The sequence below is a fragment of the Canis aureus genome, chromosome 37 (genome assembly GCF_053574225.1).
Source record: "Canis aureus isolate CA01 chromosome 37, VMU_Caureus_v.1.0, whole genome shotgun sequence".
NCBI classification, from domain to species: domain Eukaryota; kingdom Metazoa; phylum Chordata; class Mammalia; order Carnivora; family Canidae; genus Canis; species Canis aureus.
Window position 1 is genome coordinate 12592810 of NC_135647.1, and position 72089 is coordinate 12664898.

Genomic DNA, 72089 nt, shown 5'->3' on the forward strand with positions numbered 1-72089 from the left:
GTTCAACTGTGTCCTCTCCAAAAGGTGTTGATGTTCCAAGGAGCTGTGAATGTGAACTTATTTGGAAACAGTATCTTTGCAAATGATTAAGTTGTTGTCAGTAGGGTGGGCCATAGACAATATGACTAGTGTCCTTATAAAAAGGGAAATTCCAGGGGGATCCTGGGTGGTTCAGTCACTGGTACATTTGCCTTCAACTCAGGTCATGATCTCAGGGTCCTTGGATTGAGCTCAACAGAGAGTCTGCTTCTCTCTCTTCCTCTGCCTCTTCCCCAGCTTGTGTGCACACACACACTCTCTCTCTCTCAAACAAATAAGTAAAAACTTAAAAGGGGATAGGGATTTGGATAAGAGACAGATATGCAGGGAGGTAAGACAATATGAAAACATAGGGAGAATGTCATCAATAAGCCAATGAATCCCTGAGGCCACCAGAAGTAGGAGAAAGGCCTGCAACAGTTTTTCTTTCACAGGCCCCAGAAGGAACTCTGCTGACACCTTGATCTTGGTCTTACAACCTCTAGAACTGTGAAGGAATAAATTTCTGTTCCTAAGGGAACCTAATAAAGCTGATTGCAAAGTGCCTTGAATAATCTCACTCTTGACCAACTGTGCCTTAATGCTTCTCAACTGGGGCAACACTGATACAGGTGTCAAGGGTAAGGGTGGGGGGTCGGGGAGATTTTGTGTAGTTAGAACCAGGTGCTTTATTGGCATTTATTGGGAGAAGATGCCAGAGATGCTGTAAACGCATGGAACAATCCCACACTCATAGCCCCACTGAGAATTACTGCACCAGACTGACCTTCATTCAATTCTGTAAACCTTCTCTTTCCCCGAGTAGCCTGTGGCCTTAGCATGAGCTGTTCCTTCTGCCTGGAAGGCTCCTTACTGCTCTCCATGTGGTTTAGATCTCAATTTAGATGTGATCTTCCCAGACAGGCTTTCCAGATTGTAAACTATTCACTTGTTCACTCAGTTTCACATCAGTCTTTAAAAAAATACTCCTGCATAGATAGCATTATTACTATTTGTTTAAAAAAAAAAAAAAACCTATGGGATTATTTGCTTGTCTCCTCTCACTAGAATGTAAGCTTCATGAGAGCAAGGACTGTGTTTGTATGCTCAGGATCTAGGACAGAGCCTAGCACAGTAGATGGTGCTCACATATAAATGTTGACTGAAGAAACCAATCATGAGCCCTGAAGCTGGAAATCTGTGAAAGTCTGGGAGTTGGGGAGAGAGGAAGGAAGAAATGGGAAGGGAGAGGGTACAGAAGAGGGTGGGGTTGGTGAGGTGTGGTAGGAGAGGTAAGAAGGGCAGAGAATTTAACAGCAGCTGGACTTTCCAGACTGTTCTTGGACCATGAAACAAGAGTCCACAGGTTCCTGGAGGAGCCATGGCTGGAGTGGCCTTTCTTCTTCATTCAGGAAGGAATAAGCTTGTGGAATTCATTATTCCCAGAATGGTGGAGCCTGGAAAATAGAACCAGTTCCTCTACAGTTTAAGAGGAGCTCATGGATGATGGTGGACATGTTGTTTTTTAATGGGTTATTTGGATAATTGGGGCTTACGTGGGGAAAACCCAACTGTAAAGTTGACATTGAGGACAAACCCACCTTCCATTGAATGCCCTTTCATGTTTCTGTGAGAGCCAGAACTGGACTGATTGGGACCTAGACTTGCCCAGCGTGACCATCCTTGCTCTTTAGAGGCTTACCTTTTCCTTGAAAAGGTATACGATATTCCACAAACTCCTACAAGGACCTTGAAATTGAGGTCCTTCCTTTCGAAGGACATCTAATCATGAAAATACTGTTCTGTTTTTTAAGCCAGTTGTAGCTTTTATTTTTCCCTTACAAGTCCTCTGTTTTACTTAGTTTGCTTTCTACAAAGTTTCCTTTTCCATCTTGCTGCACACTCAGAACTTGGAGGCAAAAGACACAGTTCTCCATGGGGCGAGAGATGGCCTGCGTTGTAACTCTACCTCTGCTGCTAATTTGCTGGGTGACCTCTAGTGTTTTGCTTCACCTTGGAAAGGCCTCAATTATTCTACAGAAAATTTGACGGAGTACATTCCACCACAGGGGACTGGTGATCGGTGAAAGAATGCGATAATATATGGGAAAACACATTGAGGAACTTTCTGCCTTGCTTTCCTGTTCCATCGTTTTGTTATTTCAACTCTTGCCCAAGACCCTTCCCTCCCTGGTGGCCCCTCACCTTTCTTGTCACCTTTCCCTCACTCAGACTTCAGTCAATGTGTCCCAAATTCACAGTTTATGGAGTCTTTGAGTACCGATTGCACTCTTAATTTGCTGGTCTTTAATAAACAATGGTCTTGTCTTTAAGTGGGCTGGCTCACATTTTAATTTAGATTGGTTGACTCGAAAAGGAAAAAAAAATATATGATTACTCAAAAGGGAAAAATATGCATCTGTATATATATGTGTGTATATATATATTTATATGTATATGACAACCAGATTATAAGTTTGTCAAGCATATTTTCTGACACACATTGTATCAGAACATGTTCATTGAAATTAAAAGAATAAAAACATTTGAGGAGTCCTGGCTTAAACACCCCTTTCTCAATAACACCTTTTCCAGCTCTCCCCCATCCCTGAATCCGTTCCCCTGTTGCATACATTTGTTTCCTTTGTGACAATCTTTCCACCTGCTGGTAATCATCACTTTGTACGTGCCTCCTCCGCCTGACTGTAAGCACCATGGGGGCAAGAGCAGGGCTTGCACATCCAGGCTATGCAGCAGAGTACCTGGAAGTACATAGAAGGCATTCAAAAACATTTTGTGCAATTAGATAAAAAGTTCATCCACGTACAGACCTAAGAGAAACTTGAGACCACCAGTGGAAAATTGCAATGCATGGCACTTTCTCTTTCTTCTATTCCTGGGTTTTCCAATCTGGGGACACGTAGGGTACCTGTGAGCAGCCAGGCCACAGTTAACTCGTCGGAAGCTCTGGGAGACATAGTTAGGAGTCTAGGCCCTTCCTCCATTGGCCCACATTTCAGGAGTTGATATGGGCAGAGTATAAAACTCAGGGCTACAGAATTCTCAAAGCTATGAGTTCTTAGAATGTGTAAGTAACCGGTAATTGGCAACTTATTTTTCTATCCCGACAGAGTTCTTCCCATATAAAGTATATTCCCCCAGGGAGTGTTTTGTTGTTGTTGATCATGCCTGGGCACTACTTAAATCTTCATGGAATCCCCAGAGGAGGCCCTAAACCATGTTTGTACCTGTTGTTCCCTTGACCTCCCACATCTGGTTCTTTTCTAAGTTTCCACAAGTTTATGAATGTCTGAGCAAGCGATCATGCAGACATTGTAGTGTCTTGGCAGGTGTCTGGTTCTGCATGGGTACTGAGTCCTTGACAGTGGTTTTCTAGAAAAATGATGTGCTCCTTATCTATTTGCTAATTCTTTCCACATATCACAAGACTTTTCTGTAAATTCCCATCAGTCTTGACAAAGTTATCTTGTAGACTTATGTAGTGATTTTGATGGCTGCACAGAGCTGTTTGTCTTGTTCAGAACTAAATTAATAACACCACGATGGCACCTACTTTAGCACCAAACTTCTTAAACTCTCCTAATATACTAATCAGCATGTCAGTGAAATATTTTTTTTCTGGATAAAGACAAGCCTGGTGAAATGGATTAGACATTCACACAGCATTGCATAATTCAGCATGCCAGGGTGGTGCATATGATTTGCATTAATAGCCTGCCCTGGAAGCGGCTGCTCATAGGTTTCTCTCATTAGGTCGAATATCGAAGATTCCAGACTGTCAATCAATTACTGTAATTTCCTTTTCCATATTTATTCCATCACCATCATTGACAGCTACCATTAAGTGACATTAATACAATACAATATCATCTTGCATTTCTACAGAGCATCTCAGGGTGCCTCACGGTTCCACTCCAGCCAAGAAATCACATTACAAAGGAAAAAGGACCCTTATTCCCTAGGTAGAAAATGGGCTGCCAACTCTCTTGAATACTGTGGGAGTTGCCCAGAATCTCTGGAGATGCTCCTGGCTTCTGGGCATGGGTGTTTATTTTTTGTTGTTGAAAATACCCAAGGCTGTGACTCTGGGAAGGGAATGGCTTAGTGGGCTGTGATGACTTTCCAGGGAGCCCACTCAACTACACTTCCCACTTCTATTCACCCTTGATTTCGGACGTGTTTCTGAGGCAGGGCCAGAGGGGACCCTTGTGGAATAATTCAGTTTCTTAGAAGGGCAGCGGTAGCTGGATGCCACCCATTTGCAATACTTTCTGCCTCCACACCACCTCCCTGCCTCACCACCTTGCATGATCACTTAAAATACCATTGGCCACTTTGACTCAGAATGTGACAAAGCCCTCCTTTGCCAGACAGATTATTTATGTAGGCTAAGTTGCCAGTGTTGGGATATCCTCCCTTCTCCTTCTGTCGTTTCTTAGTCAGGGATTATCAGAGTTTTGCTGCACAGAAGCCACCTCTGTTGTCCAAGCATCAGCAACTGAATATATGGAATATTTCCTTGCTCAGTTTTGGGTGTCACACCAGTAGGGCTTCCAGATAAACCACAGTATGCCCAAGTTATATTTGAATTTCAGATAAGCGATACATTTTTTTAGTATAAATATGCTCCAAATATTGCATAGAACATATACAAATTTTCATCATCTATCTGAAATTCAAATTTAATTGAGCATCCTGTTTTGTTTTGTTTCCCAAATCTGGCAACCCTACCCATCAGGTGAGTCAAGGGCTAAAGAACCAAGCCAATCAAGCTGCTGAGATCCTAGGAGAAATCAAATCAAGACAGTATGTCTCCATTAAGCCAAAGTATTTGCAAAGTGCTGTGCTCGCAGCTGTGGGAGATGCAAAACAGTGTCAGATCTGGTGAGAAAATAGGAGAGGAATGGCCACAGGCCCGAGAGACACTTTGGTGCTAGTGCAGAAAGTTTGGCTCAAGGACTATAGAAAAGCAAAAGAGTATTAAAAAATGTTTCTGGCAAAAAAAAAAAAAATGTTTCTGGCAGTTTTCTTTATCTATAACCTTTTGTGATGGCTTCTTGCAAGCAGGGCTTCTGCTTCACTGCTCAGGGGAAGGCCAGAGAGATTAGAGAATAACATTCTCTAACACACAAAGAGGCTTGTGGACACAGCACCTGCCTTAGTCTTTTACTGCTGAGGCAAAGCAAACATCATCTTGATTGACGATTGAGGAGAACTGGGGCAGACAATCAATAGGTACTTGTGGATTGGATGAGTGACAAATTTTTGAGTAGAAAGTGCATGATGAATGATATTTTACCAAGACTGTTTCAGAGGTGTTGTGTGGGAGAATGAGGAGAATAAGTCCCCTCTGATAAGTGGGAAAAAATGGTCTGCTCTGATGGGTGGCCTCTGCCTAAGTATCCGCACTGACATGGCCGTCCCTCCTTGTCCCATAGCCTAGCATCAGATGGTTTAGGGTGCCTATAGCCCTCATGATTTTTGGAGCAAATTATGATTGCTCTGTTTCTTCTGAGAACCAGAAGAATAATTATATACTAGGGGAGGGAGGTATGGAAAAAACAAAAGGCACCATTGGGACAAAAAGAGGACAAAATTTAAAAAGTGACTTAAGGAAAAAGTAGATGAGCTGGTGACTACTGTGTCATTCATCCTTTTTTTTTTTTTTTTTTTCCTGATCAATTAACATTTGTGCGGCTGGGGGATAAAGAACATTATGCCTCGTATTTTTGTTTCTGTTTCTGCCAGGCAAACTTCAGTCTTATTTTTAATGACTTTTCAAGCTGTGAAGAAACTTTATTGAGTATCCAGCAGCAAGAGCAGTGCCAGGATTTGGAGAACAGGTCTGTCTTGCTCCAAGACTTGTCCTGATCCACCACTGAGGCTGCTGTCTCCCTGCTGCAAAGCTACTCTGCAAACCGCCTCTTCAGTTTCACAGATGTGCTTGTTGATGAAACCACACAGATAATCTATTGCTTTCACGTGCATGCATTGTACTTTATTTTACTGTTTGGTACAAAAAGAAACTCACAGTCTGGATTCAGCATAATCTAGTCTGCCTCTGTGATATGGTTTATTTGCAAAGGGATAAAGACATAGACTCCTTTCCATCTTTTAACTTTCTAGGATGGCCAACCCTTTTGGAAAAAATGGTATTTAGGGCAGAGGTAAAGAGATTATCTGGTTATTTGGTAAAATAGTTAACATATTTTACAAAAAAGAACTCGAATCTGATGACAACCCATAGAAAGCAGCAGCAACAGAACAACACAAGTATGTGTGATCTTTTCAAAGACATCTAGATTTGTTTCAGAGGAGGATGGGAAGGCTTCTGAGATCCTGGGAGAGGAAAAGGATATCAGAGCTGAAAAGGAGCTTTGTGATCCTTAAAGCTGCTTGAGGGTTTGGAGAGAATGAGACCAGACCCGCCTTATAAACCCTAGGTGATCACACTTCTCCCACAGAGCCGTTTTGGAAACCAAGAAAGAATAAGTGACTCAAGAATTTTAAATTTAGTAAAAAAAGAAGGGATCCAAGCTTCAATCCTTCCTCCTCTCTTTCCTTCCCTTGTGCTCAGGTTCTTTTTAACTTAAATTAAAGAATAAATAGTTAATAAAAAGGTAACCTCTACCTATGCTTTTGCCCTTGTGCTGACCTTGAAGCAGGGCTCTGCTCTTCCATGTCTGCCCCTCAATGAAAAGTCACTCCACAATGCAGATTGTACTGAAGATTTCAATCTACTGTTTTTTATTCTTTTTAATTTAATTTTAAAAAAGATTTTATTTAGTTATTCATGAGCAATGCACAGAGAGAGGCAGAGACATAGGCAGAGGGAGAAGCAGGGTCCCTGCCCGATTATGGGACTTGATCCCAGGATCATGGGATCATGACCTGAGTCAAAGGCAGACGCTCAACCACTGAGCCTCTCAGGTGCCCCTAATTTTTATTTTTTAAAAATATTTTATTTTAAGCAATCTCTATACCCAACATGGGGCTCAAACTCATGACTCTGAGATCAAGAGTCATGTGCTCCACTGACTGAGCCAGCTAGGTGCTCCTTTATTTTTTAATTTAAAAAATTTTAATTCCAGTGTAGTTAATACACAGTGTCATATTAGTTTTGGGTGTAGAATGGAGTGATTCAACAATTTTGCACATTTCTCAGTGCTTGTCAAGATAAGCTGTACTGAAGATTTTATAAGGAAAACTGAAGAGGGGATTTACATCTCACAGTGCTCAGATTTCACTTCTCAATTTGCTGTTCAGATGACTCTTCTCAATTTTCTTCTCAACTGTTGGCCTTTGTATTTTTAAACCTTTTACAAAGTAGTTTCTCAAAGTCTTTTTGTTAGTGGATTCTCCCTCTCCCCCACCACTCATGATTCTTTTGCAGAAAAATTGAGCTGTTCCTCACTTCTCTTGGTCTTTGGCACCAGCACTCAGGTTTAGATTGGGTTTAATCAGAGCATTCCTCCTTAAAATGCACATCTCTTGCTTCTTGCAAGGGATTCATGTAAAACTGCTGAGGAAAATGAGGATTATCTTCATAGTACCACTGGAACATAATTTATCAGGGAATGATATCTGGCAATGTTTACCATCTGCTCCGGGTTTCTTTATTTTTAGGTTACTTGCTGACTCCATCTCCAAAGCTAGAGGTTGGGCTTGGTGGCTGTGGAGATGAATAGGTTCCTGTCCTATCACTTTAGAGGATGACATTGATTCTTTCCCCACTGTTGAGTGAATGTTTGCCAAAAATCCTGAGTTGATATTTTCCCTAGTAGCTGGGAGAGAAACTGATCTTTTGTTTTGTATTTCTCCAGCCATGGGGAGTGGCCAACCATCTTTCTTCCTTCTCTTTTTTTTAGGGGCTGCCCTCCTTGGAATTTCCCCCATGTCTCTTGGGAGGATCCTGAACTTTGGCTTTCCTCGTGTGATAAGAATTCAATCTTATCTGATTGATAAGATTGCTGACCACACAAAATCTCAGATTCTAAGATCTTAGAATCAGATTCTTAGATCTGTGTTAATTTTCAGATTTTAATGTTACTGGTTGCTTATGCTTTTGGGGACAGTGAAGAGTCTCCTGTATGTGGCCCCAGAACACCCAAGATGTTTGCTCACAAGTTGTCTTGTGGACTCTTTCCTCCTGCAGTTTTCTGTTACTTGTACCTGACCTGTGCTCGTTAGGGTCATATTTTCGACTGTGAAATTCGTGCTTAAAGTATACCTGATACATACCAGGCTATCAAAGACGTTTGTTAAATAAATCTGGAAAGTTCCCAATAGGAAACTTGGGTTGCATTGCATTTTGCTGCTTATCATTTGTCTCCCTCAAAGACCTCATTTCCGTCATTCTTTTCTTTCTCCTTCTGACTCACCCGCCTGTGATATTCTTTGACCACCTCATCATTATTTGATTGGTGATTCTGCTCAAGCCCAAAAATCTTGCCTCTTCTCTCTCAACTTACTGGTTTCTATGGTGCATCTTCTTTTCCAATATTTCTTTCTAGGTCAGACATTTTCCCTGGTCATTCTTTTCCTTATACGATGCATGTCACATGCTAAGAAATATCAGCTGCTACATCCATCCCCTTCTCGGCTTCCTCTCACAAGACCTTCCTGTAGCTACTGTGGTCACAGTGACTCCATGTGCCCTTGCTCACTCATTTCTATCCTTGTCATTCAGGGTAACAGTTCAGTGATCTTTCCCCTTCTCTGTCCACTGAGTTCATTTACAACTTACAGTCCAGCCAGTTTCTGGTTGTCAGCCTGCCTGACCGTGACCTCTACTGTTTACTCTTGCTGTCTGTCCCTTCCTCCATATCTCCCCTGTCACCTTTCATCTCTGAAGTTGTTAGTATTCACTCCAAGTTGTTTCTTTTTCTTTCCTTCTTTTGCTTCCTTTCACATTCTTTTTTGTTGTTGTTTTCTTTCTTTTTAAAAATTTTGAATAATTATAGATATGTCAAAAGTTGCAATGAGAGCAAGGAGAGCCCTGACTGGTCTGTGGCACCTTTCACCCAGTCTCCCTCCCCCAGGGTCACATCTTACATAATTAGAGTACTACGTCAGAACCAAGAGACTGACATTGGTACAATGTGTGTGAGGAGTTCTATGCCATTCTATCATATGTGCAGATTCATGGAACCATCACATGCAGGACTATTCCATTACCACAGAGATCTCCTTCATGCTGCCTGCTTATAATCATACTCACCCACCATCCCCAACCCTATGGCAACCACTAATCTGTTCCACAATTCTGTGATTTTGCCATTTAGAGCATTATCTGAATGATATTGTATAGAACATGACCTATTGACACTGGCTTTTTTCTCCTTCAATGCAATGCCCTTAAAGCCCATCTCGGTTGTTGTGTGTATGAATAGTTGATTCCTTGTTATTCCTATGTAGTATTCCATGACATAGATGTACATTTACCTACTAAAGGACACCTTGGTCATTTCTAGTTTTGGGCCATCAAATAGTATTTTCTCTCTTTCTATATTTTTCTTCCAGGTTTCTACTTTTAGCAGATGTAAAATGAGGAAGACTTATCCCTTGGTTCTTTTGACAACCTCCAGTGACTGACAATGTAGATACACTGTTTTTTCAGAAACAGGATTGGGTTTTTGGCACCTGGACTTATACCCTTCCGTTCTAATTCTTGTTTGTCAGTAAGTGCCCTGTCTGGGGGTGAATGCACTAGATTTAACCTCCACAGAGGTGTTCCAATATAAATTTTGATCACAAACAAAAATCAGGTTTAGTTATTTTAAGTTAGGATGTTAATTTAATGTGACTACATTGTTAGAAGGGCTTTGGTGTCTGTTCAGGAAAGCCTTCAAGTTATTTCTGGCAAAATATATTGAAACGAGTGGCCTTTAGAACTCAGTACTCAAGGGAAAAAGGGCAAGCGGAGTTTCAGCTGTTTGCCTTGAAGGTGGGGTCACCCAGTGGCATTTGCTAAAGGAAAAAAATCATAGGCTTATTTTCCAAATGAGTTTAGGGTTCAGTGTTTTGTTAGCCCTGCATGTGTGTGAGAGGGAACCCCTGAGCACTGGTGGGCAGTTCTGTCTCGGTTCTAGTAAACGAGTGGGTTTGCCTGACATTTTTGGCATGCAGTAATGAAGGCTGACATAGGGTTTCCCTTCGGTGAGTAACTTGGCTTCATTCTATGTTTGAAGATTTCACATATTTGCATCATGTCCAAGGTGAGGTGATTATATGGCAGAGGAATAAAAGGGTAAATATTAAAATGTTACTGGACACTTGACAGTCTTCCAGGGGAAAAGGGGATTTAATATATGTGAAATAGAAGTTTGGACTGGCACATCACGATTTCCTTTTTTTTTCTTCCTTAAGGTTTGCAGGAAATTTTAAAATTTGATACTTAAAACAATAATCAGAATCTTCTCCATGTTATGAAGTTTTAGGTCTTGGCTTTGTTGAGAACATTCAGTTTTGGTTAAGACATTTGTGAAAGTAAGATCCCACCCCTTATACCTTCCTTCCTCCCCCTTCCCTCCCCTAAATTGGAATGCTCCTTAATGCCTGGGAAGCGGTAATGCCTTGTATTCATATAAACTGTATCTGGAGGAATTGAAAGAACTTTGTACACTTTATGTAATGAATCGCTAATTTCCCTCCAAGTAGGCAGAGGAAGGTGAGCTAAGATAGGTGCTGTGGATCTCTGCATTTGTGTGACAAGCTCTGAGTCACCAAAGTGAGTCACTGGCAGGATGGGGAAGGCGCTTCCCATCCAGGCTGATATTCTCAGACTAGCGTTTTCAGCATTCGTTTTTACAATATCTCAAGGTGTCTCCAAGTGTCTCATGAGATTACTGTAAGAGTCACATGAAATTTGAATGACTTTTAACCCAAAAAAGCAAAAGGGAAAAAACAAAACCACTAATGGAAGGTTTCTTTGATGCATTATAGAAGAATCCATTCCATTATAGAGCAGTGTTGTAGCTCAAGAAAGTTTGAGACATGGCTTTAAATGAGAATTTATTGCAACTGCTCAGGGGTCAAATCCGAGAACCAGGACATTGAGGGTAAAGGGGAGGGGAAATCCAGTGGTCTCTTTTTTAAAAAAGCTGCTGATCAGAGTTCTTGGGCCCTCCTTTAGTAATACTGTGAACATTATAGTAATCAGAATTCTGTATTAATCAGTCTTTCTGCACATCTGCAGGGTGAGGACTGATACTGGCAATGATGACTCAGATGTGAAACATCTTGGCTCTGAATGATCGAAAGCCAAATTTCACTGAGCTTATAATGGCGTTGGTCTCCATGTTGTGCCACCATATTTGAATCCTGTGAAAAGTAAGAGGTTCTTTGACTAGCCATGGTGGCAATCCAATGAGGAAGGTAACTCATTTGCTGGTGTCTCTGGGTCGTGGAGTTTCCAATTACATCCTCCCAGGCAGTGTTTAGGCTTCTAAGCACTCAAGCATCCAGATGCCAACTGGGATCTGGCTTTTATCACACAAAGCATTTCAAAAACAATGGTGGGGATCTGGGAGAGAGAGAGAATGCTCCAAGCTGAGAAGTAAGACAAAGCAAAGAAGGCTCTAAGCTAACCCAGTGCCTAGTGTGTGATAAGCACTAAGCTAGGGGCTTTAACCATACTTTCTCATCCGTCATTGAGAAATGACAACTGACAAGAGACAGGAGCCTCACCAAGGGAGGTCTGGGGTGACATGGTTTTGGAACAAAGCTTCAGAAGACACTGGCATGGGCTAGGGTGGTTGCATTGGCAGTTAATAGAAACTGTGAAAGTGGTCTAAGTGACAAAGATGAATATAGACTCAGAAGAGGTCCATCCAGTGGCTCAATGATGATCAGAAGAACCCATATTCTCTCCATTTCTGTGTGTGTGGCGTTGAGTAGATCCTCAGGCTGGCTGTCCTTGTGGGTACAGGATGACTGCCAGTAGCCTCAGTGCTAGTGCTCCATTCCCTGTCCAGAGAAGGAGTTAGTGAGAAAGAACTGGCTGCTGGTACTTCTCATAGAAAAGCTACAAACCTGCTTTCCTCAGGACCCTTTAGCCCTTCCATCTCGTTGGCCAGTATGGGGTCACATGACCAATCTTCAACTCTAATAAGGAGAATGGATGGAGCTCCCTTTATAGATTTAGACTAACAAGTGTACACTCTGTGATGTAGGAATGGGATTTGTTGGCTGCATGAGGGCAAGGTGTATTCAATTGGAAATCTTGCTTTCAGTAAAAAGGAGCACACCCCAAGCTATATAGAAATGAACTTATGTTCTATATTGGGTTTGGTTTATGAGGTAATGGTACTTAAAAAGAGATACATCAAGGGGTGCCTGGGTGGCTCTGTTGGTTAAGCATCTACCTTCCCCTCAGGTCATGATCACAGGGTTCCTGGATGGAGCTTGAGTCAGGCTCTCTGCTCAGCGGGACCCTGCTTCTCCCTCTCTCTCTGCCTCCCCACTCCATCATGATCTCTCCCTGTCAAATAAATAAAATCTAAAAAGTAAAAAATAAAACGAGATACATCAAAAAGATAAGGCAATTTTTGCTTTTACAGGGCAAAATATAATTATCAGAAATGTCCTCTCAAACTTCACTCTTCAGACATATTTCCAACTGCTTACTGGAAATCTAGTCCTGGTGGGCCTCAGCATTTTGCCTTCAACATATTAAAAATGGTACCCATCACCTCTTTGTTCCACCATAACGAACATGCTCTTACCACTGGGTTCTCTGGTTTTCTCAGTGATATTGTCATTTGCATAGGCACCTAAGCAACATACTGGAATATTTTCTAACAATCTCTTGTACCCTTATACACCAGGTTGCCTTAGAAGTTCCTTCCCATAAAGGGATGAAGCTTAGTTGGCAAAGTGAAAGTTGATATAAATATATCTGGTGTCACTTTGAAGCAAGCTTCAAGATGTCTAGGATGACCTGTCTTTAATTCAGATTTCATTTCATTTGGGCCAACTGCAGCATCCAGAATGTGTGACCTCAAAGAAGCAAGTGTAGTCCTTGTATTTTTCTGCTGCGACAAATATTTGAGTGTGAAAAAGGCAGCTGACATTAAGGACACACTTTGGGCTGAACAGAACCAAAGTTTCCTTCAAGCTTTGGCCAGATTGCTTTGGGCACAGGTAATAAATGAGTGTTGGTGAATTTTAGAAGTTTTTTGCAGGTGAGATGCTTTTGCCTGAGTTGCCATGTCATGAAAGGTCTGCACATCTGGGGGTATAAATATAAAATTTTAAAACTGTTCTCTGGCTTTCATCAGTCTTAAACACGTACTTTTCCAGCCGGGCACTACTTCAGCTCACCAGACAGGTTCCTCACAGGAAAACAGATGAAGTTGAAGTTTGGCCTCATCTCATGTATTGCCCAGACCTTATGCCATCAGAATATGGGTTCATTGCTGTGTTGGCCTGCTAGGGCTGCCATAACACATCCCCACGAACTGGCTTAAACAACAGAAACTTATTATCTCACTGGAGGCTGGAAGTCTAAACCAAAGTGTCTGAAGGCCCTAGGGGAGATGCCTAGAAATCCTTCCACTTTTTCCCGATTTCTCTTCTAGCTTCTAGTAACTTCACATGTTCCTTGGCTTGTGGCTCTTGAACTCAATCTCATTCCAGGGCAGTGTTGTAGCTCAAGAAAGTTTGAGACATGGCTCTAAATGAGAATTTATTGCAACGGCTCAGGGGTCAAATCCGAGAACCAGGACATTGAGGGTAAAGGGGAGGCCTCTGTCTTCACATGGCCTTCTACTCCCTACGTCTCCATGTGTTCTCCTTTTCTGTTTCTCATAAGGACACTTGTCATGAAATTAGGGCCCTCCGGACAATCCAGGGTGAGCTCATCTCAAAATCCTTAGTTCCATCTGCAAAGACCATTTTCCCAAATAAGTTTACATTCACAGGTTCTGGGACATGAACCCATTTTTTCGGGGGGCCACCACTCAGCCCACTACAATGGCCTCGTTTTTTCTCAGATGGTGGGTAATGCGTAATTGACAAGGATGGAACTGCCTGTCATAAGTTCTTGGCTTCCAAATCCAAGGCTGGGTATCATCACCAAAATGAACTGCTTAAAAAAGATGAATCTCAGATATCAGAAGTGACAGGCCGTATCTCCCAGAATCATCTTGTTTCTTGTTTTATTTATTGTATGAGAAAGAGTTTCTGAGAGATACTAGTGAGTGACAATCAGGTTCTTTAGATTGTATCTTCTAAATGTTCTCTGAATCTATTGCACCCCTTCCTTAATGCCAACCACTGTCTTATCAAATCCCCAGCATTTCTCATCCGGATTAGGTTTTACTTCTCCCTATTCTCTCCACTTCTTTTCTCCATATTGCTGCTTGATGAGCTGTCTGAAATTCCAATCTAGCGTGACTTGGTTGGTGCTAGATTGATTTTGTTTGTCCCTGCAGAGCCATCCTTTTTCACCCTGCCTTTTTCCTCCAAAGCTCCTTTGCCCTCTGGCTTCTGGTAGGGTTTGACCGATGAGGGCACTGGTGAGAGGAGGTGGGAGTAGTGAGAGGGGTCATTTATCTCCTTAAGTCCATCCCTGGAGGTCATTGCACACAGCATCCCTGACCTGATGCTCACTGCTCCCATCAGCTGGATTCTCACATAGCTAGCTTCCAAGTTTCAATAACTGTTTCTCCTTTCACCCATCCAGGCCTAAGGATGGCAACAAGACTCTTCGTGATTTCCCTACACCCTACACCTTGTCCCTACCTTTGAACATAATCATGTTGTAAACTCTTCTCAAATTACTGATTTCAGTGTTTCTTGCCTGGACCATGACTGATACAGCCATGCTGAAGGCTTGTCACTGACTCTACGTTGCCCAGAGGACAAAGCACCATTCCACAATAGGGGAGCAAGGGTGGCTCAGTGGTTTAGTGCCGCCTTCAGCCCAGGGCATGATCCTGGAGACACAATAGGGGAACAAGACTCCAGCCTTGCTACCTCCTGACATACACTTTGCACTCCTGCACGCTGGTGGATTTACAGTTCCCTGAACATGCGGTGTTCTTTCTCTTCTTGGAGATTTTGTAAATGATGATTTGTTTCCTGACTTATCTGCCTGGACATTGCCTTTTTCATTGTTCAAGACTGCTCAAGTGTCACCTGTTGATTTTTTTCTGACTTTCCTAGGCAGGATGTATTGCTTCCTCCTGTGTGCTCCCACATCACGTTATATGCCCACTAAAGTGGTTATCATTGCTGTAAGTATTCATTCGTCGTGTATCTTTTCCAACCAACCTTGGAAAATCCCGACTGTATTCTGTTTTTCTTTGTTCTCCAAGTACCTGCTGTTGTCCCTGGTAGGCTTAATAAACATTGTTTGAAGGACTGTATTTTCTTTATGGACGATATTACTACTTGTTCTGTTCACATAAACAAGATTGCTGCAATAAATTTACCACTTTGATCTAGCAACTGTGCCCATTGTTTCCTGTATTGATAAATATTCCTTTGTTTTTTTCTTCAGAACCACTCTGAGAGATGGGTCAATGGGAGGTAAAGTCCTGTCTGTCACCTGAATTGTTGGTGATAGAACTATGCCAAGAATCTAGACTTCTTGATTTGAGTTTGTTTGTCTTTTCATTAGACCATTCTGCCTCCTGAGATGCCAGATTAAGACAACAACAGCAAAACCAGAAGCAGACTCAATGAATGAGCACTACCCCAACAGCCACTTCAGATGGAAGACAACTCAAGCTGCTGTAGAGATAACTCCACGTGATTACAAACACATGTCAGGAAGGCTATGTAGAGAGGTGATTGTAGAAGGGTCCTAACAAACGGAACTGGTCACATTAACTAACTTCCTGTTGCTTGAGAATTATGTCTGATGTAGCCTCCAGAGACCGTTGACAGAACATACAGTTGGATTAAAATTAGGATATGAACATCAAAAAGAAGTATCCTGTGACCCTGGGGAAGGGCTGGCAACCAATGGGGAAAGGAATGGATTGTTTCTGTAATTCAAACCATATCCCATGAGAAAGTAATTTATAGGCAGCAGCACAAATAAAGATAAATTTGAGAGCATTTGGGACAATTTCTATGTCAATGGAAGGCTTAAAGGTTCTTCCTTCTGTCTGCCTTAGGGGAGAAGCAATATGTTGAGAGCACAGCTAATAATGTAGTTTGCTTGTAAGGAACATTTGCAAAGATACAATCAGAGAATTTCAGTGGGAAAAGGAACTTTAAAAGTCATCCAATGCTAGGCTTTGGGTGTTTGGATCTTTTCCAACAGGAAGGAAAAAATGAAATCTGAACACTGAGTGGTTGAGGGTCAGGACAGATTCAGTTTTAGATGTGACACATAGGCACTGCCTCACATGCTGCTTGCAGCTCTGATGGTGTCAGAACCGGGTAATCAGCCTTTGGTAAACTGAAACACTCCTTAATTTCTTGACTCTCTCTCCCTGTCTTCACTGAAGACCAAGAGGTGAGTTAACAGAAAATATCTTTTTTTTTATAGATTTTATTTATTTATTCATGAGACACAGAGAGAGAGAGAGAGAGAGAGAGAGAGAGAGAGAGAGAGGCAGAGACCCAGGCAGAGGGAGAAGCAGGCTCCGTGGAGGGAGCTTGACGTGGGAATCGATCCCGGGACTCCAGGATAATGCCCTCGGCCAAAGGCAGGCACTAAACCGCTGAGCCACCCAGGGATCCCTGAGTTAACAGAAAATAAATGTGTATGTTTCTCCACATCCAGCTTCATCTCTTAAACTCTTTTAATCTTAAAATGTTTATATCTTTTAACTCAATGATTCCCTTATTGGGAATTTATCTTAGAGATATAATAAAAATTATAGGCCAAGATTCTTGAAAGAAAGAAATCTTCCTGCCTAATAATAAGGAAAGCATTAGTTAAATCCAATTAATAGACTTCTATGCCATTATTTAAATCATATGTTTGAAAAACATTTAGTGACATGAAGATACTTATGATCTCAATCATAAGACAAGATAAAAAAACTGTACCTATGGTATAATCTGTCTGGTTTTTTTGAAAACCCCTTTCTCCTTGCCCCAATACATGTATCTATAAATAGAAAAATACCAGAAAGAAAACCATCAAAATGTTAATTATGGTTATCTCTGGGTGGTGGGATTAGGAGATTATTTTATTTTATTTTCCCCTTTGTTCTTAATCCATTTTCCAAACTCATAGTAAACCAGGGGGGAAAAACCCCTATAAACAATATTGAAAATCCTTTTCTGGCTTTTCCCTTATTTCTAAGATAAAATCCAGACTCTTTAACACAGCAAATGGGCTTCTTTATGATCTGGCTGCCTGCTTTCCTGGCTCATTTTTCTCCTTCTCCTCTCCTTAGGTTCTGTCTTCCAACGTGCCTCATGAGTCTGCTGAATTCGTGATGGTTTTCCAAATGTGCAATGTTCTCTGAAGGTTCCTTGCCTTGGCACATTGCTCTTCTTTCTGCCTAGAACACATTTCTTTCCTTGTTAATATTTGTGTGCTCTAAAACTCAGCTCAGGCTAGCCCGGGTGGCTCAGCGGTTTAACGGCGCCTTCAGCCCAGGGCCTGATCCTGGAGACCTGGGATCGAGTCCCACGTCGGGCTCCCTGCATGGAGCCTGCTTCTCCCTCTGCCTGTGTCTCTGTCTCTCTCTCTGTCTCTGTGAATAAATAAATAAAATCTTAAAAAAAAAAAATAAAACTCAGATCTCTTCTCTTCTGGAAAATTTCCTAGAGTGGAGGCTTGAGGTGTTGCCTGCTGCCAGGTCACAGATGAATCCCTTCCTGGCATTGCCCTTTGCCCAGAGGGCATCTTTGGCTGAGGTCATGCTCCTCCCTCCCGTGGGACTGCCCGCATCTAATGAGTGGTCAGTGCAAAGCACTAAGCCTCAATTAGTGACAGCTGTCAGACCATCCCAGCTTTCTCTCTCCCTGAGGGGTCATCCAAAGCCCCTTTGGCAACTGCACCACAGGCCAAGTTCTTTTTCTGCCCAATCCTGCTTCTTTCTCTCCCTTGTAAGCATGTCCTGTCCCGGTAGCATCTGAGTCTGTTACTTGGGGAACCCAATGAGGACCCCTCTGGTGAACCCTTACTTCACTCCCTAAGTTAGAGCCCATTCTCTGGGCTCCTCTACTGTCTTTATCCATACTTGAACACTTCTATCATTGTGTTGCAACAGACCACAGTTCTAGTGTCTCTTCCACTTGACTGGGATCTCCCTGAGGAGAGGGGCTGAATGAGTACACATGAAAGGGAATCACATAGTAGAGAGAATAACAGGCAGAAAAATGGAATCAAAGCCTTATTGGCAAAATGAAATAACAGATCCTTCTACGTCCTTCTGAATGACGTTACATTTCCTATTGAGCCTCTCCATCTACCAATAAAGAGAGCTCTGACTTTGAGGTCTTGGGGTAGGGGGTGGGCTTGGGAAATTCCAGTCAGGAGTTGAAAGAATTCTGTACTTAATTATTACCCTGGTCTTCTATTTTGCAGGACGAACTCCCTTTTCTCCTCTTCTCCTTAATCCAACACTTCCTTTCTTCCTCCCTTTCTTTCCACCATTTCCCAACCTAAGTCTAAGGTCATTCTGTTGCCAAGAGAATGACAAAGAAGCCATGACTGAGGCTTAAGCCAACAATACTTATTCCTCAAGAACTTCAGAGGAAAAAATTGGACACCCTTTCAAATTCCTACCTTTCTCTGATGAATACTTTTTGGAGTGGGGTGTTTTTTTTTTTTTTTTTGGTTCCTAAGGGATAATTCAGTAAAAGGTTCCCTGAGGGTGAAAGCTTTCAGAGTTAGCAATATAATGAATCACAAATGAGTTGTTAAGCCCCTGGATATAAGCTGTCCAAATTGATCCAGTAACACCCAGCTCACAGGTTTAGGAACCCTTCTTACCCTTCCCTTCTGCTCTTCTATTTCAGTTTCATGGATTTACTTTTGGATGTACTCCCTAGTGCTGGAAAAGTTCTGTGTGGTGACAGAAGGCTGCTCCACATTTATTTCATTTACTATTTTCTCTTAATATGGGATCACCTTGGTGCCTCTGTGAAATGGAGTTGAGTTATATGTTGACCCTTTACCCATTTTATCTCCCATTTTATGCATGTGGCAGGATAGGTGCTGATTCTCAGTGCATAGCTGGGGACAGAGCACTTGGAGGGCAAATGACCTTGAAAAATTATTGAGCTACTTAATGCCAGTACTAGGACAGGAATTCAGGATGCTTGACTTAGGGGTCTACACCTCTAACACTATCCATGCTGAGGGCAATTCCTCACTTGGGAGGTTTCTCCATGAGTGCATTTGTTTTCCTCAGACTTAAAAGTTGTCCTAAATCCTAGAACTGCAAAGCATGACCATAGTAGTGGCAGCCATGTGTGAGAATGTGTGTGCATGTGTGCATGTGTTAAAGACCTCAACTCTGTGGAGACAAAGCCCTGCCTGTTGTGGGTGTTACATGGGACCATTTATTTCCACTCCTATTGTTTCTAGGGGGACATGCTTCCATTGAGTAAGTCCCCTAGGTTCTCCCCATCCTCTCCTTCACTGCATTGGAGGAAGAAGAGAGTGGTCAGGTCTGAAGTACCAGCATTCACCTGCTCTTCACTCTCTGGGAACTGCCTGGAGAAGGTGAACATTCTCTGCTTCTTCAAGCCTGAAGTTTTAAGGGGCAGTAACCCACATGGCATAGTTTCCTGTCTTCTAGCACTGCCAGGCACCTGCTAGGCAACTTCAGTGGTACCATATTAATAAGCCCACAGACCTGAAGTCAGTCTCCAGCCAAGCCTTTGTTCATTTAACAAATGGTGATATTTTTATGTCTAGCTATCTAATTCTTTCATGCCTCTAAATTGGTTTAGAAATTGAGCGGGGGGCGGGGTACTATTTATTGGTGTTCCTAAAACCCCAGCTTTCAGGAGGGCTCCCTGCTTGGCCTCTAACAATGGCCTGGTGTGGATAAAGATCTAAGTCTTGGTGGGTAGCCAAGAATTCAGGGGAAAGGGTTGGGAATGGGAACACAGATGAACTTAAGAGGCTAATTGGGCAAGGGTGTCATGTCTACCATCTGAGTGACTCAGGGAACATTCTGACTCACTTGGGGCTTATGAAGAGAAAGGAGGGACCTGCCCAAGAAATCACTCTGTCTTCAAGCGACAAAGTAGTCATGGAACAAAGACATTTTCTGTTAGGGCTCCTTTTGGTTCCCACAAACTTTCAAGTTGAAATAACCATGTGAATAGGGAGATCTCAATAACTACTAGAATTATTTTCTTCTGTGTCCTGAAATTCAGTTCATATCTGATCTCCCCAGCCAAAAGTAATCTCTTGTCTCCAAACTTTTCTACCAGCTGCCTAGAACTACATTTTAGACTTTGTATTCTGGACTGGTTTTATGACTTGCCTAGTTGTTGTGGTAGTAGTTCCAGATATTTGTGCATTTTATCTCAGATCCCATAGATTTTAAGTTTCCTAAGTATAAGGATGATGTTATACCTCCTTGTATTGTTCCCTACCCTCCAAGAGTCTAGCATAGGATTTACTTGCATTCAGTGGTGTGGACATAAATGAAGACCAACAAAATAAGAACAAGGAAAGTTTATTCAGAGCTTTCTATAGCAAGGGAGTCAGCTACCATAACTTGTGTTTTGGCAAAGACTCCAGGAAGGAAGAGGAATGGGAAAGATTTATAGTGGAAAAAGGAGAAGGCTTTAGCTGTACTTTGATTGGAGACTATTGATATGAAGAAGTTGATGGTGGGCTAACTAGAAGCAAGCATCCCATGGGATAGATTAAGGGTGCATACTTGACTTTGTTTGGTTGGTCAAAGTTGGAAGTGGGGGTAAAAATTGGGTAAGCTTTCAATTATTAATTAAGTCCTGGATGTTTTGGGCCAATTGTTACAGGAGTCATTGTTTGGTTTCCTGGATGGTTGCTGGAGATAGTAATCTGACTTCTTACAAGTCTGACTTACAGTAGGTTGACTTCCTGGGCTGGTTACTATAGTTAATGGGTTGGAATCCTGGGCTGGTTGCTGCTGCTTGTAGGTCAGAAGTCTATTTTTTAAAAGATCTGGTTGTTGTCCTTTTGTATATTTAGTCTCTCTATAGGCATCAGTAAGTGTTGGTTGATTAATTAATTGCTCTGACTGTGGTTTGAAGTATTTCCTTTGAATTGATAACCTTTATCTTTCCTCTTGCTACTTGCTAAACAGTTTATCCAACAAATATTTTCCATTTAATTTCTGTAAGAAGATCTTAGGAATAGCACAGAGGAGAAGAAAACATGCTACAGCTTCACTCCCTTTCTTACTCATCATTGTGGTGTCTAAAATATCAATGAGGAAAAAGAAGAATTATGATCTGCAATGTTTCAGGCTAGAAATTACTGTTGTTGAAGTTCTTCATCTTAAAATGAGAGACAGAGGCCTAGAGGCTCACCCATTGTCATGCTGATCAGGGAAAAGGTAAAATGATAGAGGAAGTCACCCGGATAGCAGATAGATGGTCAGTCTTCAGCTCTGACCTGCTGAGTCTTTGTTCAACATATTGCGGCGAGAGGCTGGAAGGTCAATAAAGGTCTTATATATATATATATATATATATTTAGAATTGGAAAAAGGTCAAATCCCTGAGAGTAGAGACCTTTGGAAGGGTACATTGTTTTATTCATTTATTTATATTTTAAAAATAGTTAATTAATTAATTAATTAATTTGAGAGAGAATGAGGGAGAGCATGAATAGGGGCAAAGGGAGAAGGAGAAGCAAATTCCCTGCTGAACAGGGAGGCCAACACAGGGCTGGATCCCAGGACCCTGGGATCATGACCTGAGTCAAAGGCAGACACTTAACTGATTGAGCCACCTAGGGGCCCCCAGAGGAGTATATTGTTTAGAAGTCATGGAGCAGCAAGCGGAACACCTGGCTGCGTTCACCACAATGCATGACGTGCTATATAAGCTTCCTAGGGCTGCCACGTAACAACATACTACAGACCGGATGCCTTAAACAACAGGAATTTATTCTCATGGTTCTGGAGACTAGACATTTGAAATCAAGGTGTTAGCAGGGCCATGCTCCTTCTGAAGCCTACAGGAGAGAATCCTTCTCCTCAGCTTCTGTTATTTGTTGGCAATCCTTGGAGTTCCTTGGCTTGTAGAGATTGTCACTACAATCTCTGATTCTGTCATCACATGACGTTCTTTCTGCATCTCTATTTGAGTCCAAATTTTCCTCTTCTTGTAAAGATACTAGTCATATTGGATTGAGGGCCCACCCTATAACACTATGACCTCATCATAACTAATTATATCTGAAAGATCTTACTCCCAAACTAGGTCCCATTCTGAGGTGCTGGGGGGCTAGAATTTTAACACATCTTTTTGGGAGCTGTAAGTCAATCCATAATGTACACCATCATGTGGAACTACTTCCCCTCTGTGGATTCCGGAAGTGATGAGCTGCTGGCCCTCTTGTCACTTCCCAGCCATTGCCAGCACATGGCTTATGACTAAACAGTGCTGCTTCTAGAAGAGCCCTGGTGATTAGTAGTGTTGCAAACAGGCCGTTCCAAGGGGTGATGAATAAGAAGTTGTCATTTAAAATAGAGTCACCCAGTTCCTTTGTAAACATGTGTCACACGGTGTTTGGAACCATCATACCCAACCCACTGCTGCACGTTGGTGGAACGATTAAGTAAATTACACACACATGTCTTTTTTTAGAAACCTTTTATTCACAATTCCCCCTCAAGCCTTATTTCCCTGAGGGAGTGTACTCACCCACCTTCATTTTCATACTTAACCTTGCCTATTTCTCACGTTCCTCCTGTCCTGAACTTCTTTGCGTCAGCTCGTCACCTCCGTTAGTCATGCCTGACACTTTCTCTTTACTCTTTCAGGAAGTGACATTTTTGCTCAGGTAAAAGAGTCATAGGAAGAATTTTCTGCCTGTTTGATGATTCATTCCTTCACTTTTTGCCATTTCTAAATGTTAGAGAAGGAAAAAACCCTTTAATGAAGGGGTTTGGTGAATGAGAGAATGCTCATAAAACACTCTTCACTTAATGTGGAAGTGATCTTGTTTATTGGTCTTTCTGATTCTTTTTTTTTAAACAATTTTTAAAAAGATTTTATTTATTCATGAGAGACACAGAGAGAGAGAGGCAGAGACATAGGCAGAGGGAGAAGCAGGCTCTATGCAGGGAGCCCGACTTGGGACTCGATCCTGGGACTCCAGGATCAGGCCCTGGACTGAAGGTGGTGCTAAACTGCTGGGCTGCCCGGTCTTTCTGCTTCTTTTGAGAGGTGTCATCAGGATTCTCATGGCCCCTGGAATTCATGAGATTGGCTTCCTTGCTTTCAAATGATGTGGCCATCTATTTTGTCTCCTTCATGGTTTGTCATGGGTGTATCATGGCAAGGTGGATGCCATATGAGCTTTCCACTCACCTTGGTTATGGATCCAAGCCATAGTCTCAGAGTGTGTCAGAATTGAGATAGATCCAAGCTAATTCAGTTAAATGAGTGCCTCAGGGTGTGTTACAGACTGAGGAATGTTCCCCCAAAATATGTATGTTAAGGTCTTAATCCCTAGTACCTTAGAATGTGACTGTATTTAGAGTGAGAGTCTTTAAAGAGTTCACTAAGTTAAAATGAAGTCAGTAGTATGGGCCCTAAGCCGATATGACTGGTGTCCTTATTAGAGGGGGAGATTAGGACATGGACACACACAGAGGGAAGACCAGGGAAGGACACAGGGAGTAGATGGGCATCTTAGTAGAGGCCTATATTGCATTAGGGGAAAATCAACCCCGCCAACACCTTGACCTTTGACTTTCAGCCTCTAGAACTATAAGAGAGTACATTTCTGTTGTATAAGCCCCCTGGACCGTGCTGCTTTGTTACAGCACCTCTAGCAGACTTAAATAGAGGGGGACAGGTTCAGACACATGAAATGAGCCTTTGAAGGTACTATGTCCACCAATGGGGCTCCAGATCCAGCACCCAAAATCCTTAGTCCTGATCGGGTCTTCATCTCACTTCGTGATGTTATACTGCATTTGTTATGGAAAGGACCACAGTAGGCTACTTCATTTACGAATTCAGTTTAATTGGCACCTCAGTGGTAGTGTCAATTCTTTGCCATTTTCTGCAACACCAAGGGAGACTTTTTCTAAGCTATTTTTTTTTTTAGCTGCAAAGATGACAAATGTTATCAATGATATCCAACCAGAGTATATTTTCATCCCTTTTCTTCCCGTCAAGATAAGCCAGAAGTATTTGTTGCCAGAAACGGAAAACAGCTTGCTCATCAGCCAGATGATCGCAGTGTTCAAAAGTTCTACTCGTTTGCCATGTGTGAAAAGTTAAGAATCGAAAACAGACAGGCTTACTCTGCTTAAACTGTGGGTTCTGTGAAGCAAGAAAAAGAGATATTTGGATACTCTAAGAATTGTGGAGAAGGTTTTCAGTGGCAAAGCGAGGGTCGTTTTTTTCAAATTGCTCTGAGGTGGGACCCATCGGTTGATTTGATAGTGGTTGTGGCCCTAAGTGTAGTATGGGCCATTCATCAACTGGATGGAAGATGAGTCTGAAATGATTAACCACAGCAAGCTACCTTTGTGTTATAGAACAGATCCCAATGTCCTACATGATCGTGGCTCTAGTCATACTGTCTGAAACAGAATCTTCTAGGCACTTCAGTTAGACTTTCTAATTATCTTGATGGAGATCTCCATGAGTTCTTAGTAGAAGTCAGAAGTGTACAGTAGAGCTGGGCTTCGTTAGAAACAGCCTGCAGATGACAGGTTTGGATCGTTCCATTACTTCCCCACCCATGAGGTACTAAGGGGTATTTGTCGAATTTTTGTGAGATTGAGTTAAATTGCCCAGTTATCAACCCTTATTATTATAAGGCTTTGTGTTTGCTGAGTGATTTCTGATCATTTTTATTAGTCTCTCTTGGTAACTGCTTAAGAGACTTTTTGATAATTAAGAGAGCCATTTTAAGAACTAGAAATGCAGGCTTACAGAGGTCAAATGATTAACTCAAATTGACCAGAGGGGGGGGGGGGGGGAAAGCAAAACAAAGAAAACCCCTGAAGAAAAATCAGAGTTCACACTTAGGGCTCTAATTACCGTTCTGTAGGTTTCTGGAAGCTCGGCACAATCACATTCCGCTTTATTTATGTCCTTAGAAGTTATTTGCATTTCAACACTTAGATTTCCTCCTGTACTTGATTCTTCGAGGTCTTGGAAGTTAAAACGAACTCAAGGATTTGGCTACCTAAGAGGGGAAAACAAAAAGCCAAAAAACAACACCTGCCCTCCTTCTTTTTTGTGAAGGCTGGCTCAAAATGGGAGCAAAATAAGTAAGTTCTCACGGGAAGACAATTGCATTGAGCTCCACTCCCCATCGGTAGATTCAGGCCTGCCAATTTGTTTTTTAAGGGTGGGTGTTTTTAGCAGCAGGGAATTCTGGTTGGCTGGAGGCAAGAGAATGAACTGGAGGAGGGGGACGAAGACAGAAACTCTCAGGTGCACACAAAACGCGCTGCCCTGTGTACTTTCTCCCTCTCCATTTGAGTCAGCTCCATCTCGCCTCACCCACTGCAGGCCTTTCTCGGGGTCTCAGGTTTTGAGTTGACTGGGCGCTCAGCAGTAGGCCGCAACTCCTCTTCAGATGAAAGGACAAATCAGAAGGTACCTATTACAGGGCTGTGAGCAGAGAGACAAAGGCCTGGCTGCTGACACCCTCCCACTAACTTGGGTTTTAATGGTGGGTTTAATTTCCTCGTGCTAGCTGAAAGAAAGGGAAAAAAGTGAGCGGAAAGAGCCAGGCTGTGGGTAGTGGCGGCGGTGGGGAAGCGACAGCTGTTGTATTCATGGTTAATCAGGTGTGTCTGTCTTTGTGTGGCATCTGTCTGCTACTGTTGCCGGGCCACATGTGAAAGGGGACGGAGGGGAAGGGGCCATTCATGTTCAAAGCCAGCAGCACTGACCTCTGCTTCGTGCTCCTCGGGGTAGGCAAGCTTGTCTATTTAACTTTCCCCATTATAGGAAGCTGTAATTCTACTCGATTAGCCCACCCTAACCATTTTGGCCTGACAGACGCAAGCTGCATCCAAAATGCCATAAATCTGCCTGGAGAAGGAGGACTCTTCCCTCCTCTCATGCTTTTCCTTTGGGATCCTGTTTGATTTGTCAAACCAGAGAAAGCCTTTGGAAAGAGAGAGAAAAATGAGAACCAGGGTGAGTTGGCTCACCTTCCATCTTAAACTGACCTACCCACTGGACGTACACTCTCTCTCACAAGCATCAGGAGCAGTAGGGCTTCCCCCCGCCCGTCATGACTAGAACAGCCTCTGTCTCCAGATCTGTTGGCCTCATGAGTCCCCCACAGGCGTGGTGTGTGGGGCAGGCCCCAGCTAACCCCCTGGCACCCCCTCCCCTGGCTTCCTTCGGGTCCATGTGCCCCCTCTGCCCGTGTACAGAGGGCCAATGGGGGAGCACGGGGTGGGGGGCGCTTCCACCGCCTCTGAGCCAGCTCTGCTCTGTACATACTGCTAGCCCCCCTCTGCCAGGCAGGACTCTTCTCTGGCACGTGTAGAAACAGCTGAAATGCAAACAGTGCCCATTCTCCACATCTCCGTTCATGAGACTGCATGAAGGCTCAGCATCCAGGAGTTAAAGGACTTCTCCAGTGAGAGCCTTCAAACTGACACCCCCTACCAGTGGTTTAAGGGGCTCTATCTCACCCTCTTGGAGGCACTTTGTTTCTAGTCCTTCTGCTTCTTGGGGTAATGATAGTGACCTGCATTTTTTAAGACCAAAGAGGTCTGGCTCAAATTTTGACTTTCCTTAAGAACCAGCCACGACAGACTTTGCCAGCAGAGCTTGCCACTTGCAAATCTATTTTGGTTTAAGCCACTTTTCAATATAGGAACTAGTTTTTACCCCATTGTGTTAACTTTTCTTGAGGGGAGGCTGGATTTGTGCTCTACTGACACTGCTTTTGGTGTGTATATAAACCTACTACACAAAAATATGTTAAAAAATATGTATCTCTGTATATCTCTATTATCGATTATCTATCTATCAATCTATCTATCTATCTATCTATCTATCATCATCATCTATCTATTTACCTATCTATCTATCAATCATCTATCTCTTTTTAAAATAAAAATTGTGGGATCCCTGGGTGGTACTGCGGTTTAGCGCCTGCCTTTGGCCCAGGGCACGATCCTGGAGACCCGGGATCGAATCCCACGTCGGGCTCCCGGTGCATGGAGCCTGCTTCTCCCTCTGCCTGTGTCTCTGCCTCTCTCTCTCTCTCTCTGTGTGTGACTATCATAAATAAATAAAAGTTTAAAAAAAATCAAAATTGTTACCTTCGCGTAGTGTTGGTTATCATCACAGCGAGTTTGTCCAATAAGCCTGTGCTGATTGCCGTGGCTGTATTATTGAGCTGCAGCTCTGGGATTAGGAAGCTTCTGTTTTGCTGATGTTGACGGATTTTGGAAAACTATTCCACTGCCCTTTTCCCTCTGGTAAGCCCCGGATCTCCACATTTCAGTGACATCAATAGGCAAAGGTGAAGCTCGAAATAAAAGCCCAGCACTCTGCTAGGGTCTTTGAGGCTTTCGGGAACTCATCATCTCGTAAGAGGCCAAGAATCCTATGAATGAAGCAAGTGATAACAAAGGAGGGCTGGAAAATTCTCTAATGACTTAAAAAAAATCAAAGCCAAATTTATATCCAGAAAAGTGCACAAATCCTAATTGTACAGCTCGATGGATTCTCACAAAGTAAACATACTCATGTAATCACCACCCAGATCAAAAAACAATATTATTGCAGCTGGAAGCTTCTTAAATTTCTACCTATGTAGGAACCCTATTACATATAAAACCATTCTTCTGCAGCACAATTTGGGACTGAGATTTAGTCTTGATCATGCGGCTGTAACAGGTCAGAGATGGGAAGTTTCCTATTAGCTGGAAGGGATTTGCACAGGGCAGGATTTTAATGCGACCCAGGCAGGGATTCTGAGGTTGGACTTTAGGGGGTCCAGGTAGGCTTGATGTGTGGTGCTTTTGGCTCCAGGGGAGGATGTAGGCTGTTTTGGCATCCCTTTTTAAAACACTGTGGTAAAATATACACAGTATAGACATTACCATCTTACGCAGAAAGATGTACAACCCTACCCCAGAACTTTTCTCATCTTGCAAATTGAAACTCTACACTCATCAAACAATGACACTCCCCGCCCCTTTGCCCTAGACCCTGGGAAGCACCATTCTACTTTCTGTCTCTACGAATTTTATGGCTCAAATGACCTCATATAAGTGGAATTATTTAGCATTTGTCCTCTTGTGACCAGCTTATTTCAGTGAGTGTAATATCCTGAAGGTTCATCCATATTGTAGCATGCAACAGAATTTCCTTGCTTTTTAAGGTCAAATAATATTGTATGTATTGAGTAATAATGGATATACCTCATTTTGTTTATCCATTCATCGGTCAATGGGCACTTGAGTTGCTTCTGGCTTTTGGCTGTTGTGAACAGTGTTAGAGCCTGTGGTAATTCTGTCTTTAATTTTTTGAGGAACTGCCATATTATTTTTCATATGCCCTGGTGTCCTTTTCACCTGGTCTGCTTCTTGCTGACTAGCCTCCCAGGTGGCATAAGCAGGAGCCAGATGTGTGGACTAAGGTGGTGGCCGTTGTTAGGATAGAGGTCTAGACTCTGTGTGAACCTGCCTAGAGAATTTAGATCAATTGACTCAGGTGGGCTGGAGACAAGGCCGTCGTGGTGGGTATTTGGAGACTTCAGGAAAGAGAGAGGGATTTGCACAAAGACAAATACTTTCTGCTTTAATTTGTGGGGGAGTCAGGGCTTCAGGAGGTTCTTGGTGGCTTGGTATTCTGAGGCCTAATTCCTGTTCAGGGGATCACCTCTACAACTTCTTCGGGGCTTTTGGTGTGAAAGTTGGAATATTTATAGAATAGATGGAGAAGAAGAGGAAGGGATATGGTGGACCACAAAATAATTGTGGAAGCCATATGCTTTTTGCCTGACAGATTGCGGGGATAGGGGAGCTACATGAATGAAAAGATACTCCTTGGAAATATGAGAGCTGTGGTGTGAGTGTAGTGCTGGCTCCTAATGCCAGAAACACCTACGTATTGAATATTTGGGGGCATCTTCCAATAATTGTATTTCCCTTTTTTAAATCTTGATGCTTAATTGCTAGGGTCAGCCTGATGTTGGTACCTGTTTGAAGGATATAATGTGTGGGTCACCAAGGTAAGAGCTTTCAGGGCTGTAGATTTGGGGGACTCATTATTATTGCTAAAAGAATATCCTGCTTCTTTCAAATCCTTTTGCTTTGGCCTCCTCCCATTTCATCATGAAAAGAACTTCAGTCATAGTACATATTTTTTCTTAATTTAATAATATATGGCTACCACCTAAAGTGTTTAAAGGGAAAAAAAATGTACCCAACCCCAAAGGATAACCGTTTTATTTAATGGCTTGTTTGCTTTTCTTCCGGGATGTTCTGTATACATTAGGCACATACATATATACACACAAATGCTTAAGGTACACAGTTTAGTTTCTACTACTTAGAACCTAAACACGACTATTTCATATAAATATATAGAAAATACATTTATGCAACTCTTTACCATTATAAACTGCTTTCATTTGACCCAAGATTATTTAAAATTGTTATTATTCTCATTTAACAGAAAAGAGGCTGGAGAGATTAAGATACTTGTCCAAATATTTACTACATGTTGGAAATCAGAGTTGGGACAAGAATCCAGGTCTTTGAAGTAAGCACCGTCCCCCCATCTTTCTTCTCTGTCATAGGATCTGTATTGATTCATGGAGTCCAGATACCACCTTGCAGAAAGGTTCAGAGAAGCTACCCACACACCACCTTCATTAAACTTACTAATTTCGATCTCTCCATGGTGACAATTTATAAAACACTTTATCTTATACTTGTGGGTACACTGAATGCATTTAAATATAAATAAGATAAAATAAGAATCGAGGCTATTGGAAGAGGCATAACTCCAATAGAATCTTAGAGAAGACAACTATTGGGCAGGAAAATATTTTTTATATTCGTGGGTATGTTGACACCAGCTTATTTATGAAGTTGCTTTGATAACGCATGTGGCTTAAATGTTTTTGTAGGGATTTGTAAGAGGGAAAATGGAGTGATCTTCTGGTTCAGCTAAGTTTTAGGTCAAATGGCAAAAAGCTCGTGATCTGCCTCTTTGATACAGAACAATAACTATTTTCTTCCTGTTGACTTTATTCTTTTTAAGTATATAAGTTAATGAGGAACCATTTACCTAAAGATATAGTCTCTTATCAAGTACACACTGAGAACATGGCCATAGATGTTGAACGGTGACAGAAGTGCTTCTGGGATTTTGGAGGTGAATTCTCTTAACTTTTTTGTTTCACAATAGCTGTATGGGGAATTGTTGATGGTTCACATCTTATTTCCTTTTGTTATAAAATTTTCATAGTTTGCAAAACTAAAAGTTATGAGCTTTGTGTCCTTTATTTGCTACTCCCTGTGAGAAAGGTTAAGATAGAGAAAAAAGATTCAGTAATGGCCATGTTGGTGAATAATGCTGCGGGTAACAGATAAATAGGAAGAGGGAGGAAAAAGCTTCCAGTCCTGTACTGCTTAGGACTAGATTCAACTTTCCAGGGGCCAGAAATGTAACAGTGACATTAAAAAAGATAAAAGCTAATTTCTGTCTCACATAAAAGATGTTCAGACTTCTCAGCCCAGGGTTGGTCTGGTTCCCCCATGAGGTTCTCAGATACAAAGTTCATTATAGTTCATTCACCTGTCATCCTTAGGATCCAGCTTTTGTCTTTATGGTCTTTATGATCCAAGGTGGTTGCTAGGGCTCCAGCCATCATATCTGTGTTCCTTTTAAAGAGCAGGAACTTCCCCAAAATTCTATGTAATATTTCTGCTTGTATTTCATTGTATGAAAGTTCATCATATGTTTACATATGACAGGCAGGCTGGGGAATATAATATCTATTATGGATGGTAAGAAACTGAGATAAAAATTGAGGTTCTGTTATTAAAAAAAGGAGAAATAGATATTATGAGGAGAGCAGCATTCTTTGACACAATCTACCCATTTTGTTCCCCAAACAAACAAAAAAAAAAAAACAAAAAAATAAACGTGCCTTTCTTCTGTCTGGATTGTGATTATAATAAAAGGAGCTTCAGAGACATCTTGGACCAAGATGTAAACCCGGGAATGAAGGCCATACACAGTAGAACAATAAGACTCAAGGCACATGAGTCCCTGGTGCTGTGGAGCTGTGGACAGATGACCTCTAGACTTCAGGGCCAGTGGGGCTGGGTAAAGAGAAATACACACTTGTTTTGATTAAGGTTTGTTAGGTTCTTACGGTATGGATGGAGGCAGCTGAGATTGATCTCAATTGATGTGAGTATAATACAAGCTTCTAAAATAGCTTTCTTTTTAGGATCGTATCTTTGCCTGCCAGTGAGGTGGATTGGCCATCTGCTCATCATCCTAGCCTACTATGTAGCAGCACCAGGTATACAAAGATGGCTAAGATGTTAGCCAGGAGCTCAAATTCCAGTGAGTGACACACAAACCAATGCCCTAAAAGGACTCCAGTTGCTTTAGTAGGTATCTGTAGAGCCCAGAGACATCTACAATATTCTCTGCTGCCATCTTTAGACTGAAAAAAAAAAAAAAAAAACCTTTACAAGTAAATTTGGGGTGTTGACCTTAGCATATTTCTCTTCATTATTAACTAATAATTATCATCATATGAATCACCTAGAATTATTTCTCAGATACAAAACTTGTGATTTTTTTCTTACATGGGAAGGATGATGTTATCAAATTAAACACTAATTTTCTCTCAAGAAACCTTCAGTATAATTGGAGCAGAATATTTTCCCATAAAACTAAAGACAGATTGGCTACCTGTAATGTGCTCAAGAGGTTTTCAAGAGCATTTTCACAAGAAGAAATGTACGTTTCATGTTTGTTTTTAGAGTGAGTTGAATCCTTCCTCACTTATCGCTATTGGCATCATGACAACCAGCACAGCACCTGTGTGTTCCAAACGGTCATCGTCTTATTTGATTTTCTGTAGCAATTGCTATTTTACAGGCGAGGAGACTGAAGTTGATAGAATCTAGGCAACTTGTCTGAGGTCACGCCACAGGTAAATAGCAGAGTCAGGATTCGAATTCAGGTCCGAGACTCTCTCGGTCATCCCTTCGTGTGCTGATAACAACCTGACCGTGGAGACTTTGCCAGGAAACAGCAGAAGGAGGTAGAAGGTGAGCGGAGCCAAAAGGGGAGAAAGGTTAAGCTCTTTCAGAGTTTTCCAGCTCAGCTAGAAAAACATTGCAGCAGTTATCAGGTAATTGAAGTGTCAACGTGATGGTGTCAGAGGGGCTGGATGAATGTGTTCCTGTTGGCCAGGTATGGGGCTGCTAAGGGTGCGGCAGGATCGTGGTACTCAGGTGAAGAAACTCTCTGGCTGCCGTGGGAGTTCCTCTTTAGAAGCAGCCCCACTAACATGCAAAATCAATGTCACTGGAGTTTTTGCTTATGTTACTGCCTCCGACACTGTTTGATCCTTACATAAAAGAGACATTTGTCATTTGACAGGACGAAGACTGGGAAGCAGTGTGGAGGCTTCCCCCAGCTTTGTGGCACAAACGTCTGCAAAGTCTGCTTCTCTGGTGTGTTTTCAATGCAAAGTCTAGGTCACCCAGGTGGTCTCTCCTCGTCCTCTATTATCGCTTGTCCTCCTGATGGGCTGGAAGAGCAAACCTCCATCATCTCCCTGGCATTGGCAGTGAAGAACACTAGCCTTCCTTGGCTTCAGTTTTACCTCTCTCCTCCTCCCTTTTATTTTCCTTCTTCTTGATTCTCGTTCTTATTCCTACAGTGACTACCCACCCCCCACGTAACTGTCCCTCTACTTTCCTGGTACGCCGGCCACCCCTCTATCCTGCCCACCACCCAACCTCAAAGCTTACACCTTCCAGGTACAGAAATGGCGAGCCATATAGAAAAGCTGTTCTCTATGGTCCTCTGGGTTTTCAGTATCATAACCCCTGATCTTGGTTCAACTGCCCAAATGGTTGGAAAGAAATAACTGACGCCCTTATGTTCTCAGTCACCAAATAAGATTTTGTTGGTTCGTGGTGTATGCAGCTTTGATCCATTTTCATTCCCAATTCTGGGACATACGTCTCCCAGGGGCCAATGTCTTGCACTCATAGAAGCTTAGCTGACAGGAGACTTATAAAACATGCGTTTGATATGATAGATCCTAGAGGTCATGTCTTGTAGACACTTGGAAAGAGTTGTCTTTTAATGGTTTGTTGAGAAGGTAGGAGTGTTATATGTCTCACAATGGGAAGCAGTCAAGAAATCTTTTAGTAAAAATGTGATAATCTCTACCATCACCCCACTCTCCCTTTGGAGATATTTTTTAAAAAGGCCCTCTCTTCTCATTGCTCTAGGAATTTCTTAAATCAATATGGGGATGAGACTGTGCCCTGAAGAATCTCCTCAAATCATGTGACTTTCTACTCCTGGTATTGAAAATGCAAACTTTACATAACATTTTGAACTATAGCTTATTTAAAATTGGTGGATGTTCTTCTTTAGGGGATTTGGAAAGTGGATAAAACAACAAAAAATAGTAATCGTCCATAATGTTTTATGATTTCCTTTGTTTAGAGGGTAACAGAGCCTTTGTTGGGTATTATACAATTGTTATCGTCATTGGAAATTATGGAATTTTGGTTCGTGTGTTTTAAGAAAGAGAGAGGTGTCTTGATTCCCATTAAAGTGCTGGAATCTTCTATGAGTCAGTTCACAGTAGCAGTGCTTGGTTGTCTGTTGTCAAGAGTTTCAGTGGTAGGCATCTTAGGGTGTCTGAGAAGTCAGTGCTTTCAACCATGGTGTCCACGCTGCATGCGAAAAGGAATTAACTGCGTGCAATAATTAATGAATTGAAATATCAAAGTTTCAAATAATTTGCTTTGTTGATAAATTACAAGGCATACCAGAGAGAGCCCCCATGAGGGTGCTGTTTTTAGGCTCTTGCATTCTGATATAATTTTCCAAGTGGGAGAGAAATGGATAGAGGGCATGGGCACATGGGCATGCTCATGGGGCCATGTTGGTGTGAATATAATCTGGGTTGTGAACTGGGTCAGAAGAAACATAGAGGTTTGCCGTGACAGGTCAGTCCTCCACTACTCATGCCTGCAGGGGATGTGGTTGGTTTCCATTGGAGACAGACCCACTAGACCACTCCAGTTACTGGTGAGTAGGGAAGGAGCATGGAGATAGAGTATGGGGTCTCTATACTTTAATCCCACTAATTGGAGTTTCATAGGTGGAGATTCCTTTGAGACTATTATTATGTATATAAATGCCTCATAAAGTGAACCAACACAAGCTGTATTCAGACATTGGTTATCATCTGAGTCACAGATTTTCAGCAAGAAAATAGAGAAGAAAGTCCTTCTTCAGAAAAAAAGAGATAAAAATCTCTCCTTTTGATACATGCACCAAAGGCTGGCATTTTTTCTCTGGCATCAGCCACATGCAGCAGAAAGGGTCACCGCAGCAGCTTCTTTTCCTCACTCCATAGCTTTCAATTGATTTGCTCTGCGGCTCTCTGAGTTTTACAGAATCAACTCCTCTGTAGATCTTTTTGTTTTTGTGGAGACTCGCGACGGTGGAAGTAGAACTGGGCCATTTGTACTTAACTTGAGGACTTTCAAGCTTGACCCTCCCACAGTTTATCTGAACGCAGGAGAACCTGACAGTGGGCCTATATTTTTATAGAGTGTTGATTTTTGCCTAACGATGTAGGAGGCATTAAAGAAATGAGGGAGGCTAATGTCACGAGTGTAATGGAGAGGGCTGAGCTGAAGGAAATCAGCCTTGAGCGTTGGCGCTGTGCTAGCAGCTATGAACATGAGGTCACGAATCTGAGTAAGACTCCCTGACCCACAGGGCAAGTTGGCTGGGCCCCGTACGTGCTCTGAGATCGACATGAAGCATGTGCACAGAATGGGGGCTGCCAACCTGTTGTTTTAGGGTGTAAGGAGCAGAGGAGCCTCTAAGTACTTGAGCCAATGGGGACTCACCACCTGCATACACAGGGAAGTGAGCAAGCAGGAGACCCCAAGTCTGCAGCTGGTAGCTGAGGCCAGGTGGGGAAAACGATGCCTCCTTCCATTCCAAAGGGCCTCGGCTGGACACGTAGGGTTCTCCCTCTACTTCACTGCCTCACCTGCCGCTGTCTACCGCAACCTTTCTGGCCTCTTGTTTCCACCTCACCCTTTTTGCTTCTGTGTGCCTTCCTGGCTTCTGTTCACCAGCTCCTTCTGGTGAAGCCTCCTGGATTCCTTGCTGCTGCACCAGCTGCTCCGGCTGCTGCTCTTGGCCATGTCTGACTCCCGACATCCAGCCTCCTGAGCCGAGATCTACTGGGGCCTGATTGGTTTCTACACAGTGTGGAGGCTCCCCTTCTGGCAGTATTCCTGCCCCACCTCGTGAGAGGCCACCAGCTGGCTCCTGTTTGACTCCGGTGCTGCTCCTCATCAGAGGGGATGGAAGCAGAACCTGGTGAGACACTGGTGACCTTTGAACAGGCGCTAGCCCAGGTGAGCCCCTGCCTCAGAGGAAGGCTGTGGGCCATTGGAAAGAGGAGACCTTTGTGCTAGGCCCTTGTGTCTCTGTGTGTACTGAATGTCTTTACATAAAGGAGGGAAGAAGACTAGACTTTCTGGGTGAAATTCTGGAGAGGCACAGAAGCTGGGTGCTGGGTCTGAGGAGGATTCCCCCAGACTGCGACGTTGCCAAGAGGAGCTTGAGAACATGTATCATGGATTCTTATTTTGTGCCTGGTACCTCTTTCCTCTTGCACCCCTGTCTATAGTCATTATTGTGCACCAGTGCTGTTGGACCCAAGGTGACAGGCCACAGTGTGACACAGCCCAGAAACAGTCTGTGAAGGTGTGGGGGCCAGAAACAAAGGCTAATATTGCTGGAAAGACTTTGGACATTGGGTAGGCTGGAATTGGAGGGGCTAGGGGTTGCCCGTATCTCCGAGGGATGGGGAGGTATTACTGACCTATACATATCATATATAAGGCAGGGTCTGGCTGTAAAGATGGGGTCAGACACCAGAGACACAATGCGAATGAATGTTTCGTCCAAATGGCCAAGTGGGAAGAAAAACCAAGAGGCCAAGGGAGTGGAGGCCAAGATGGTGCCTCCACAGAGGGTGGACAGACACAGTGCCCGGAGGGCTCCGAGCTGTAGGAATGGGGGCCAGAATCTTTTGTATAGGGATGGCCTGGGCCATTGGATGGAAGGCACTGGTTAGGGACAGTTTCATGATTGGGAAAGGGAAGCTGGAATGGTGACCAAGCCTCAGACACCCCTCGTAACACCTGTCCCTTCCCAGCACAGCCAGATCTGGTAAATGTGCCCAAATGCCTAAGAGAAACACTCTGCAAGGCTTTCTCTCTTCTGGTTCAGCGTCTCCGCTTCCCTCTTCCCCTGAACCCTCTGGGAAATACAGACCCATCCTCCTAGAAGGCTTTGTTAAAACCCAACCTGGATACACGCCATGAAAACGAGTGAATGAACACAAGCAAGGACGCCGCTGAGTGGATTTTTGAGACAGCATTGGTGTTGGTCACCTGCCTCCTTTGGCTGTAATAGAAGTCATGCAGCTTAAAAACTCTGACTGCTGATTTGAAAATTTACCCCATGCAGTGATTGATAATAGAAGCTTTCAGGGATGAATAAAAAAAGGAGGGGGAAGGGATGGCAAGCACAAGCCCAGGAAACATGTGGATAGGTCCGGAGGCTGATGGGGAGGATGGTTAGAACTGCACCGTGTCACCTGGTCCGGAGTGGTGCTCATGTGTCTGCATGTCCCGTGTCTGTGAGACACGTGGGGGAAACAGGCCCAGAGAAGGGGATGGGGCTTGCAAACTCGCGAGTCCACCTTGCTATCATCATTTAAAGACATGCAATATGGGGCACCTGGATGGTTCAGTGGTCATGATCCCAGGGTCCTGGGATTGAGACCTGCATCGGGCTCCCTGCAGGGAGCCTGCTTCTCTCTCTGCCTGTGTCTCTGCTTCTCTCTGTGTGTCTCTCATGGATAAATAAATAAAATCTTAAAAAAGAAAAAGAAGACCCGCAGTGACCAGGTCACCACTGGTGGCTTCTTTTGAACCAACCATTGGCAGGAAAAGGAGGTCTGGCCATTCCCACAGATCTGTGGCTCTGTTTCCTCCTGCACTTGTAGTAGCTGGATGGCTGCTAACAGGAAGATGCTGCTGCAGACAATGGACCATTTAGAAAGCTGAATGAGACACAAATTTTTAAAAAAATAATATTTTGCCTGACAGAGGCATGCCCAGAGAGGGAAGGCATTGACTTGGCATTCCCGGCTAGCTTTTATAGCTGGGTCTCTTCCTCCCTTGGAGGCTTTCATCAGATTAGAGCCTTTTTCTAGGTCCTTGGCTTTATTAGAGGTTTTCCCAGGGGCTGCTCAGTGGTTCAGATTTTAATAGAAGGCTGTTGGATGGGACTTAACTTTGTTTCTGCTGAGCTTGAGGCTGAGGTGAGGTGGTGGCCTGTCCTGTTCATTGCGGTCAAGGAAGAAAGGAAGGAAGGGAGGGAGGGAGAGAGGGAGGAAGGAAGGGAACTTACACCAGGTATCACACACGATAGATTCCCAAGGAAGTCATCTTAAGAGTCAGCACTGGTTTTAGCAGACCGAAGAGCATTTACAATCAGAAGACTGAGTCCTAAAACACAACTGTAGTTAAAACACCAAGAAACCTTTAATAAATACTGATGCCTCGGTCTCATTCCCAGAGATTCTGATTCAATGGGTATCTTAGTTTCCTAAGGCAACCCTAACAAGAAGCCCACAGCCTGAGAAACTCAAGCCTGTCCTTGTCTCTCAGGTCTGCAGGCTAGAAGCCAGAGATCAAGGTGTGGGCAGGGTGGGTTTCTTCTGAAGCCCCTCTCCTGGGTTTGTAGATGGCAGGCTGCTCCCTGTGTCCTCATGTGGTCTCCCTTCCGTCCTCGTCTGTGTCCTCATCTCCTCTTCTTATAAGGACACCAGTCGTTTGGGATTCAGGCCCATCCTAATGACCTCATGTTCCCTTCATTACCTCTTCAAAGACCTCACCTCAAAGGCAGTCACATTCTGAAGTACTGGGAGCTACAGTTTTAGGGATAACAACATGCAGCTCCTGCCGATTGGCCCGCGTGGAGCGTAGGCAGCAGGACTTTTTCATGTCTCCCCCCACCCCACCCCCTGAAGAATTGCAGCTGAGGTCAAGAATCCATGTTTCCAATGGATCCTTCCTAGCATCCAGGAACAGCTGTTTGGAATATAATCCCTGGACAGTAGAGTGGTTTACATTGTGAAAGTGTTGGGAAGTTGAGTGGAAAAAAGGCTGCCGTAAGCGGAGCGATGTGATGAGCTTTTGATACCAAATGAGGGGGCCATGGAGAAACTCTGTGACAAAGGTCCTTCCCAGAGTCCTTGGGGGTGGAGAGCTCTGATTGCACCTGGTGGGCTCCAGAATGGGCAGGGTGCTTACTGCACCCGAGGAGAGCCACCGCCGAGGACAGTCAGCTTCTTTTACAAGCCTTGAAATCTGTGGTTTGGTTTCCTGGATTGACCTACCCCCTAGGAAGGGAGTGCCCGGTGCAGGCAGCTGGCCTTGGCTCCTGGGCGACAACCACGGTACAACCTTACATAACCCTGCATTTGAGCTCTTGGAAAGAAGCGACTCGCCTCATGTGAACACGCTTGATGAGAGGTGAAGAGCGGATGGGAAGATGGGGCTCCGTTCCCAGGCGGACTTGGAGCCAGTGGTGACGGGGGTGTGTGGGCTCGAGAGTCATGGTGATGCAGGGCTTGTCCTGACTCATCCACGGCTCACCCAGCTCACGACAGGCACCCGTGGATGTCTCAGTAGTTCATCCTGCAGCAAGGATTCTGTTGCTATGTTGGCGTTGCCCTGTAAGCTCACTTTTGGCGTATTAAAGAATTGCTATTTATTTTATTTTATTATTTTATTATTTTACTTTATTTCATTTTATTTTATTTTATTTTATTTTATTTTATTTTATTTTATTTTATTTAGAATCCTTTTGTGAATCTGTCTCCTCTCTTTGTTTCTGTCTGATGGTCGTCTGGCATCTCCTCTTACTCCCTGGTCAGTTCTTCCCAAGTAAGAGGAAGAATCCATCCACCTTAGTTTCCACACGCCTCAGAAGGCACTCACATTCCCCTTTTGACCTCCTTTGTCCTTAATTTCCTCACTGAAGGGGGGGTAGGCTTTACTGCTACCCCAATTCTCCAGCTTTCAATGGGTGCGAGGCACTGGTGTAAGGGCTTTACTTACTTCACCATGTTTAATCTTCACATGGGACAGATGCCATCAGTGTGATTAGTGTCATCCCCATTTTACAGACGTTGAATCGAGGCTTGGAATGATGAGGAGCTGCCTGAGAATATCCAGCAGTGGTAGAGTTGGCTTCAAGTCTACGGTGTTCTGACTCCAAATCTTATTCTTAGCCATCACGTGCAGTGAGCCATGCTGACATGTCACTACTGATCTCATCCAAGCACGTGACTTTAAGATCCATCTATGTGGGGCACCTGCGTGGCTCAGTTGGTTAAGCATCTGCCTTCAGCTGGGGTCATGATCCCAGGGTCCAGCTCTGAGCCTGGAGCCTGTTTGTCTCCTTCTTCCTCTGTCCCTACCCCTGCTTGCTCTCAATCTCTCCCCCTTAAATAAATGAATAAATCTTTTTAAAAAAATCCATCTCTGTGGTGAGTGAACCTCAACTTTACATCTTGACTTAGACCCAGACTTGGGTATCCAACTGCCTACAGCATCATCACTTGGACTTCTAACAGGTGTCTCTACCCGAACTCACTCCACTCAGAGCTCCAGTTACTCAGGTCAGGATGTGGGAGTCACCTTGACTCCTCACTTTCTTTCACAGCCCACATGCAAGTAATCAGCAAATCCCATGGGACTTGCAGTACCCAGAAGCCAACCACTTCTTCCCACCTCTGCTGCTACCACACTCCCACCATCTTCTCTCAACACAGCCATCAGAGTGAGTCAGCGTATGTGACTCTCTTGCTCAAAATTCCCTGATGCCCTCCTGTCTTGTTCAGAGGGTGGCAGTTATTAAGTTATTGCTACTCGACTCTATAAACTCATCCCTCTATACTGGATTTTATGTTCCTGGGGCTGGGCCCCTGAAAAACACCTTTCTCCTGGGTCCCCCTGCTCCCTGTTGGGATCGGCCAGGAGGGGGCAACTGGCAGGAGGCCGCACCCCTGGAGGAGCGAGAGGGGACTCACTTTTTCCTGTTTTGTTTTCTGTGGGTTTCCTGTCAGGTTGCAGCCCTCTGAGTGGCACCCCGGCCCCACCACCTCACCCAAGCAGTGGGAGATCCGTCCTGTAGACAGTTAAATCCACTTGGCAACTTGAACCCACGCTCAACAGCCAATCTCACTGTGCTTCCTCTGGGTTGCTGGAACCTGCTGCCATGATCCCCTCTTCAATGGTCTGGGCTCCTGACCCATGGGACCCTCGTCTGAGATTCTGAATTTTAGTAACTCATTCTTCACAACCCCAGCCCTAGGGGTGGAGCCAGCTTCCTGCATTTGCTCTCTCTTTTACCCTGTCCGTGACCTGGTTAATGACTTTATTCCTCATTACCATGTCTTTATATTAAATTAGCTCTGTGGAAATAACTGATGTGGCCTCTGCCTCCTGACTGGGCCCTGCTCAGAGTCAGAGCCAAAGTCCTTAAAGCAGCTTGTAAGGTCTTCCATGAACTAGCTTCCTGCCACCTCCCCAGTCTCAGCTCCATTCCACCTTGCTCTGCTTTGCTTCTGCTCTTCTAGCTCCACTGGCCCCTTGCTATTCTGCAGACACACTAACCCTTTCTCCTGCCTCCGGGTCTTCGCCTTCTCTGATACCTTTGCCTGAAGATCTCTCCCTACCATTCCACGTAGCTTCTCCTTCACCTCCTTAGGATCCCTGAAATGTCTCCTCTTCAGTGAGTTCTTCCCTGACCATCCTGTGTGATCCACATTCCCCACCCCTGGGTGATTCCCATCCTTCTTGATCTGCCTGGTTTCCCCCTGAGCACCCACAACCATCTGATAGTCTGTAGCCTGTATATATTTACACATTTATTTGGTAATTACCTATCCCTTGCCAACAGAATATAAGATCAAGGTGGGCAGAGACTTTTCCTTTTTTAATGAGGACTATCTTCCAGACTTTATTTTATTTATTTAAAAGATTTACTTATTTATTTGAGAGAGAGAGAGAGAGAGAGACAGCATGTGTGAGTGAGTGAGCGAGCACATGAGTGAGGGGAGGGGCAGAGGGAGAGGGACAAGCACACTCCCCTCAGAGCAAGAAGCCCAACGCAGGGCTTGATCTCACCACCCTGAGACCTGAGCCCATATCAAGAGTTGGATGCTCAACTGGCTGAGCCACACAGGAGCCCCTGCTACCTTCCAGACTTTAGAACACGTGCCTCACACATACTGAATGCTTCATAAGTATTTGTTGTACTAAATACTTCCATAAGTATTTGTTGAATGAATAAATGAATTGGAATTCTTGACTTTCAGGACTAAGGTGCCCCAAGCTCAGGTGGCACTGTTTTCATGCATCAGAGTGAATCCCAGACAGGATGCTGGCTTTGTAGGAAAATGAATATAGGTGCTTTTGCCAAGGACAAGTGAGGTGGGGTGGGCAGGATTGGCAGTGTCAGCACTCCGGTGTGCATGGGCTTGGGATGTATTTTTGAAAAGTGAGTTGTATTTTTTTCTCTTGTTTCTCCCAATTGCTATTGCTAGCACTGGGGGGGGGGGGGGGGCAGGGAGGCAGGAAAGCTGTAACAAAATTTAGAAGTTCCCAAGACTAAACGTTACCCTCAGTTTCCATTTTGACTGGCTTTCGAACAGATGGACATGGTGGGGGGGGGGGTGTATTTCCATAATACCATCCTGAGAACTTTTTTTTTTTTTTTTTTTGGAAAGACACTTAACCGACTGAGCCATGCATGTGCCCCTATTCTGAGGACTTTATAGAACATTCTAAGTAGTTACTGGCTTCCTTTGAGCTTAGTTCATAATGAAAGAGCCTAGCCTGTAGGTTATTGGCTTTCTGTTGTCATCTGTGTGTCTGTGAGTGGGTCGGCTCTGGACTGCCACACCTTACTTCTAAAATGAGGCCCGGATCCCTAATCCAGGAGGGCTAACTGCATTTTCTGGCCAAGAAGAGGCAAGAGAATTTCTTAACATTGGCAGCTAGTCGAGACCCAGCTTCCTAGGGCTGAAGGTCGACTCAACCCCATATCCAGCACATTACAGGCTATACCCTGCCCTGCTGGATTGTGGGTAAGCTCCCTGGATTACAATGGCAGCTGCTGGGTTCTTGCTGCTGTGATTCATCTGTTTGGTCTTGTTTGCCTTGGATTTCAGCCACCCGTGTTTCAGAAGGTGCTGAGCTGGCCACTGTTCTTGGCCTCAGAACACAGGTATGAGTGGTGCCATGTTAAATGGTAGTGGCAATTATGGTTGCTGATTTGAAAGGAAGCTGAACACGCTGGCTTTCATCAGGTCAGCTTTGCTTGGCCACATGCAACTTTCCACTTGGGCAAATGAGCTCTGAATCCTTGATTCAGCCAGACTCTTTCAAGGTGTTATATTTCTGAGTTTGGGTATGTAAACAAGACAACTCTGTGAAGCTTGAGTACTATCTACACCGTCATTGCACTCGGTGTCCTCTGAAAAGAGGTTCTTAAAATACATAGACCCCCTCACCTCAGGGGTTTAGCTCAGTTTAGCACCACCCCAGCCTTACTTTACTATACCATATTGGCAACAAAAATATCTGAGTTGTATTCTAACTTTTGAAATGTAGGATGCATGCAGGATGTAATTAATAAATACTTAGAATATATCACACTGTGCCGGGTACTACGGGGGAATAGAAAACCAGAGACTTGGTTACAGTTCTGAGGAGACTCCAGAAGTGGTAGGGAGGTGGACGGTACACACACTCATAGACACAGTAAAACAAAAATATACTTAAGCAAGAAAATGTGTTTATAGACAGGAGTGCTATAGATACTCAGAGAAAGAACTGGTAACTGTGGACCTATGTTTGGTGGAGAAGGCTTCTTGGAATTTAAAGTGGCCTTGAGCAAAGAGTGTGGATTTGGATTGACAGGGAGAAGGAGAAAGGACCCTAAGACCAGGGGTAGTCTGAGCTGGAGCTTCATGGCACGAACACATGTAGCATCCACGGCGTTTCGCAAGTCGATGAGCTCTCTCCAAGGGAGTTATTAGAAAGGAAGATGAGCAGATGGGAAAGGACAAAGCATTGGAGGACACCCAATCTGGTTGGATAGACAGGATATGTGCATGAAGAAAGATAAGTCAGATTGTTTGTGCAATTTAAAATATTAAAAGAAGATTCAAAGGGAAAAAGATAAGAAATACTTGGCAACTGGACCTTAAAAGCCAAATAAGAGGTATGAACAGGTGTGCTTCCGGACTCCAGGGGAGGGAGGAAACACGCAGGGTAGGCTTTGTAGAGGAACATCAGACCCCTAATAGATCTTAGGAAGGAGGAGAGGCAGGAGAAAAGTGTGTACAGTGGATGAAACAGCACAAAGCTGATTTCAGAAGGTCTCCAGCTACTTGGTGAAGAAGGAGATAGGTATTGGACCAGGATTGGGGTCTTCAGACACGACAAGAAGGTCTGTGACTATTATCCTGGGGGAATGAAGCCAGGGAGTGAATGAAGGACAAATACCAGGATTACTAAGCACTTACCAGGGCCAAGCTATATTTGGATGGTGTGAGCCTATGGTGGGCCAGAGGGGGTTATGGGCCCCTCTCCAGTCATGTTTTGTGATTCAAAAGGTCAGGATTGGGAGTAGGTGGGGGCTGACTCCAAGGGAGGATCTGAGAGACTCCAATCTCAGTCGCTAAAGGAAGTAGCATTTATTCAGCAGAGTACAAGGTTTGGTGAGCCTGCTGCTGCAGCTGGTGGTGGTGGTGGTGGGATTCTGGGGAATGGGAGGAGACCCTGCTGGTTTAGGCCAGTGTGGAGGCAGAGGCAGCCTTGTGCTGATGAGGACCTGGGGAGACCTTGCTGGCCAACATAGCAATGAGCAGAGAGGAAGAAGAAGGGAATCCAGGAGAAGATTCTTTAAGAAGAAAGCAGAGCATATGTGTTTTCTCTAACACTTCTCTACATAAAGGAAGTTGGGTTGAATTAGGAGGTTGTCAATAGTGGCGTGTATAACATGACAATGAGAACTAACTTCAAAGATCTTTGAAGAAACCGTTCTCCAAATTTCTTTAGATTTTCTTTGTTTTCTACCCAGACTTATTTTATGAAACACCCTTTGGTTAATATATCTGGCAGATGTTAGAGGAGGAAAGAGGATTTCACTTAGTTTGGAAACTCAGCTCTCTCATTTCCTAACCGTGAAATCTTGGGCAACTTACCCAACCTTCTGCTCTTGGTTTTCTCACCTGTAAAATGGAACTCTAATACTTTCCCTCAGGGCTGCTGTGAGGATAAATTTTGGGTTCCCACAAATGGGGACTGTTGTTATTTTACCATTAGACTTTCAGAGGGGTTTATTTCAGTGTGGGTTGCTGTTCACCCCTGCTCCTTTTCACTTCCATGTCTCCTTTCTCTCTCTCTTTTACGCCTCACTCACTCAGTAAACACGTCTACTTACATTTGTGATTTGGAATAGGTAACTGGAAGTAAGCCAGTATTTTCTTTTCTTTTTAAAAATAAGTTGCAAACGATGCCACTTTTAAGCAGGATCAGGAAAGAAGAAAAAGAAGAAGGAATGAGCCTTGTGGGTCAGGGCTGCTTGGCAAATCCCCAGTCTTCATAGGCCAGTTGGGATCTTCCTCTCCTAGGCTCACACCTCTCCCAGGCTCTGGTGGCAGTCTCCTCCTAAAGTGACTGAGTCAGAGGTCACTGTGTGCTGAGTAATGTGGCTCTTTGCTGGGACAGAAGTGGGCAGCCCTTGCAAGGCCTCTGAGAGAGAGTGATGCTGGTGTTGTGGGAAACCGTGGAGGAGCTCCACGAGCCCAACATATGGGTCAAAAACCACATAGTCTCTGAGTGGTGTTTCCCAGTGTAACTCACATCTGTGAAGTATATCAGGGAAAATTAAATGAGTCCAAGAAGGAAACAGGTTCAAGTGTATTTGGAAGATATTAAAGAAAGGGAAAATAATTCTCCAAGGGGTCTGATCTCACCTTTCACTTTTTATGGAAAACATTTGGTTCTCTGGTTACATCTTTGCTTGAAGTATATTAGCAATACTGTGTTCATTTGACAATCATGGTATTTCTTTTTGAGTGCAGTATGTAGGCTGAAGTTCTAGTTAGTATTCTTTGATGAGTTCTACTTCCTTGGCACAGAAAGTCTGTAATAGTCATGGGTTTGGCCAGGATTTTGTTTTCTCTAATTTAATTTGTCTAAAGTACAAGTGAAGACTTTGTGGGCTGAGGCCAAGAAATCATTCTTCATGTTTGCCTAACACTTATTGCCTATAGATCTCAGATTCTTAGCTCATTGAGAGACTAGTTGAAAGAACACAGGATTACATTAAAACATAATCCTTGCTCAAGTATTTCCATTGTGTGAATTTGACAAAGATGCCCAACTCACCTGTGTTGTCCTCAATTTCTTTGCTTCTATGACTCACCCTGGAAACCTCCTTACTTTAAGAAACAACCCAAATGAATATGACGTTTTGTCATATGAAAGTACTGAGGTATAAAACTTTTCCAGAGACAGGCATTGAAAAAATTGCCCATCAGAGTATAATTTTGGTACTTATGTGTATAAAGGGGCACGGGGAGAGGTTGTTTATCAAAAGTTCAATGTAGATGTCTCTTGCTATTTGACCTCTGGCCATCCAGATTTTCCTTCTTGGAACTCAACCAGCAAACTGATTCAGATAAATCCATCACTCTCTGAAATGTCAGTTCTTATTTTCTGAAGCTCTGGCACCAGATAGACTTCTTACTCTCTAAACTCACTATCCAAACAGTTGCTCTCTGAACCTAGGAGTCAAATAAATTTAGATAACAAGGGGTGCTTCTCCCACTTCTTACTTTCTAGAAACCACTTATTTACTGTAGAAAATTAGGAATTCACAGAGAAGACTAGAGATAAAAGATGAAATGGCTCACTGACAGAGGCATAATTCTGAACGCTCACTTCCTAAGAATGGCTTTATGGCAAGGGGTGAAGAATATCCTTCCTTTGCTTCTCATTCTCCTCAGTTCAGAACATTCCAAATCCATAGGCATATCTAAAAAACAGTTTGTTGATAGATCTCCATGTTGGCTTGGATGACTCTTTGGATCTGGCCGGCATGGACTGTGTAGATTTTTTTCTGTAGGTGCTAGCCTTTTGCACTTGAGTCTGAATTAGGCCACTGGACCTTTCCTTGGTGATTGGTGTCTCATTTCTCTTCTCAGGCACTGCAGGACAGTCTGCTAGGCAGGTTTTTCAGGGTGACATTTGTAGCCACAGGATCTGTGAAAGTGTACGATCAATCATTGGCAGTAATTCATTTCCCTACTGATAGGCAAGGTCAAAAACATCTTGTTGAAATACAGTTTGAAACCTACACACAAAGAAATTCAGGGATGAAAGCAATGCAGAATTGATAGCACCCATTGACCTAAAAAAATACATTTTCCCCCAAGTGCTCAAAAAATAACCACCACTGCTGTCTGGTGTCCAACTGAGTATGTGAGCAAAACAAAGCCAGATGCAGTCCATTAACTTCCTGGCTTTCTTATGCAACGCTGCCAGGGCCAGTCTCCCAACTGCACCGATTTTAAATGAGCTTTCCCAGTTTCATCCGCATTGCTTCTTCGGGCCACAGCCATAAGTGAAGGCAGGACATGGAGTATCTGGCCAAATGCTAGGTAGTGTGGCCATGCTAAGGTGGCTCCATTTGTTTCCAGCCCTCTGACTGCAGATGTACACTGTGGATATGAATCCCCCAAAGCAGCTCTTTTGAAAACATTTCCCTCACATGGCTTTGTGCAAAACAATGTTGATTCTGAGAGTTGCTCTGGCTCTAGTTAGGGCTCAAGTCACTGTTCATGGGGGTACCTTTAAGGGAATTAGAACAAGTCAGTACCTCTGAGCTGATGAGGCTTCTGGGCCTGGAGACAGCTAGCACCATGTATGAAGGCAAGGTGGTTTCCTCTGGTTGGGGGAAGCCCTGCTCAAAGCAGAGAGAGGACTTGACCTTAGCTCCGCTAGGGCCCTTTGCACATCACACACTACATAGTCATCCACAGCAGCCCAGTTAGGGGCAATAGAGCGCTTGGCTGGCAACACTCAGGGTGAATTTCTGATCACCCCGAGACACCTTTCTTGCCTGGAGCTCTGAGCTCCCTGCCTACACCCTCTCACCTTGCCATTTTTATGCACTCAGGGCAGGATATATGCTTCCCAGGCAAACAGAAGCCCAGTGAGAGAAATTAGTTACCTGGGGGACAGTGTAAAGCAGTGGTCCTGCCAAGACCTGAACCCTGGTCTTTTAACTGGGTTCTATAAATCCCCCAGTGGGACATGATTTAGATTTAATTTAGTTTTTAAGTCTTGGCAAGCTAGATGCCATGTGTTTGTGTAGACTTGCGCCATTTAAAAGGTTCTTGGAGTTTAGATCTTGCATGTAATTTGCTACATTAGCTTTGGGCAAAAATATTTGCTTTTTGGTCCTTTGTGGTTTAAGTTCCTTTTCAGCATTAACCTGGCATGTTAGAGAGAGCTGTGCTGTGGAACACAGCAGGGGCCCAGGGTTCAGGGCAGGGTGAGTGAGGGAAGGCTTATTACTGATGGCAGCTTTTCAGGCTGCAGGAGCTCAGAGAAGATTTTCCCGGTTTGGTTGGTTGGTTGTTTATGTATTCTGGATATTACACAGTTGAGATTAGGAATCTAAAGGACTTCAAACAAAGCCATTTAGATTGGGGTGAAGGTGGGGATAAACTTTCTTCTGGTACCTTGGATTAAGTAAGAACATCACTGTGATGTTTGTTGTGCAAAGTGACACCCCAATGTTTGGCCACCTGTGATGTGAACAGAACCAGGATGGATTATTCCTTTTTTTTTTTTTTTTAAAGATTTTATTTATTCATGAGCAACAGAGAGAGAGAGAGGCAGAAACATAGGCAGAGGGAGAAGCAGGCTCCCTGCGGGGAGTCCGATATGGGACTTGATTCCAGGACCCTGGGATCATGCCCTGAGCCAAAGGCAGATACTCAACACTAAGCCACCCAGGTGCCCCCGGGATGGATTATTCCGATCCAAATTTGGTTGTCTTCTTGGACTCTTAGCCACTTCTGCGTTGGAGAATGGGTTACTTAGGAATTAGATTGAATTCTTTTGGAATCAAATTAGGAATTAGATTGTATTCTTTTGTGACAATAAGCAGGAAGCAGATATTTTGCCCCCATCTCTCGAGGTGGATGGCTGGAGTGGAGCAAAGGAAGTCACTAGTTTAGTCATACGATGAACTCTCAGAGCAGTATCTGGGCATCCAGGGGAGACAGACTGTGAAGATAAATCCTGCAGCTCTAACTGATTTCCAGGACTGTCTTCCCTTCCTTTGCTCCCTTTTTGAAGCTAAGGCTATTACTCTGTTTTGGTAGGTGCAAAACTTCTCCTGGTTCCTGCACTACTGCCAGCCTCTCAACTGGATTTTCTTCCTCCCTCCCTTCCTCCCTCCCTCCCTCCCTTCTTTCCTTCCTTCCTTCCTTCCTTCCTTCCTTCCTTCCTTTTTAAAGATTTTATTTATTTATTCGACAGAGAATGAGCATGAGAGAGAGAGAGAGAGAGAGAGAGAGAGGCAGAGGGAGCATGAGCCAGGGAGAGGCAGAAGGAGAAGGAGAAGTAGACTCCCTTCTGAGCAGGGAGCCTGACATAGGGCTCAATCCCAAGACCCTGAGATCATGACCTGAGCCGAAGGTGGATGCTTAACTGGCTGAGCCACCCAGGTGCCCCTTAACTGAATTTTCAAGTCCCATGCATTCACATTGGAAAGCCCAGATTCTAACATCAGCAGGGAAAGTGAGAAGTTATTATATTTTTAAAAATCCACCCTTAAAAAAGTCTTCATTTGCCTATTTTGTGTAGTACATGTAGTTTACAGTATAAGTATGCAGAGTATGTATAAAAATACAGCTAAGACTATGTAAGCAACATTTAATTTTTCAGTGCCAAATCTTTACACATTAGCATCCCGGCAAGAGGCTTTGAGAGATAAGCAGGAGCGAAGATTGATTTAGGGCAGAGTAGATACACATCTCTCATCTCGGCTCATTCCAGAGCATTTGCTCGCGGTGGGAAATGGTAAGTAAAATTGCCCGCATTACTGGAAAATCTCCCTCTCTCTCCTTACCCCCACCCTGTGGGTCTCCCTCTATTCTTCCCCCCTAAATGGATAGAGTTGACTTCATATAAGGTAAATATGCAAGTAATGTGGCACAAATGCCAGTTGGAGGTCAGTGAATGTCACTGTGAAATATAAGAAAAAGGAAAGTTTGCTGCTTCCTAGTTCATTAGCAGGAAACCACACTGACAGATTTTATGTTTTTGTTGGAAGGATCAGACTCTCATCCGAGTATGGGCTTATAGTTTATGTTAGCCTAGTAGTTTACATGGGGATGCTACATTGTTTAAGCCAACCAAATCAATGTCCTTTTGGAAAAAACACAGCTAGTGCTGTATTCAGGGATGCGTTACACCAGGAAAGCCCTGCTTATGAGCAAATGTAGCACAAGTTAGGAAGCATCCAGAGAAGAATTCTGGAACATATACAACTGAGTGTTGAATGACACGGTCTTTACTTCTATGCATCGTTTTATCCGATCATGTGTCAGTAGCTTTCCCCTTAGCTCCTCCGAAGCAGCAATACTTTACCGCAAAGTGTGATGGCAGCAGGCGGGGTGGAGAATTTGAAAGAAGTCACAGACCAAGAGAGAGCTTATTCTGGAAAAATCATCTCTGAAGCTAGCTCCAAGACCATCTGGGTTGGTTAATTGTCTGTTTGCTCTCATCTCCTTTTCTCATTTTCTTCTGCTCTGTTTGATATTGCATGGGCTGCCCCTATAGACTATGTTCTCAGACTCTCCTGCCAAGTGTCATAGAGTCAGGTTTGGCCAATTAGAGTCATCAGAAGATAGGAGGAAGATAGAAGCTGAGGTCTTTCTGTCTCATTTTCTCCCTGGGGTGGTGTATTCGGTGTATTCTCCCTGGGTCTCACGTGCAGTTGTAATTCTTTACAACTCCTGCTGGACCTCTCCAGCCTTGGATACCAGTAATACCACTTCTCCCTTTATTTCCTCAGCCTTGGAAAGGGTCATGGCTTCCTGCTGCTGCCAATCCCTGGGTCGCCTCACCACCCATTTTGGGTTTTCTTTTTAGCTCTTCCAACATTTCTTGGGTTTTTCCTTTTAGCTCTTCCAACATCTTTGTGACAAGATCCCCATATTCACATTTCTATGTTGAGCTACCTGATTAGACTGTGTTCATTGTTGTGTTAGGTTTGCTTGCTCTCACAGACCCTGAGAAATGCTGACCCGTGCTCTAGCCTCCATTTTTGATTTGTTCTCAAACTCATGGTTTGCCCTTAGCCTGACCTTAAATTTAATCAGCCCGTGGTGTCTCACATTTATCTTAGTATTGTTTTTTGGCCTTATTTATTTTCTTTTTTTTTTAAGATTCATTGATTTATTTGAGAGAGAGAGAGAGAGAGCGAGCATTCATGGAAGTGGGGGGAGGGGCAAAGGGAGAGGAGAGAGAATCTCAAGCAGACTCCCCTCTGAGCATGGAGCCTGACATGGGGCTCAAGCTTACGACCCTGAGATCATGACCTGAGCTGAAGTCAAGAGTCAGACATTTAACTGACTGAGCCACCCGGAGGGGACTATGTCTCTCTGGCCTCAATCTTGATGCTTGGTTTTTACGCTTTAACTCCCTCCTCCATACCTCTATCTTTGCTGGCACAAGATGTCTGAAATGTGGTACCCTGGATTTACAACCAGAAGACTCCTCAGATATTTAAAACAACTCCCTATTTTCACCAGGGAGAGCACCAACACCTAGTTAATTACTTCCCCAAGATCACCAACTTAATGGTGGGAAGTGAGGAGGGGAAGGAAGGTTCACATTCATGTCTAGATAAGCTTTGTATCACCTTATTAATTGTAACATGTGACAGGACATAGAGATTGAAATACCTACTACCTGACAATCCTCCTCATTGCCCAGCTTTTGCTTTCAAGTAGACATTTTGCACAGAGTGGACAGAAATATTAATTAGTTAATTTAACTCATATGTATTGATTGTCACTAAGGGCAGGGGTCAATGCTGAATGCTTTGAGAAAGACTCACATGAATAGGAGATGACCCCCATCCTCAAGAAACTCACTCTCTCGAAGGAGTATGATATGTATACCAATGATTCATGTGTCTGTAATACATGTCTTGTATGTCTACACAGAATAGAAAGCTATAAGTTTCATAAGAGGGATGCAAATAGAGTATTTTTTGATGTGGAGAAGAGAGAAAGTTGCTTCTGCCTGGGCAGCGTTAATGTAACAGATAGTATTTAAAATAGACTGAAAAGCACAGATAATATTTGACTACATAGAGCTTGGGGAATTATTCAGGAGTGATTGGAAGCAAGTAAGGAGGGGCACCTGGGTGGCTCATTCAGTTGAGCATCTGCCTTCAGCTCAGGTCGTGGTTTTGAGGTCCTGGAACCAAGCCCCATGTCAGGGTCCCTGCTCAGCAGAGTCTGCTTCTCCCTCTTACTTTGCCCCCCCCCCCCCTTGTGCTCTCTCTCTCTCTCCTTGTGTCTCTCTCTCAAATGAATAAATAAAAACTCTTAAAAAAAAAAGCAAGTAAGGAGACAGTGAGTGGTTCAGCATTACTCAAAAACATTGTGCCTTTAGGAGGGATAATAATAACAATTTTGGTAACAGCAACAATCATGGCTAATATTTAATGGACTCCTACCTATGTACCAACCTCTGTGCTATTTTATGTGCTTTGTCTGAAAAAAATGAGATGGATATGGGTATTTCTTGCAGATAGGGAAACTGAGGCTCACACAGGTTTAATAATTTGTGTGTGTATGTTTGTGCTGTGGTTTTAATATATTGTGTGTTTTATACAAATAAATTTAACAAGGATGAGGTAAAGAAAAAAAATCCTTCAGAAACATAATTTTTATTTATTAGCAGTTCACAAAGCCATTTTTTTTGCCTTCAGAAAAAAGCTTTTAAATATTTATTATTGGAGCACCTGGCTGGCTCAGTCAGTAAAGTATGCGACTCTTGATCTCAGAGTTGTGAGTTTGAGCTCCATGATGGGTGTAGAGAGTACTTAAAAATAAAATCTTAAAAAAAATTATCATTAGGCTTAGTAATGTTTTATAAATCGTGACTGGGTTTCACATAACCTGAAACCTAGTTAAAAACATTGTGTTTGGTTTTTAGTTCTGCATGCTTTTCTTTTAATGTCTTGTGCACATGCTGATTTTATATCATCACTAAGTAATAACCTAAGGTATCATAGATGCTTAGTGCAAGGTTCACCATTAATGATTGTGGGTATACCTCCTTATTTTAAATCAATTAAAAAACTATTTTAGGGTTTTTTATTGGTTGACTTTTTGGAAATGAAATCTATGTTTTTCACCTTGTAACAGGACTGATGAAGAGCTTGTCCAGGTGAGGGAGAAGTACTGGCTGTGTTATTTTCTCACTGCTTGCTTGGGTTTGTGTTATTTGTAGGATTTCCAATCTGAGGTTTCTACAGCTTTTTCTTTTCTTTCTTTCTTCTTTCTTTCTTTCTTTCTTTCTTTCTTTCTTTCTTTCTTTCTTCTTTCTTTTTTTCTTTCTTTCTTGTATTTATTTATTCATGAGAGACACAGAGAAAGGCAGAGACCTAGGCAGAGGGGGAAGCAGGCTCCCTATGGGGAGCCTGATGTGGAACTTGATCCTAGGACCCTGGGATCATGACCTGAGCCAAAGGCAGACGCTCAACCACTGAGCCACCCAGGCATCCCTTCTACAGCTTTTTCAGTGACTTAAGGGTCAATTTAGTCAAAATCACATACTGTAATGAATACAGACTCTGTCACATAGTTAGGCACAAGAAAATAGCTAAATGCTCTAAATGTTGAAAGGGAGCAAAAAGCTGAGGAGAGATACTGCTCTCAACCTTCTCAGAAAGCCTCACTGATCCTGAATGTTGCAGATTAGGTAACAAACCTTGGTTAATCTGGATATGATATATTTGTTAAGCTTAATTAGCTTGTTTTGAAATAAAAACACACAATAATATCCTGATGGTCTGAATTACTCCAGGATTCTATAACCATCAATCATCAAAACTGTATACCTTGCCCATTTTTAAAAAAGATTTATTTATTTATGTGAGGGAGAGAGAGAGAACAGAGAGAGAGGGAGAAGCAGACCCTGCACCAAGCAGGATGCCTGATGTGGGGCTTGATCTCAGGACTCTGAGATCATGACTGAGCCAAAGGCAGACGCTTAAGTAACTGATCCACCCAGGCACCCCTCTTTTTTTAAAAGATTTTATTTATTTATTTATTTGAGAGTGAGCACAAGCAGGGGAAGGGGCAGAGGGAGAGGGAGAAACAGGCTCCTTGCTGAGCCAGGACCCCAGGATCATGACCTGAGCTGTAGGCAGATGCTTAACCAGTGGAGCCACCCAGGTGCCCCTCCCTCCTTGCCCATTTCTTTATATGGCCTAGGCTTCTGGAGGAAGATATGAAAAAAGGTCGAGAAAAAAGTCTTCAGATAATTTTATTTCCTTTGGAAAAATCTGAGATGGGACTCATAATTCCTAAAAACATTCTTCCCGACTCCTTTTCGGTATGAGTTTGAGAAAATGCTGATTTAACTGAGAGGACGGTGTATTTACATGTATAAATATTCATTATTTCTATATATGAGGGTTGAAGAACTCAAACATTTATAGGAAATTAAATCCTATTTTTATCATAACTCCCCTCCTTAGAGTGGATAGCCCTGACATTTAAATTGGAATCCACTCCTTTCTTCTTTCTGTTGACCAAAGTAATACTGGGAAAATATGGGAATGATCTGTTTACCAAAGTGATATCATCTATATCCAAGCATGCTAAACCAAACCCCAAAGCCTCGTGGATGAAATATCTACCTCCTGTGTTCAGGCCAACAGGTTCAATTCCTGCTGGGATGGTAGTTTTTTTCAATTAAATTTCCATTAACTTTTCGCCTCTGTGTCATTAGACACTAATTCTTGTATGCAGTAAAGATGAAAGAGTAAAAAAGAAATATCTGATTTGTGCATCATGTTGCTGACAAGTGAAATACGACGATGACAACTTTTTATTGTGGGAAATAGGGAAGCCAGCGAGGGGACAGTTCTTTTAGGCCCGACTCTGGCCACGGCAGAGGAATGGTGGCAGTCGCAGCTTGGAAGGCAATTTGGAAGATAGGGATCACACCGTGGCAACACACAGGATCTAAATGCTGGGGAGCGAGGAAGGAGAGAGCAGGCTTCCATAAGCCCAGGACACTGGAGGGAGCAGGGTATGAATGATGATTCCGGGAAGTAGAGGACAGGAGGGATGCTGGTCATTTGAAAAGCTGTTGCAAAGAGGGAGAGAAATTTCATCACGAAAGAAAAGAAAAAGTCAGAACTGCAGGGGTGACCCACTTGGTTAAGATATGTATTCTTCGACGATCTAAAGTTCAAGCAATGCTGTGTAAAGCATCTAGAAGAGCAAGTGGCATAGAGGGATGAAAGAGCAGTGCGTGCCTTTAGACATTCACACGGAAAGGCTTTTCAGGCACAAATGGAGATAGTGAGATAGCACAGAGGATATGACAACAATTTTACAATGAAGAAGGCAAAAAAAAAAAAAAAGACAAAAATCAACCAACCCCAAATCAAAAGATACGGTTGCCAATTGTTGGTGAGAAATAGCAACATTTGATGCTCAGGAAGACTGGCTCAAGAAGACTTTTCAAGAAGTGGCCATATTCTTTCAAGTATTTGTGGAAATAAGAGTGAATGAGTTTGACAGTTCCATTATACAAATTTGACCAAATGGGCTTAGACTCAGAACCTAAAAAATAGAAGCAAAAGAGATTAAGGATAGTCTATTCACTGGGGCTTCTCTGGATTTATATTTGGGGTGTCTAAAGGATTGGATGATCAGACTCATTTCATTCCATGTTTTATTTGAGAATACAAAGTGAAACACAAACAACTGTACATGCACATACCGATTTATGTCCAGATACATATATACGTGGTTTATATGTATTTGTCTATGTGATGTAGAATCAACTTTAAAATCCCCACAAAAAGCCTGATATCTGTTGAGTGCTTAGTGACTCCACGCACTGTTTTACACATTGCACATCTCGATTATTCATCGCAGTTACTCTGTTGGGCATATACTCTATTTCTCCCCATTTTTATGATGAGAAAACTAAGGCATGGAAGTTCAAGTGTGAGTTCATAGGATGTGTATGTGGAAGATCTGGGACTGGTAACCAGGCATTCCAACTCTAGAGCCTGTGTTCATAATCGCAACTCCAAGGAATGGCAGTTAGTTGTTAAGAACATTGTATCTGCAATAGGTTTAACACTTAGATTTAAATATATGCTGTTCTGAGAATATTTACTTCGAAATAAAAAAAGTGGAATTCAAATTGAAATAAGATAAAAAGGCTAACGTGATTCAGGGGGGATCTCTTTCTTATTTTACTGCTGGAAAGAAACCACATCACTTCTTGGGAGGATGCAAAACATGAGTTTAAAGTAAAATAGGCTTATCTCAGCCCCCTAAGCCATTGTGTTGGTTAGGAATGCATTTGGCCCCAAGTAGCGCAAAATCCAGCTCACAGTACCTGATTCAAATAAGGGTTTATTTTTCCCCTGTGCAGCAAGAAGTCTGGAGCGAGGCAGCTGCAGTTGGTTTACCTGCTTAACATCATCCAAGTCGGAGTCTGCATGCTTTTGGTCTTTCTTCCATGGTTGCCATAGGACAGTCTTAACTCCAAATGTTCAAGGCAGGTGACATGGAGAACAGGTGACACCAACCATGTCTGCCATTATCAGGAAGCCAATTATTCTTAAAGGACCCTGTGCCTTTCCCTTCTCCCTCTACCCTCCAGGGACTTGGCTGGGACAGTGTCACTACTGGTTGTAAAACAGGCTGAGAATATATTTGGGTTTTAAGGAGGAAGGAAGTTGGCTATAGTGGCTGAGTAGCTCATCAATGGTGTTTGTCTTAGCATCTCAATGGACCTTCCTTAAGGAACAGTTGACTTGCAGAATGGTGTAACAGATCATCAAATAACTTTCAACCTCATGCTATTAGTCAAACCAAGCTAAATCACATGTTTCTCTTTTATAACCCTCTTAGAACATTCTATTTGATCTCTTGAACAATTGACTCTAAAATCTTTTTGAAAAAAATAATCATTTTCATTGTCATAGAGGAATGACTCCTTAAGCAATGGGGAGCTTCAATTTAGATCCTATCCAAATGATCTCAAATTCTAAAATGCTGGATTCCAAACTGGTGAGATTTTACTGTATCCCACCTGCATCTGTGTTCACTTGGATGAGACATACACAGCAGACCTCAGATAAAATAGGTTTTTTTCATGGAATTTTTAAAAAGTTAGCATCAATTATTTTTAGGTGTCATTTTTACTCACCAGCATGCATTCTGGGCAATAGGAAATTCATTTAAAACAAAATTATGCAGTCCAATTTCAAGAAGGAAAATGAACATGTATGGAAAACTTTGTTTCTACAAAAATTCAATCAGTAAAATACAGGAAAAGTTGAAATAAGTTGTGGAAAACAAGCAAATAATGCTTTTTTAAGGGTAAGTAATAATGAAGAGGAAGAGAGAGAGATGAGAAACATAGCATCCAACTGTTGATGGTATGTTCTTTTTGGGAGTCAGGTTATGGGGTGAGAGGCCACATATTTATTATCTGTATGGGGACAGTTTGAAAGTGAAAGGCTCAATGTTAATAGTTATGCCAGAATGAGAGGCATATGCTGGCAGTGTCAGGCAAGCTCGCCCTGATGGGACTTGGGTTTGAATCCAGGCTCTAAATTCTAGATACATTAATTATTATTATTATTATTTTTTATTTATTTATGATAGTCACAGAGAGAAAGAGAGAGAGAGAGGCAGAGACACAGGTAGAGGGAGAAGCAGGCTCCATGGACTGGGAGCCCGACGTGGGATTTGATCCCGGGTCTCCAGGATCGCGCCCTGGGCCAAAGGCAGGCGCCAAACCGCTGCGCCACCCAGGAACCCCAAGATACATTAATTATGAGATACTTTCATTATATCATGTTTTTCTAAAATGTTTCATTTTTGTCTGGTTTCTTATGACATGTGCAGTTTTTAAAAAGTCAGTAAAGATTTAAAAAATATGGATAATGTGACACTTGTGCTTTAAAAACATTTAGAAACTAAAACCATTTTGGTTTTTAATCAGTGCTACCACTTCTTTTTTTTTTTTAAGATTTCATTTATTTATTTGAGAGAGAGGGAGACAGAGAGACAGAGATAGCGACAGAGAGCACAGGCAGGGAGGAAAGGGAGAAGCAGGGTCCCCACCGAACAGGAAGCCTGACGATGTGGGGCTTGATCCCAGGACCCTGAGTCATGACCTGAGCTTAAAGCAGATGTTTAACTAACTGAGCCACCCAGACAGTTAGCACCCCAGTGCTACCACTTCTTGAAGCAAAGTGCCAGTTGATGGCAGTTTAAGCCTTCTACTTTTTTTTTTTTTTTTAAGATTTTATTTATTTGTCAGAGAGAGAGAGAGCGCAAGCACAGCATGGGGAGCGACAGGAAGAGGCAGTGGGAGAAGTAGACTCCCCACTGAGCAAGGAACCCAGTGCAGGATTCAATCCCAGGACCCTGGGATCTCGACCCAAGCCAAAGGCAGATGCTTAACAGACTGAGCCACCCAGCCATCCCTAAGCCTTCTACTTTTATAGCTTATTTTCAGTTGTTCATTCAGTTTGAGGAATATTTATTAAACCCATTTTGTACATCAGATATTATATTACTGTTTCCCTTAATTCTTCTTCTTCTTCTTCTTCTTCTTCTTCTTCTTCTTCTTCTTCTTCTTCTTCTTCTTCTTCTTTTTTTTTTTACAGAGCAAGATAGTGGGAAGGCAGAGGGAGAGGAAGAGAGAATTTCAAGAAGACTCCCCACTGAGCACAGAGCCCAACTTGGGGCCCTATCTACAACCCTGAGATCATGACCTGAGCCAAAATCAAAAGTCAGATACTTAACCGACTGAGCCACCCAGACGCTCTCCTCTTAATTCTTACAATGACCTTATGATGTATAAGAGTTTTCAGTCCAATTAAAAAAATACTACCCCCAAATCCCATGGCTGGTAAGTCGCAGAGCTTGGATTCAAATCCAAGTTCAGTGCTTTCCCCCTTATTTTAATGGCTATTTTGAATATTATTCAATAAAGGTTATCTTCACTCTTTATGCTTAAAATATGTGCTGCATTCTAAAGTGTGTTTCTGATTATATTTCAGGGCCAAATTATTTCCATAGAAATGTACCTCTAATTTTATAATGATATCAGTGGGGAAATAAAAGAGGCAGTATGGAATTTTGCTCTACTGCCAACTCCATGGGAGGGATAAAAAAATTATAAGCCTAGAACTTGAAGATGGGAAAAAGTTAGCAATGTCATAGCACTATTGTTATCAAAGTAAGATATGGAAAAGTAGAAAAGCACCTTTATTTCTAAGGAGATTTCCAAGGACCCTGAACTTTATCACCATACAGTTCATTGTAAAGTGGAGGCAATATAAGACAGGCAACACCCTGTATCTACAAAAGACTCTCATTCATGACTTAAGTCCCAGGGATATTGTTATAAGTGACCTAACTTACAAAGAAAGCACAATGAGATTTTATGATGAGGATCTTATGTCTTTTTTACACATTCAGTTATAAAATAATTAAAGAAACAATTCAGGTCATTGTACCCAGTATTAAACTAAAGGGGTCAGCAACACATAGTAGGCTGTGTAGCCACGTACAACAACCTTGCACCACTGTTCAGGGCAGGAAGCAAGGATAAATTATGCTGATAAGTTATGAAGTGGTATCATTATTTGTGCCTTTTCTTTTGGTCATGGCGCTCAAGTTCCCTATTACCCGCTCCTTTGAAACAATTCTACCGAAAAATGCAAAATAGCTCAGTCCATTCATTTTCCTTAAGTTCCCTTAAAATAAAACACCAAAGCTGTAATTTGCTAATCATATTTCATCATTCCTGACAATCGCTGCATAGAGTTATGGTTGGTGAAATTGCTGAGCTTCTGCATGGCTGTTACTGTATGAGGAAGGCCCGTTTTGGCAATGGGAAGTGTGTTGATCAAGAGCAATTCATAAGATTGCAGATTCCATACAGAAACGTAGGTCCTGGTAGACATTTATTTTATCCTATAGCAGTTCTTGATTTTTTATGACAACAATAAAGAATATTGACCTAGATGTCCAAAAACAGTGGATAACCCACCTACTTAGGGAAAGGCTGTGGGAGTTGGATAACAAAGATACTCTTCCTTTTATGTGAGTCAGAGGGGTGGCTCCAATTTGAGTGGAAAAAGTTTCTGTTGCTGACTTAGCAAGGGTCTGATGGGCATTATTGCTGAGTAGTCAGGGCCATGTGACTCACGGAACATGTCTAAGCTATGATGCTGATGACGTGGTTGCCAATCACGAAGAATTCATTATTCAGAAGAATAAATGATATTTATGAGCCAAACCATTTTGCTGAATGTTCCCAAAATACATAATATATTTCAGTTAATCTCCACACCATCTTAAGAGGTGGGTATTATTATTACCTCGATATTATAAAGAAGGGTGCTAAGGCTCAGAGAGGTTAAAGTCATTTGCTAAAGTCATACAATGAATAAATGGCTGAAGACCTAAAATCAGGCCACTGGTCCCTGAGCTCATTGCTACCTTTGTTAGACTACACTGCTTCTCCGCAGCTGGGTATGCGGATGAACACTTAATGCCGGATGATTGGCTTGTCCGACGTCAGCAGATGTAAGCCTACGTCAGATTATCAGGCACGAAGAAGAGGATCGACCATTTTTGGGTCAACAAATAGTTTGCATCTCATTCTAGAATTCCTATACAAAGTGTGAGCTCTTGGTGGTAGCTTGTCTGAACCTCTGACTAGGGGCTCATGCCTAGTCTTTCCCAAGTGTCCATGAGCTCACTGGTCCACCAAACCCCTATGCCGCCATTGTGGTGTGGGAGACTCACTCATCACACAGAAAGGTAATGAATAAAACATGAGCTTCTTCTGACAGAGAAGCCTTTCTGTGACCTCTCTGCCATGACAGATTCTCTCCTGGAGCACTTGGGTTTGTGTCTCATCTTTGCCCTTCCTTGCTGAGGAGCCTTAGCCAGACCCCTCACCCATCTAAGCTCGGCTAAAAAATAGCCAGCCTTATAAGTGTCCTTATAGGTGTCCCTATAGCCTTATAGGGAGCCAGTGAGATGGTGCAGGTGAGAGCAGTCTGGACATTATCAAATGCTCTCCAGACTTAAGATGCCAGGTATCTCCTCCTTAATGGGGCCAATTACCCTGTAGATACTCACTTCCCAGTGAGTTGCTAAAATATATGAAGATGAAGTAACATTAGGATCTGGAGCTATTAGAGGGATTCTAATTCCAGGGGCAGTGAAATTCTTGCCCTGGCAAAGCAGGGACTCTCTTCTTTGCTTCCACAGTGTCTCATGTCTTTCCTATCTTGTTTGTAGAACCAACCCCACTGAATTGTGAACGTCTATTTACATATCTGTTTCCCCTCAAGAACAAGGAGCCAGTCCTAGCCCTCCTTTTATCCATCGTATTGACATTCAACCTGCACCCAACAAGCACTCAGTACGTGTTTAATACTATGGGTAATATTTACTGAGCATTTACTCTGTGCCACTGACTTAAGCACCCAGCATCTGGCAATCCATTTCATCCTCCTGACAATAAAATTATCCTCATTTTATCGATCGGAGAAGCAAAGTTCAAGGATATTAAGTAACCTGCCTGGAGTCATGCAGCTTGTAAGTGGTAGATCGGGGATCTGGCATGTGAAGCTAGGTCTTCTGATTAGAGGCCGCTCTTAACCACTATATTTTCCTGCCTTTAAAACATTAACACTCTTTGTAGAAAACTCAGACAATCAAAACAAAATGTAGCTAAGAGAAAAAAAAAAATTTGATTATGTTATATATAAACATAATTCTACTGCTTAGAGGTAACTACCCGTAGCATTTTCCCTCATCCTGTGGGTGGTGTTTTCATACCGCTGAGCTTATACTGTACATGACTTTATAACTATTTTTTACTTTTACCATCTTATAATTATTTTTATGATAAAAATAGCCTTCTGTACAGGAGAGGATCATCGTTTACCCCAACACTCCCCCATAATTGGGCACTCTATTTTTCCCTTTCTCTGTCAAGTGATTCTGTGATTAACATTTTGGTGCACAAATCTTTTGTCTGGGTTGTATTTTTGCCTAGTTCGCGGAGAAGGATATTACGGAGATTTTTGATGCACACTGCCAAACGGCTTGCTGCGAAAATGGTACCAACTACATCCCCACCGGCAGGATCTGAGCAGGCCTTAGATGTCGGGCAGGAGGTTTTGGAGGAGGGGCGCGCAGAGATTGGAGGATTCTGAGGGGGGAGACAGCACCGGGAAGCAGTGAGTTGCCTACTTCAAAGTGTTCAGGGGGGCTGGCCTTTCACCCACTTTGGGGAAAGAAGCCAAAGCTGCCTGAAGAAGTGGAATTCTATTGTCTCAGGCTGCACCTCCACCATCTGAGGGTCCCGACAACCCCCTTCTTGCTCAGTGTGGCCAGTTCTCAGGCCTCCATTCATCAGCAGGACGATGTTATTGTCTTACATTCGACTGAAGAATAATGAAACAGGTTTCAAAAGCAAGGCAGCCCATCCAGAAAATATTCTTAGAGTTGTCTTCCCTTCTGTGTGTGTGTGTGTGTGTGTGTACATGTGTGTATGTGGGATGGTGGGAGGCGGCCAGTTAGCAAACAGTTACCATTAAGATAAATCAACTGATCAAAGGAATTGACTCTTGCCTTTTTTGCGGGTTTTCTGGGCTTCGTTTTGTTGGGTTGGGAACACCGCAGTGAATTCAGAGCACCATGCTGAGGCCTTTTCATTAATACCTGGGAGGCTGTCTCTAGCCTATGGCGCTTTGGTAGAGGAATTAGAAATATATAATTCACCAAGTGTCTAACCTCATATCTCGTGCGATCCCAGTTTTAATTATCCAAGAAAAGCATTTACTTTTCCTTGCCTTCATCTTGTGCTTGGAGAGGGTCTCTTGGCTTTCCCCATTTTTCCCTCCCTCCTTCTGTTCTCTTTAACTCTTTAGCAATTATGTCTTGACTGCAGGGCACTCATATTTCCATTCAGGGGCTTCATTTTTATTGTTTGTCTTCACAATAACTATATTCACCTGTTTCTATCTCGGCTTTTTTTTTTTTTTTTCTTTTAAATCCCAAAGATTCAGTGTGCTTTGCTTACCTTGGTCACAAGAGGAAAATGACCTCTAGTTATGTCAGAGCAGAAGACCTGGCCACAGGGGCAACAGCAGCCATGGAGGCTGCAGATTATTTGCAGTCACGAAATTGTATCCTTTGACAAACAGAATAAGGACCCACTTGAGAGGTCTAGTAGCCTTCTCCTTGGGTCCGTGAGAGCTCTCATATTGGCAAGAAGCATTGTTATTAAAACCATGGGTTTCAGAATCAGATTAACCTAAATTGAGGGTTGGCTCTACTTAATAGCTTATGAACTTGGCAATGTTTTCTGAGTCTCAGTGGCTTCATCTGTGAAATGGGTATAATGACATTTACCCCGTGGGGGTGGCCGGAGGACTTCAATGAGATAAATCATGTAGACCACTCAGCACAAGACCTGGCCTGTGTGCTTCATGAATGTTGGCTGCCATTATTTCAATAATTATTCTTATCATCGTTATTATTTGCTTGACTTATAAAATGTCTCACTTGCTCTATCCTCTAGTAAGGATTGTTTTCCTTTTCTTTCTAAACGTAGCCTCTATTTTTCTGATTATCTCAACAGATGAAAGGGAGGGGATAGTCTTTCCCACAACAGTTAATTGTGATAAGAATTGCACGTTTGATGTATTTCTCCTCCTTTTGTAATTGTTTGGGAAACAGCTGTCTGTTTCCATGGCTTGCCCAGTAGTGTTTGATTATGAGGTTAACTGATCTCTAAATGGATAAGGAGGTACACAGAGACACCAGAGAAAATATTTATGAAGAAGAAAGCATCTCAGACATAAATATGTATCTAGCTTATAATAGAGTTGTTCAAACTGGTGCTTTGCACTGCCACCTGGATGCATGGCTGAGAGCTTGCTGGTACATTTTTACTCCCTCATATTCTCTCCTATGATGCCTACTCTAAAAACAATAAAATATTAATAATAAAAAAGGCCTTCCTGAGGATGCAGCGTGTTATGACAAGTTGTAGGGCATTAACAGCAATTCTGTGAAATGTAATTTGAGGCATATATTTTCAAAAAAGCCTGCCCCAAATCTATGGCATGCTTGATTCAGATCGGCTGCTGTGGTCAGACGTGTCTCCTCAAATTTTTCCTTTCATTGCTCCAGTTCACTTGCACAATTTTTTTCCTTGCCTTTCCTTCTGTGATCAATTTCCCATTTGCACAGAGCATCAAATCTCTCACAGGCTGGTTTCCTAATACTTGGAGAACTTTCCCTCTTTCTATTCTGTATTCTAGGGGGAAGGGTACAAAACAAGAAGACTTTAAAGTCAGTGAGTGATTTTTCTGTGTGTGGGTGTTTTAATCCTCTAGAATCAAGACCTTCATAAAAAAACAAAAGACCTAAATTCTTAGTATTTCTGGAACTTGCACCATTTGAATACATTGACAGCCCATCCACTTGGGCTTTCTCCTCATGCGATGAACTGAGCAGAGGACAATAAATCCACCTGGTTATTGCCCAGAATCCTAGGTTAGGTGTCTGATTTCCATGTGGGGCAATTGGCCTTGCTGGCTTCAGCCATCACAGCCTAGAGAGACTCTGGTCAGGAGCAGGAGGCAAGAGTGTAAGTGGGTCTCATAAAATCATCTCTCCCTATGTGTCACTTCCATCTCCTAGAAAGGATCCCTGAAGAGTGCTTGTCCTTAAGTGGAAGTGAAATGGGTTGATATTTTTATGCAGCTGTTGGTGGGATAGGATGGAAATAATTGCGATTTAAAAAATATTTTTATTTATTTGAGAGAGAGAAAAAAAGAGCGAGCACAAGTCGGGGTAGAGGCAGAGGGAAAGAGAGAAGCAGATTCTGCTGAGCAGGGAGGGAGCCTGATGCGGGACTTAATCCTTGGACCCTGAAATCCTGACCTGAGCTGAAGGTAGACAACTAACCGAGCCAGGTGCCCCAGATAATTGCAATTTTCATAAATCTGTCCACTGCTAATTTTTGAATGCTCGGTGGTGGGGACAATTCAATTCGTCTCGTGGGTGAGAAATTCTGGGGGAAAGGACTTGCTGGGACAGTTTATAGAAAAAAAGGAAGACATTTCAGACTCAGTACTTGCACAGTGTGGTCTGGCAGGAGAGTGCTAAGATGCTCTGCATAAAGAGAAAACAGTCATGGATAATTAGTTGCCCCTCCTTATTTGATGGTAAAAGCAAGAATTTTGAAGAGACTGTTGGATAGTAATATTATCTCTACTTATTTACATTTCTTTACTCAATACTTTCCTGAGTGATTACTATGTCTCAGGGGCTGCTCTCCGTGTTTCCTGTGTGTTGGTTCACCGAATGCTCACAATCGTGGCAGGTAGGTGTTATTATCTGCGTTACACGGGTGTAAATGGAGGGGAATTTCACATAACATGAAATGAACCTTTTGAAAGTAGACAGTTCAGTGACATTCAATACGTTCATAAGGTTGTGCAACCTCAGCTTTGGTCTAGTTCCAGAACGTCTTGGTTCCCTTGAAAGAAAATCCTGTATTCATTCGTATTAGTTTTCTAGGGCTTTGGTAACAAAGTACCACAAACTTGGGTGGGCAGTGGCTTAAAAAAAAAAAAAAAAAAAAAGAAATGTATTGTCTCACCTTCCCGCAGGTTAGAAGTCTGAAATCAAAGTGTCTGTAGGGCTATGTTCTTTCTGAGACTCTAAGTAGGATCCCCCCTTGCCTCTTCCAGTTTCTGCTGTGGCTTCTGGTGATCCACAGCTTCCAGGTACCTCAGGTATTCTCTGCCTCCACCTTCAGAGGCTGTTCTTCACATTGTCCTTCCTTTCCCTATCTGTGTCTCTACCAGAATTCCCGCCTTTTTTGTTTTATTATTTATTATTTTCTAAAAAGGATTTTATTTTATTTATTCATGAGAGACACAGAGAGAGAAGCAGAGACACAGGCAGAGGGAGAAGTAGGCTCCCTGTGGGGATCCTGATGCAGGGCTCTATCCTAGGGCCCTGGGATCACGACCTGAGCCAAAGGCAGATGCTCAACCACTGAGCCACCCAGGTGCCCCCAAATTCCCCCTTTTTACAAGGACACCAGTCCTATATTGGATTAAGTGCCATCCTGATCATCTTGTTTTACATTGAGTACCTCTGTAAAAGGTATTTGGTATTTCCAAATAGGGTTACATTCTGAGGTACTTGGGGTTAAGACTTTGATATATCTTTTTAGGGGAACATGATTTAACTCATAATATGCATTAAGGACTGATTTGTCATTTCTTTTGCCATGCTCCCCATCCCAGCCCCTGGCAACCACCGATCTGCTTCCTGTTACTATGGATTTACTTACCGTGGACATTTCATATAAATGAAATCCTACAATATGTGAACTTTCATGTCCAGCTTCTTTCACATAGCACAATGCTTTTGAGGTTCATTCAGGTTATAGCATACATTAATACTTACTTCTTTTTATGGCTGAATAATGTTATACTTGCTTTTCAAATGAAGATACGGAGGCACAGAAAGTGCATGTGATGCTTCCAAGATCACACAAAGAGGAGATATCAGAGGTGGGAATTGAACCTGGGAGACTATTTGAAAAGCTCGTGTGTCCCGAAGGAGCATTGCCTCCAAGGAGCACAGAGAGAAAAGAGCACTAGAAGGAGTGCCAGCCAGAGACAAGGAGAGGAGGATGGTGCGTGTGACGTTCCCCAACAGCAAGAGGATGTCCAAGGTCATCCTGAGAAGCATGCCTTATATTCAGTTTTGTTTCTCGTTCTCTGCTTTGCCATCTTCTCCATTCTTCCCAAACCTTCCATAAACTTTTCCTTTTCGTATGAAATATGCTGAGGAAATAATAAAGAATGGCCCCTGGAATGAAGACAAGAGTTTGGAATAAAAAGTGACCTGGAAAATGCAAACCCTGGGTGTTTTATGAATCCGAGGATGTCTAGCAAAGCTATTTTATCCAAGAATTAAGGTAAGGTAGGATCTCAGGGGGCTATTGGATTTGAAGGCAGGCCCACATAGCTTTGTGTAATGAACTTGATGTCACCCAGAAACTTTGCTGTGTTCAACGTCATTCTATTGCCTTCATCATCCAGACTCAATGCATCCTCTTCACCTCCCCTTGGAGGAGTGGATGCTAAAGTCCTAGGGTGCCATGAGAGAAAATGTGGAAACTGTTCCTATGTCAGGTTGGTTCCAGAACAGTCCAGAAGCTTCAAGAATGGCAAGAGCCAACTTGTCACACCGGAAAAACATGGCTCTCCACATGCAAACAAGACTGGATTTTGATGATATTCAGAAGCGCCTTTCAAGGGTGAAGGCAGCATACTGGTTTCCTGGGGCCACCATAACAGTTGCCACAGGTGGTGGCTTCTACAGCAGAAATGTATTCTCTCACAGTTCTGGAGGCCAGACAAGGTGTCCATGACACTGATTCCTTCTGGAGGGCTCTGAGGGAGAACCTGTTCCCTTTGGACATCAGTGGCCAGGGATGGTTCTCTCTAAGTGTTGAATGATAGGAGTATCCAATTGTTGCTGCCCCTGCTGGAAGCTTGGGCTAGGAGTCTCAGCTTGTGACAGACCCTGGGGTCGTCAGGATAGAGTCATTCAGTCAGAAGGAAACATGAGGTGTGTTGGTTCGGTGGATATACAGAGTTTGAGTAGTTAGTCCCACAGAGGAAGGTAGACAAAATGGTCTGAACACACGTGTAGCCCTTACCTCAGAGTTATAAGATAAACCCACAATCTATGGTTTTACCTTATTGTGTAAGAATACTGTTTTTCTCCCCTTGCAGCATTGAGCTAAAAAAACAAAGGGTGCAAGTTTAATGAAAAATTAAGTACTGAATATCCTTTGCTCGAGAATGTTGGTGATGAATATGAAACCTGCACAGTGCTTGTTGACATTTGCCACCAAACCCGGGAACTGTAGTAACATCACCGGCCATAGTTAAACCCAGAAAATGAAATCTTATAAAAAAACATCACCATCTAATTAAAAAATGAGTAGCTATTTTAAGATAGTTATGCCTAATGATGATGATGTCACATGTGCTGTTGTGTGTCTGGATCATGTTGGAAAGCATGACTTTTCAGTTTAGGTAAGATGATTATTCTTCTAAGTCGATTTTGTTTTTTCATGTGTACAAAGTGATAATTATTGGTGGGATGGCTCCAGTAGCAGAAGAAGAACGTCACAAATGGTTAAAATGATGTGGTTTTATATCTGTTTCTTCAAGAGAAAACCAGTTAATATAAATAATGGTTTGATTGTTTTTCTCACTCAGTTCATGGACTCAAAGTAAAGCTTCTGGAAGTTCATTCTGTCAAAGATATAGCATCTGCCACTATTGTAGTTTATCACTTCACTTAATAATGATCCAACAATGGGAGATGGTGGTAGTACTACAAATCCAGTTTTTGGTGGAGCTGAGCATCATGAGAGAAATAGTGTCATTACTAAATTAAGAAATCCGTGGAGCAGAAATGTATTTGGAATTAGATGTAGTGCGTTCATAGTTCATAATTGCATCCAAACAAGCTGTGCTAGTCTACCAACAAAATAGAAGCCATAGTTGACAGACATAAATATTTTTATTTACACACAGAGAAGCAAAACTACAAAATATTTGTAATGGAGCTGATGTCAAAGCGGAAAAGTGCTTCAGCCTGACAGAACAAGCTTTTTCTTTTCTGTAAGTTCCTAAATTTTAACAATGTTTGAGCCTCTAACGGGCTACTTTTGTGAATCAACTCAAACATACTACAATATATACTGATGTCCCCCCCTCCCCCGTGAACAAATAAGTCCTCTAAATTTTGTTTGCATTTTGTTCAGAGTCAGTTGGTAATCTTGAATCAAGTATTTGTGGAACAATCTGCCAAAAGATTTTGGTTCTGGAAGCTTTTCGTAAAATGCAATCATTGAGAACAACATTCATACCTACAAAACCAAAGGAAATATTGAACAGATTAAATAATTTGAATTTGAGAGTAAATAATTATGTCTCAAAATATCTCATGACCTTGCAGCATCTAAATTTGGCACAACATTGAAAAGAATCACAGAGAACATATTTGATGAATTTTATCTCATAAAAAATTGGTCAAAGAATGTTTCTCTGAATGACAAAAAAAAAAAAAAGGTACCTGTGAAAAGATTTGGACTTAGATATTAACACATTTCAATAAGGAAAGAATTAGAATTGAGAATATTTTCCATTTATCAGAATTTTTCTTCATTTACCAGTTCTTCACTTACCTCTAGGAGGAATATTTTCTTAATTAAAGATACTGTGGTTAATTGAGAAGTCAATCGAAGGCGTCAACAATTTCAAATTTGTAAACCATAAAATGCAACTTTGAAAAGATAGCAGGCATTTTTACTTAAAAATTTAAAAAATACTAAAAATATATTCTTTAGAGAGACACCTGTGACATGGTATTAGATATAGATATGACTCTATGATGGATTACAGTGTTTACGAACTGAGAATAATACTCTGCTTTTGCTCTTTATAACTGTTCAGACAAATCAGTCTAAATAATTAGAAATTTTTGCTTTCCTGTGCATTGTGTTTTGCTTGAAATGACTTTATTTATGAAAATAATTTTTAACTAGGACTATTTTATAACCTACTTTTATAATAAAATAAAAAACTTGTCAATCTGGGGCTCCTGGGTGGCTCAGTGAATTAAATGCCTGCCTTCAGCTCAGGTCATGATCTCAGGGTCTTGGGATCGAGTTCTGAGTCGGGCTCCCTGCAAGGAGTCTGCTTTTCCCTCTCCCTCTGCTCCTCCCCCTGCTCATGCTTTCTCAAATAAGGAAAATCTTAAAAAAAAATAGTCAATCTATAAATGCATACTTTAAAATTCATACTTTTATTTGTCTCTCACTTTCAAAAATTATATAGTTAAATAGTTAAAACAGATGTCTATTTTGACTTTGTGTGTGTATTTTTCTTTTAAAGAGAGAGTGTGAGTGAGAGAGTTGGGAGAGGCAGAGGGAGAAAGGGAGAGAATCTCAAGCAGGCTCCACATCCAGCATGGAGCCCGAGGGGGGACTCGATCTCACAACCCTGAGATCATGACCTGAGCTGAAACCAAGAGTTAGATGCTTAACTGACTGAGCCACTCAAGTGTCCCGTGTGTGTTTTAACATTATGGGCTCATTTATGACTTTGAATGATGATCCATAGTCACTAACCCACTTCCAGGTTACTGAATGCCAAGAAGAGAAGGCTGCCTATGAATTCCCAGGTTAGGAAATGGATGTGCTTTGGGTAATCACTGTTATTCCTCCTTCCCCAGCTCCCTTGACTTCTTTTTCCCCACAACCACACAGTAGCGCTGGCTTCCATCTCTCACTCAGGTAACTCTTCATTCGGTAAGCAAACATTAAAAAATATATTTATTTTATTTAGGTAATTATATTTGCACTGAGTTTATGTCTTTAACAAATCATTTTGTTGTTTATTTACATTACAGTATATAGTTCCTGTCCAGGTAGAGGGAAAATGTCATTCTTTCAGTATGCCAGCATACTGCTACAAACACACTCACTAATGAGTTCATTAGGAGTCAAATAATTAGGTAATTGGTGTTTTAAATACCTCATATGATGCAGAAATCCACAGCGGGTTGTTTTATAGGTGACTGAGGAATTTGGGTGACATAGGAAAGACATTAGTGCTTTTCTCTTTTATGTCACTATGTTAGCTGACACCTCCATCACACCAAGGGACTTTTTAAAATGCCAGGCACTCTTTTAGGCTCTGGGGATTTAACAGTGAACACATGAGACAAAGCCTTTGTCCTGATAGAGCTTACCTTTGGTAACGGGAGAACGACACTAAAATAAATAATATAAAATGTGTCAGGTGGAGATGCGTGCTGAAGAGAAAAATAAACAGAGCTGGGGACACAGATGAGAGAGGTGCTGTTCTATGTAGTCGGAGAACACCTCCATGGTGTGGTGCAGAGACTGGGATGAAGTTAAAGGGAGCCAGTTGGATATGCGTGGGGAGGACAGGCCAGCCAGGGCTGAGGTGGGAGGAGATCGATCTGCTGGGCCTAAGGAAGAGGGAAGCATGGCTGGGAAGGAGCGAGTCATGGGAGGAGAGGAGATCAGAGGTTGTGGTGGGAAAGATCTCAGAGGGCCTTGGAAGCCAGAGTAAAGATTTTGGAATTCATCCTCGGTGAGATAGGGAACCACTGAAGGTTTTGCATGGTACTTGCAAAGGATTATTCATTCTGGCTATGTTGTAGAGACCTCCCCCCCCCCCCCCCCCACTGTGTGTGTGTGTGTGTGCGCACATATGAGATGGGAACCAGAAGAGTGCACACTGGGCAGATCAGCGAGAAGGCTCTTGCAATGGCCCCAGCAACACATGATGAAGGCTTAGACTGGGTTGGTCCCACTGGAAGTATGTTTGAGAGCAAAGTTGATGTGGTTTCTGAGGAGAGGGAAGTAGGAGAAGCTTGAAGGCATTGGCCTGGATCTAGCCAGAAGGGAGTCTGGCAAAGAAGGAGGTTGGGGTGGGGTGGAGTGGGGGAGCCACTCCTTAAACTGGAGATGCCTCTCAGACGTCCAAGGGAAATTGTAGTGGTTGGATGCTTATCTGCCTGTGCCCGGTTACTTCACCTGGAGATCGGGGCTGTCTTTAATACCTAGTTGGCCTGCTATAGGATTGCTGTGGGGACTGAGTTGCCAGGTAAAAATATCTTGCCAGAAGTCATGGGAACCACTCAACGGTTATTGTTATGAATATTTGTGATTTATTTGAATTTTCTGAGAAAATTCATACAAAAAGGAAAAAAAAAAACATGCTTCAGGGCAGTAAAGTCCATTCCTAGAGTCTAAGAATTAGAGCCAGAAGTGATCTTTAATCTCCACTAGTGCAAGCCCTAGTTTCATAGGCGAGAACACCATTGGATGGCCAGGGAGCCTCACAGTGAGTCTGGTTCAGAACCCAGGGCCGGTGTTCCCAAATCTTTCTATGACATAGCGCTACCCATGGAACACTATAGTTTTCCCCTGGGATCCCGATTTTGAAGGGTGTTTGCTAAAAGCCCAAGACGATGAACATTTCTCAAGGCTTGTAACAGGTTTAATCTTCAGAGAACGAGGAGGGCAGTGGAGCCTGGAAATAAAACACCTTGAGTGAATTTCCATTGTGCC

The 72089-nt window shown here is 42.7% G+C and overlaps 1 long non-coding RNA gene across 4 annotated transcripts; it reads right to left on the minus strand.

The window, feature by feature from the left end:
• Positions 1-24142: 24142 nt before the first annotated feature.
• LOC144306499 (uncharacterized) lies at positions 24143-31038 on the minus strand. 4 transcript variants are annotated; one of them, XR_013373584.1, is made up of 6 exons: positions 30853-30980; positions 30430-30657; positions 27447-27784; positions 25192-25339; positions 24671-24847; positions 24143-24465 (listed from the first exon to the last, which is right to left on the minus strand). It is a non-coding gene; the product is annotated as an uncharacterized LOC144306499 (long non-coding RNA). The 4 variants fall into 4 exon arrangements; XR_013373586.1 differs by having other exon boundaries at positions 24143-24847; positions 30940-31038; XR_013373585.1 differs by having other exon boundaries at positions 24143-24847; positions 27447-27777.
• Between the last annotated feature and the right edge of the window lie 41051 nt (positions 31039-72089).